We start from the raw sequence: 60,948 nt of genomic DNA on the forward strand, positions 1-60,948 counted from the left end.
AACATGACAAATTTTTAAATTGAAACTTTCCTGTTTTATATAGAATAAGTTAATGGTAAAATGTTTTTAAATTTTTTGATTACGGTTTTAATATTAACGGTTTTAAAAGTTCTGTATAAATCAATTAAAGTTTTTTTCAAAGCTTTAGATTTTTGACTCCATTAAGTTTACTTATTTCTTATTTACTGAAAAACTTAGTTTTACAACTTTATATTTAAATTACGCCTTTTTTAAATGTTTATAGTTTTTTTTTAAATCTTAAATATAATCTATCGATTTTTTAGTTGCTAAAAGTTTTAAAAACTTATGTTTTCAGTTCTTGTTTCATTCTTTAGAAATAATTCTAACTGTGCTTATGTATATATTCATATATCTGTAACTGATACTATTTTAAATCTAAACACTTAAAATTTACCCAAGCAACATTAAGTTTTACTTAATTTTTTTAACAAGGTTTCAGACAACATATGTTTAAGTTTAATAAAAAATTAAACACTAACACGACTCAAGTATTATTATGACATTCCTAATTTTATGTTTCTTAATTTATTTATTTTTAATTTAAAGTAATCGAATTATAAATTTTAATTAAATTTTTGAATGTCTTCACTAAATAATAAACAAAACTGTAAATTAGTTTTCTCACTAACCATCAGCTAGATAAGAACTAAATATATATATACAAATATACTTTCTGTAGTTTAAAAAAAATTGTTTCAAGTCTTTTTTTTATGTTCTTGTTTGTAAAAAAGCATGCAAATCAAATATGTGAAATTTTAATACACAAAAACATTAAACAACAACAAAAAGTTTAAACAAAAGCTCACGTATAAATCATATTCAAAAAAAATTAAAATATATTAGACTTTTTTACGAAAAATCTTTCTGTTTTTAAGACTGAATAAAAATTTTGCACTGTGCAAAAACAAATATTTGATTTTTATGTTTTTACAAAGACAGTCGCACCTTAGAGAAAACTTTGTGTAAAACAAAAAATAATTTATTATGTTCTAAATTTTTAATTCAACGTTTGATGAAGTTTATGTAAGTTAACTGTATTGGTTTATGTAAACTTTTATTGTACGTGAAAATATATCTAGTTTTTTGTGCTTAAAAATACTAACAAATAAACAATGAAAAAATTTGTGTAAAATTAAGGAGCAATTTCTTTTTTTATAATTTTAGTACTTTATATTTTGTTAACAACTTTTAAATCCACATTTGCACGTACTTTTGTACTCAGATACTCTATTGCATTTTTGAAATTAAAAGCAAATCTGTTTTATATAAAGTTTTGTATCACTTTACTACTTTATTATAAGTTTGTAATTTTTCAAAAGTATTTTTTGTAGGCTTAGTTCTTTAATACAATTTATTAACCTGGTGAAATGGAATACAACAAATATTTAGGATAGGTGTCAAATTTGCACGATCGGACAAAAATGCACGGGGGGACTAAATTGCACGAAGACACTTTTGAACGAGCAGACAATTTTGCACGGGTTACATTTTTTTACTATGACTGTTACCTTTAACCTTTACTCTCGGTCGGATGCTTTTTTTTCCTTTTTAATTAATTTTTTTTAAGTAATCTTTTTTGTTAGTTAATTTTTTTTTACTATCACTGTTAATCTGACTCTCGGTCAGTATTTTTTTCTTGGTTTTTTTATTAGTTTGGTTTTTATTTTTTTTTGTTTTATAAATATACAGTACACTACCGCTTAAGTACGCAAATTGAACCCGACCAAAAAGTGCGTACTTAGCACGGGTAGTGCGTACTTTTTGAATACATAGTATAAATGAACTTTAGTTGTTTGTTTTCTTTCTTACAACTAGCCACTAAATAATTAAGCCAAATAAACAAGTCTTTTTATTTTAAATAACATTTAATACATAATTCTAAACTGCAAAACTTTTTATTAGATTTTAAAATGATTTATTTTGTCTATAAGAAGTTTCTACATAATTAATACATACTATTAATATAGAAAGTCAATGTCAGTCAATGGTATAAAAAAGAATATTAAGCCATATTTTGTTTTGTTAGAAGTAAAGTACCAAACTACATTGTGTTTACCAAACATTTTGAAAACATCAATGTTTGTGCATTTAAATTAAGTTATGACTTATCTATTTTGTATTTGTAGGATTTGTTAGCTTTGTCATCTAGATTTATTAATTTAATAGCATTACAGCTCAAATATAATTATTCCTTTTACTTTTCTGCAACCACTACATAAGTATTTAGTTTATTAACATTTAACAACAGGACTGTTACAATTGGCCACTTAGACTACTCAGGATTACTCACCCTAGTTTAAAATTTGTGAAAGTCTTAGGCTAACTCAGCAGGTTGGCCATTCTACCTTTCTTGATAAGTGCGTACTTAAGGCGTTATGCGTACCATAAAAAGTGCGTACTTAAGCGGTAGTCTACTGTATATATATATATAGAATTAAGTCATTTAACTTAGTAAATTAAATTTTTCACACTGAGCCCACCTTGAGGGCTTTATTATTAAAAAGGTTTATTAAAAGATGCAAAACTCGAAGGACTCGAGTTTCGTGACTATGCACTCATCAGCTTCAAAACAAGTTTAAAATAAAAATTAAAAGAATTTAAAGAACATTTTTATTTTAAACTTGTTTTGAAGCTGATGAGTGCATAGTCACAAAACTCGAGTCCTTTCAGTTTTGCATCTTTTAATAAAACTTATATATATATATATATATATATATATATATATATATATATAAATATGTTCTTTTTTATTGCGAAGTTTGCCCTCCGTGCAATTTAGTCTCCTCGTGCAAAATTGACCATTCGTGCGATTTAGTCCCCTCGTGCAATTTTGTCTTCTTGCAGTTTTGACTCGTTCCTGATATTTAATTGTGAAGTAAAATTTGCATAAGAACTAAGTTATTTTGCCATAAAACTTTTCAATCGAGCACTCTTAGAAAACAATATAGTAATTTTATTTTGTTTTTAAAATATCTTGAGGTGAAATAATAAAATTGAGCTATGAAACCACATAGAAACATAAAAAATTATACTAAAGACTAGAATATACAAGATAGTTTTGGTTTAAATATGAATAGTGTATTAGAATGGCGTAAGAAAAAATATTTCAGGTGCTTATCTATAAGAAGTATTGTTGAATTAAAAAACACAGGGTATAACTTCATTTATTATATAACAACATTTTGTTTTACAACTGTAAACATATAGACTTACGTATTTCATTTATTATTTGTTTTATATAAAAAATATTATTGAGTAGTTCGTGATTAAAAATTCAGACAAATTGTTACTATATGTACTTAAAAAAATTATTACTTAAAAATTATTATACCATTTATTTTGTAATTTTTTATTATATAAATTTAGCACATGAAATATAAATAACTAAGTCTTAACAAGTTTTAAAAATAAATTCTCAGCGTTTTGCAGAAAATTTTTAAAGCTTAAATAAATGTTTACATCATTATATTAAAAGTAATTGATAGTTGATTTATAGTCATTACACATTTAATTTACTTACTAAAATTATAAACTTCGACTGTTACAAATTACAAAAGAAGTCTTAACAAAAGCTAAACACTTTGTTGCTAATTAAACTAGTTTGTATTTCACAGCTTTATTTATTTTGACAGATTAAAAAACAGTGTAATAAAAAAAAAAATATTGAATATTTATTACTACCATATAAAAAAGTGTATATTTACACTTTAATAAACTAATGTAGAAGCAAACTTAGCATTTAGAAAAAAAAAGCGACTCTTGCCCACGATTTACTTTTTAGCTAAAAAGTACTAATGTAGAAGCAAACTTTATATAGAAAAAGGTTAATCATATATAGTTATTTAGCTTGCGAGTGCTTTAAACTTTAAGCTTGTTACACCACATACTCGATATTACAAAACACACATACAAACACAATAAAAGTCTTCAAAACACTGTAAAACGCAACAACACAGAAGTGGCTGCAAGACAGTGATAAAAAATTTGATATTGTTGCATCATCAATCTAGTTTTATTAATAATAAGTGATTTGCCAATTAGCAATGTGCTGATTGTGATTGGCTGTAAAGCTTTATTTTGATATTCAAAACTTAATATCAGGGATGCATTACCAATACATTACAACATCACAGTTGTGAGAAGATTACAATTATCTATTAAAGTAGTAAGGAACTACAACTATCACATCACAGTAGTTAGAAGTTACAACTATCACATCACAGTAGTTTCACAATGTTACAACTATCACATCAAAGTAGATAACATCAGTACAACTATCACATCACAGTAGTGAGTAGCTACAACTATCACATCACAGTAGTGAGTAGCTACAACTATCACATCACAGTAGTGAGTAGTTACAACTATCACTTCACAGTAGTTAGGAGTTACATCTATCACATCACAGTAGTTAGGAGTTACAACTATCATATCACAGTATATTGCAAACACTACAACTATCACATCACAGTAGACTGAAACACTACAACTGTCACATCACAGTAGTGAGGAGTTTACAACTGTCACATCACAGTAGTGAAGAGTAAGTTGTAGCTCCTAGCTACTTTGATGTTATAGTTGTAGCTCCTAACTACTGTGATGTGATAGTTGTCGCTCCTCACTACTGTGATGTGATACTTGTAACTCCTAACTACTGTGATGTGATAGATGTAACTCCTAACTACTGTGATGTGATAGTTGTAGTGTTTCAGTCTACTGTGATGTGATAGTTGTAGTGTTTGCAATATACTGTGATGTGATAGTTGTAACTTAGTTTTGTCCTTAGATCGGTCGGGATCTTACTGCCATCGTCTCAAAATATCTAAAGCTTCTTATTAAATGGTTTCTTCGCAACTTATTGTAAGGACGTTGCAGCAAATTTAAGATTATACGACTTAGTTTTAGAACCAGCTTGCAACACTTACATTTAAAATGTTCTATTGATAATAAACATTTATAACTATTAAATTTTTTATATATAGAGACAAAGTTCATTTTTAAATAAAGATATATAACTATTATTTTAATGAAACAGTTTTAGTGTTTTGGATTTACTAAGAAATGTTAAGTATTAATCTTTAAGTATACTTTAAAAATATAATTTTTTTTTTATTAACGCTTAATCTCTATTAAGGCCATAAGTCTTATAACAAACTATTAAAAATGGTATAAATTTTATATCAATTTGTTAAAAAGTTTTATTTAAAACTTAACATAATCAAAATTTAGACTTATTAAAACACAAGTGCTGTTAAAAAGCAATTTTAGAAAGAATTTAGAATAACTATTTTTAATAAAGTTGTAATGGTTATAATTTGTATATATAACATATTATATTAGTACTTTAATCTTTAGTAAGTATCTTTAGTTGAAATTACTTTAGATAATTTTTAACCTACAAAGCTAGTGTTTCAAAAGTATTTGAAATCTTTTGAACCTGTGTTTGAGTTTAAAGGTAACCTTGTTTCCCGTTAACTTTGTGTATTTAAATTTAGTTTTTTATATTTTAGCCATATTTAAAATAAAGTAACAAAGTATGACTTTTTTAATGTTATTATGTTAGTAATTTGCAAAAGCTTGTATTGTCAAGATATTAAAATCCGTTTTATAGATTTACTGTTACTATAAGTAGTAAATGTATTGAGAACTTATCTCCTGCAACATGTTAAAAAACTTAAGAAATTTCAATAATTTTTCAGTGCACTGCTTGATCAGCAGCTTGATCTTGTAGATTTTTGAAATAAAAATCAACCATACAAAACTTTGACTACTTTTAATTTAAGAAACTTGTTTATAAAAATAGAACTGTATAGTCTACATAAAAATTTGAACAACCATTTCAAACATGTATTTCTACACATTTAAACTACAATTGCCAATATAATTTATATTATTAAACAGTATGAAATAAAACTGTTATGTACATTTAAATACATTTTTCCAAAATTGAACATTTGTATTTTAAAATAAACTTGCAAAGCCATGAAACAATAATGTTGAAGAAAAAATGTCAGTGGCAGAGTTTAAGCTTTTTCAACCCACAAAACAAAAGATGTTTTTAGTGCAAATCAATGTTTTTAAATTTAACACAATAATATGTAGAATAGTGTTACAATACAATTAATCAAGCTATATTTAACAACAATAATATTTATTTTCAAATGTTTTTTTTTGTTAAATCTTTTTTTGTCATATGTTTTTAAGTTTATGACGTTTTAGATATTGTTTAAAAATTGTTTTTAGTTTTACCTCTTCAATATTAAAAATTTTCACTTCAAATAAAAAATATTAACAAACAGTAAGTATGTTTCAGAGTTTTTTTAATCAGCATCATACAGAACAATTCTTTAAGTAAAATTCATAATTTAATTTTGTTAAAATTTTTAGTTTTTACTATAAGTTGATTCTTTGAAAAGTTTTTTAATTCTTTTGTTTCATTTGTTAAAAAACTTCATTTTTTGTAAGTTCAAATGTGAATATTACAGTTTTATTTCATTTAAGACTGTTTGAGCTTTGTTAAATGTTTATTAAGCTACAATAAATAAGATAAAAAAGTTAATTGGGTTTAAGTTCATAGATATGAAATTTTTTAAATTGTAAACATTAACCCCTTTTATTTTTGTTTGTAAAATTATAGTTTTAAATTGTTTAAAAAAAATGTATGACTTGTTACACATAACAATTACAATATAATGACAACTCTTTTTTATTCTTGTTTAAAAAAAAACTGTTTAGTAAAAATAATCAATTAAAGCACCTCATAAGTTTATCTGACAGTAACCTCTCGCTTATTTACGCACATTGTGTTCACAGAAAAAATGCGTAAAAAAACGGTAAATCGCAAAGATAAGAGTGCTGACTACGTGATTTTAAACACTCAACCAGACTCGGTATAAACTAAAAAAAAACTAATTACAGCTGTCTTGTTCTTACAAACGCTTAAGAGTTTAAAAAACCGGCTGAAAGTTCAATATTTTATAGTACGAAACTTCTTTTATGCCCCGATATGTGTTTAACCTGATGTAACTCATTGCATATCCTCAATGCTAGGTGCTGTAATTAGTATCTTTTTATAAGTAAAAAAAAGTTTTAAAACAAATAATCTTATATTAAAAGTCTTTTACTTTTTCTTCATTTATTAACATTACTATTTCAGTACTTTGAAAATACAAATAAAGAAAGATTAAGTAAATATTTTAAGTTTTCCACATCACTAGTAAATATTTAAAGAAATAGACTCGCTTCTAGTTGTTACACTGCCTTGCTTCTTAAAACGATAACAAATAACATGAATAAACAATAAGCTTTATTATACAGAACTACCTTGAGATTTGTAACAAAATCAAAGCAATTTCTATTTTTTGTAAAATGTCAAACAAGCCTGATATTTTTAATACTTTGAAATTAACTTTAATTGCTGTGAGAATTTTGATGTTTTTTTAATAACTTAATCCATATTAATCTAGTTTAAATTTTCAATTAAAATGGACCTTTAACCTAGAACCTTTTAATATAAAACTTAAGAAAAAAAACTGGAAAACCCTAGAGTTTTAAACAATCTTACTTGTAAAATAACGAAGTTTAGTTGTAATAAAAAATATGTATTATACATAATAAAACATTGTTTAACTATAACAATTTTTAAACACGTATAAAAAGGCAATACAGTAGCTTTTCTTTAATTTTATACTGCACAAAAACATTTTCACTTAAAAGGGACAATTTAAAATGTAAAGCTTTAAAAATAAAAAGCAGTACCTACACTGTTAATGTGTAACTTCCTTATTAATAAAAACAGTTAAATGCTTTTATTTACTTGTAGTCTAATTAAACTAGTACATTAAAAATTTTATATTAATACCTAGAAGTAGATAAATTGTGCTGAAATTTCTAAATAAAGATAACGTTAGAACTTTTTTTAGATTGCAGTGAATACTATCTGAATTAAAACAGTTAGCTTAAAATGTTGTTCAACAGTAATATTAAGTATTTTACAGTGACTATGACAAGGTTATCTTAATTTTTTTATTACTATGTAATCCAGGGTTAGCTAAACTAAATGGAGTGGGATAGACTTTAATAGCTCTACAAAATATACGATGTATAGGTTAGAAAATATTCTAAATAGGTCAATGAATAGACTTTAATATACTTAGACTAATAAACTTTATTGCAAGGTTGCTATTATTTGAAGAACAAAATATTTTTTAAATAGTATTAGTAAGTGACAAAAGCTAGAAAAAAATGTTAAATATGTTTAAATACCTTAATTTTTAGCAAAATCACATATTAAACAAAAACTAAAATATTATTAAAAAAAATGTAAATTAATCAAAACTAGCCTGAAGTTTATAAAAGATGCCCAACTAGTCTAAGATTTTTCAAGAGTTTTTAACGAGCCTAAGACTTTTTGAATTAAAAAACATTTAAAGCAGAAAACAGAAAAAGACTATAGTCAACCTATGAATACCAAGATAACATTTTTATACTAAAAACAAAGATGTTAAACAAAAAGTGTCATTTAAAAAAAAATAAAAACAAAAGATTTCAAAGTCATAAATGTAGCCTGATGTTTAAGAATCGTATCAAAACTAACAGCTTTAGAAAAAGAAAAGACATCTAAAATCCTTATTCAGTCGATTAAAAAAGAAGTTTAACTATCCAGAACTTTCTAAGTTCTAAAACTTTCTAAGTTTTAAGCTAGTGATTGGCAACCCTGAATCATATTGAAAGCTTAAGATATTGTTCTGGACAAGACCTTAAAATGTATCCGTGGTGTACGACTTGATAATCAAAAGGTTTTTTTGCGAACCATGTCCTAGGACCAAGTATTTTGAGCGTTTTTTGTTGTTAAATAAACAATATCATTAAACAGGATATTAACTAAATTTATATTCTTTAGTTGCAGCAAAAAGGTAGTACAAGTAACTAAAAACTAGACCAATTTACATTAAACTGGCCTGATTATTCCTAAGATTTAAAAAAAAGATAAAAAATATTGAGTAACTAAATCTGAAAAATAAAAATAATATAATAAAACCTATAAACATCGTTATTAAATAAAAAAAAACTAATTAGCTATAATAAAGTTCATAACTCTTATGAAAAAAAGTCAAATAAGAAAACCTAGCCTGAAATTAAAGAAAATATACCATGCAAGTCGAGTTTTACAAAAAAATCAGAAAAACCAGATCCAGCCTGGATTTTTCTGAAAACTTTAAAAAATTTAAGCTATTCTCAATGTTTGTAGGCTTTTTTTAAAGTTTTGTAAGGCTTTTTTTGAACAAAAAATTATGTTATATTTAATTTCAGTATAAAAACACTTAAGATGAAAAATTATTAAAATTTACCTTATCTAAAAAAATGAGATAAAATAAACAATTAAATACAGCATTAAGTTTTGGAATTGTTTATAACGGACAAAAGTTAATATGTGTTTACAGAGAAAAATTAGTTGACCTTAGTATATATTGTAAAATTTGCATTAACTCTTTATTTTACCATTAAGTACAACGTTTTTTATTATAAAACTAACTCGAAGTACCATAGTTGTAATAGTTACTTGGATTTAGGGACTTAGGGACGTAGCTAGCTTGGAAAAGTTACGAATCTGCAAAATAAAAAGAGCAACAGGGACGGCGCATAATAAAGTACTAGAGTGTATAAGGCAGTTTATATACCTCTAGTGTTACTGTGTTTGATATTAAATAATTCAGTTATGTAAAGCTTAGAAAATTGAAGTATGAGAAATAACTTTACACATGGCAGTTTATGTAAAAAGAATGTAAAAGTTTAAACTTTTCAAATAGATATAACTTTTTTTTTTCAAAATAAAACTACTCTGGCCCTGCTCGAGTTTCCCCTGCTCAAGTTTCCCCTGCTCAAGTGGTTCCTGCCCGAGTTGTCCCTAATTAAGATAGTTTAATTTGTTTCAAATTTAAAAATTCTATATTTTTTAAAAATATTTTTACAATGCATTGCTTTTTGATAAAAAGAATCTGAGCTGAGTTAAATGGATATATTTTTCCTGTTGTTTAGACACAAAAGTGCTATAAGTGTTTATATTTTAACCAATATATATCAGGGGGGTAAAACTAAGTATCAAAAAATACTAAAAGCTAAGAAAGCATGGTAAAGATTTGAAACAAAAGTGTGTTTTTTTTTGCATTAAAGTATACTTTTTCTGCATATTTAGAAAAACGTACCAACCTATGTGCCTTGTGTGTATTAATTTATTTTCATACCAGCTAAACTTGCATTTAATTAAGGAAATATTGTTGTTTTTTAGGGTTGCTAAAGGTATTCAAAGGATGGTCTAAACATCTTCCAGACTTTTAAAGCTTTTTTTATTGGATGTTAGTTTAGAATAAAGACATGTCTTATTAACGAAACTACTGAAAAAATGTTGTAAAAACTTTAATTTGGTTCATAGAAAATAAAATTGTAAATAAAACAACAAAAGTTAACTTTTTTTATCTAAATCAACTTCATTGATTAACGTGTAAAATTTGTTTAAAATTAAAGGATTTTAGTGACTTTTCTTCCAAAATCAAGTTTTTTCTTCGTTTTTACAAAATGACTTAAATTTATTTTTTTGCCATAATTACCAAGTACCAGGTTTTTCGATAAAATCATGTTTTTCAGCAACTATTGTTTTAAAAATGTAGCTAGAAGGTTATTTTATAAAGATTAAAATTTTATACTTTATACTTATTCTATATAAAGTTAGTAAATAAACTAAAAATAAATTAATATTTTTATAGACAATGCAAACAATTGAAGTCCAACTAGTTTATTAACAGTGTATTAAATACACTCAATGCCGAATAAAAAGTATTTCCGGCTATTCTCACTAGTGGATACATAGCAATAACTAGAAATACAAACTTGAAGTTTAAAGTAAAAGTAGTGATCAGAATACACAACTTTTTATTACAAACAAAGGTAATTGAACGAAACTATTTAAATGAATAAATGTGAAAAACAAAAATTAACTACGAAAGTTATTTATACTTTTACTATATAAGTTTAAATTTTTCTTTTGTCTATTGCTATGTATTAACAGATGAGAATAGCTTGAAGTATACTTTTATTCTTAATCATTTGTTAAATTTAGTCTTTAAAGTAGTAATTTAAAAGTTTAAACCAAGTAAGAAAAAACTATAAACTAATTTTAACAGGTTTGTTTTTTTGGCCGTCAAGATTTTCCTGTATAATGAAAGCTCGGTGACTAAAAGGTCTTTATCCTTCAGTTTATTGACCATAATTGCGTTATTAAGACCAAGAGAGCGTTCATATTTTTATTTTCAGCTTTCAAACTAGTTGAATATCTCATAAAAGTTGTTTACCTTAAATTAATGAAGATACCAAAATGTTTATAAAGTAAAATGGTTTATAGAAAAAAAAAGCAAAATTAAATACCAGGAATATATAACTGAATACAGCTTAAATCTTGAACTTTAATGCTTTAACTTAATAAAAAAAAGTAAAACTTTTTCATTCCCCCCAAAAAAAAACCGTGTGAGCTAAAAACTTGTGCAGCTGAAAAAAAGTGGTGAACACAACCGATTTAGAATATAATCAGTAACTACCCTATTGATGTTCTTAATAAAATTATTAGAGCAAAATAAAAACCTTATTGTTAAATACTGTAGTATAATTTTATTTTATGAAAAAAAAGCACAAGTACTATTATTAAACATAACACATTTAAGAAAAAAATTCAAAAATTTGTGCAAAAGTAAAGCAATTATTCTTATATGTTTTTGAATAAGCTTTACTTTAAATTAAGTTTTAAATTTTACTGTATATAACTTTCTATCAAAATTTTAGTAGTAAAAAACATTTTTTTAAACTAAATAAAACTTTACAAGGTTTAAAAACAATTATTAAGGCTTCAAGAGTCCTGATACTAAGAATGTTCTACAATTACTTAAAAAAACAATAAATCGTACAGCACTTTTTCCTAATAAAAAAGACTTCCCTAGTAAAAGACTTGCAAAGTGAGTCGTATAACTTAACAGTGAGTTCAAAATTTTCATTTTATAAACACTTTAGCTTTGATTAAAAGTTAACAAACAGGTAACTTTACACTGCAGAACTTTAATAGACTTTTAGTTACTTCAAACGGTTCTTCTGACCATTTGTCTTCGTCAACATCATAAATTGCTATATACGGTGTTAAATTCTGCATATTGTATATTTTACTTCCTATCGACAAAGCTTGGTTTACATTCAAACGTGGGGAGCTGTTTAGAGTGACAAACTTGTTACAAGAATTGTCAAAAAACTCACATGAAGTAACGTCGATCGCAAACAGTTTACGTTTAACGACAACTAAACTGAAAAGGAACCTTCCTTCCACCATACTTGGCATTTCGCACCACTTGTCAGAAACGACATCGTACGACTCTGACGTATTCAAGGTTGTCAAACTGTTGTCCCTGCCCCCGCAAACCACGATTCTTTCTTGAAAAACTGCGCAACCTGCGCTTTCTCTCGCTTCTCTCATTTTGGAAATTTGCGAGCATTCCGAGTTTTTTGGATCAAACTGCAAGCAGGAGTCGAGTTTATTCGGTGATACATCAACGCCTCCGAATATGTATATTTTGTCTACAAACGCACAAGCGCAAAATCTTTCCCGCCTCTCAAAATCATCAGCCACTTCACACCAACAACCAGTAACGGGTGAATATTTGTCTACAAACCTTTTATTATTTTCTTCGAAATATCCAAAAAAATAAACTTCTCCTTTAAGGCATACTACTTGTTCATAAATTCGGTCTTTTTTTATAGGAGGAAGGATATTTACTGTAGAAAAATCACCAATATTAATTTTTGTTACATTTTGAGCTTCCCTGTACAAGTTTCTATCAAATCCGCCAAAAACTACAATATTAAATGCTTCTTGGCTACAACATCTACTTTTGCTTAAACTACTTTTGAAAAACACTTCTTTATTTTTTAGAACTTCGTCAACTGATTTGTTGCTTCTGTTTAATGCAAAGTAAGATGAAAACTTATTTAATACATACTTCAAAGAACTTTCTGGTAGTAAAGAAAGACGAACTTTTGATAACATCTGTTCAGCAAACTTAATACGATTCTTAAAATTGTAATTTAGCCAATTATCAACAGCATTGAAGACTTCAAGTTCAGATGTTATGAAAAGTTCTGAGCTCGAAAGTATTTTCAAAAGGTGGAAGACGTCTAACTCTAAAAGGTTTTTAGAATCAACAAGCATTGTAAAAGTGCTTGCTATATAGCTATACGTAGCTTTAGAAAGACTTGAAAGTTTGAATACCTTGAAAAGTTGTAAATATAAAAGTACATTTTTAGGGCTTAATCTATCTTTAAACTCTTTGCTTAGTTTACTCTCTACTTTTACTTCAGGAAATATTGTGCTCAACTTTACAATGTGACATTTTCGAATATCGTCTATATTCGTTTCAGCTGAAATTTTTTTATATTTTTTTATTTGATGAATACTTTTAACACTTATAGTATTTATTATAAGTTAAAATTTTTCGTCTAGAAAAATGAAGATTCAAAACATTCTTATTGTATTAAATAATGTATTGAAAAAGTTAACCTTCGATTCTTAAAGCTGCATATAGAAAACATTTATATAATTCGTCATAAATTTGTTTCAAAATGATAAACAATAGTGTAATTATAAAGAATCATAAAGTTAACTTTTAAACACTTTCTCTATGAAAAGTTGGTTTGAGTAGCAAAATTTACAAATATCTATAGTAAAGAAAATTCTATTAAAAAATGAAATAGTTTGAATAATAATTATAAAAGTTTATAAAAATTGACACTTTATTCGAGAATATAAAGTTTTGAACATAGTATGAAATTTATTTTAAAAAACGATTAGAAAGTTAAAAGCAATGTTAACAAATACATCATCATAAAACGCCTAAATTTTTATTGACATTTGTTTTTGCTTGTTTATAAATATAAATGTTTGGAAACAAATTTGTTTATCAAGTTTTATTATTCAATTAAACTAAAGTTTTAAACATTAATCTAACCAAGATACTACTACTTGCATTTTCTAAGCACGTTTAAACTATTTTTTATTAAGCTCAAGTTGTACGTTAACTCTAGAAATAACATCTACTAACCTTTACTAGCGAAGTCATTGTAATCAAGTAAAATATTTTTTATGCGGTTTGCGGAGGTTTTTGCACATTTGTTCGCGTAACAACGCCTGGTAGATATTTGGCAAACTGCAATAAAACTTGGCTCCTTTTGATGATCATCTTTGAAGTTTTTCTTTTCCATGTTAGTTCTATTACGAGCAGTTTTTCCGAAAATTTTTAGTTATATTTTTTCTTAATATTAGATAATGTTAGATAACAAATTAAACGAAAACGTATTAAAGCATTTAAGTATAAAATTTGCGATGTTTTATATGTAAAATATTTCAATGCCAAAACATAAACTAAGTACGTTCCAAGTAGTGTCTCCTTTTTGTAGAAATACTAAGTCGCATTGAAACATTTATTAAAAAATTCATACATAATAAAAAAAAATTAAAGTTTAATAAAATGATTTTCTTTATATTAAAGTTTTGACAACATGAATTTAAAATCTAAATACTTATGAAGTTAATGTAAATTTCACAACAAATTAGTATTTCAACGTAATAGGAATGAAAGCTCATCCGAAAGCGCATTAAGCATGAAATTCCTTTTTGTAAATGTCTAAAATGTTCAGCTGAGTCAGGGCAGCATAAATAGTAAGCGTCAATAGCTTCAACCGTGTACAATTTAAAAAATGGTTTTGATTTTAGTGCGTTTTTGCTTCTATGACGGCATAATGGTAACAAAAAACAGAAAGCAAATAAAGCGAAAATTTATTAACCTTGTGAACTAACTTTATACAAAATTTTTATTAAAATGCATAAAAGTTATCAGATTTTTTGTGATAGTTTGTGCCAGAATTAGAAAAGGGTATCAATTTTTAGTCAATCGATCTAAAAGTTGCTTAAAACCAGATAAATTTTATAAAGATAATTTGATATTATGTTAACTAGTAATTTTTTTTTATTTAATTCACGAAAGTCGTAATTTTATAAACATCAGGGGCATGTCTAAGCTTTTTCAGTTTGGTAACAATTTTTTTTTCTTAGGTAATCAAGTTTTTTTTAGCTTTTATAAAACATTTTTAGAATGGCGTAAGTATTTACTCAAATGTTAACGAATTTGTTGTAAATAAGTATAAATAAAGTTTGTATATTATTTATAATAAAATTTTAATAGTCATTTATGTATATAAAAATTTAATTTAATACTATCTGATTATATCAATGAGCTCACTATTCTAAATGAAAAGAAAGTTAAGTTATTAATTTTAAATAGGTAATATAAGATACATCAGGGTTTCCTAAAGTGGACCAAGTGGCCCCATAGGGGGGCATGACAGATACTCAGCGAGCCATGTGCAGCAAAGGAACCAAAGGGGGTCATTAGGACATAATTTGAAACTTACGCTAGATATTCTGGAGCTGTTGATGAAAAAAAAACGTCTTAGGTGCTGTTAATAGCAGTTTTTTGAGTAATCTTGTTGAAGGGGGCCTTAGCTTTTATTCTTTCTTTAAAGGGTCCATTTGAAAAAAGTTTGGGAAACCCTGATATACATGAATCACTTCCTAAAACTTGAACACATTACACTTTGCGTTGTCTATAAAAAGTTTCCACAATTTACTTAGTAAAGAGCCCTTTTATAAATAATAATAATAGTGCTACATAATTATTCTATTTATTACGGGTTTTGATTTGAAAAAAAAATTACCTTGTAAATAATAATTTCACCAAAACAATCTTGTTTTTACACAGATAAAATTATAAAACTAAATAGATAAAAGAATGTAAAACTAAAAAAAAGAGACAGGAAAAGAAAAGATGTAGGGTTCAAATCATCAATACTGTTAGTCTGTAAAAACTAAAATAGTTTTTATTTTTAAATATTTAGAGAAAATTTTGAAGAAAATAAAAAACTTTAAAAAATACTCGAGTAAGTATTATGTTACAACTGTTTATCTAATATTAAAACAGTCATAAAAATTTATTATAACAAATTGATAAACAACAATAGAGAAAAAAAAGATAAATCGTTCAATAAGAAACAAACGTTTCCTCTGGCAATTTTGGAAAACGTAGGGGAGAAAACGTATTTTACCAGACAACGTTTGAATGAGAAATATAAAAAAAAGTGTTCATCGGACTGTGTGCAAACTAGCTAAAAAAAACGAACACACAAAATCACAGTCAACAGTGCAACAAGATGATAGAAATTCCATCCGGTACAAACAAATACAAACCATTGAATTTACAAAACTAAATACAACCTAAGAAAATTAAAGCAAAAAGTAAAAATATTTTTTTTTAATTCTTAAAGAATAAATCTAAACTTAAAACAGAAATATGCATGTTGTTGCTAAAAAAAAGCTTTACTAATACTCAAGTCTAGTACGAATTGCATCAATAAAAGAACTGAGGCAATAAATTCATCAACCATAAGAACAACTTTCATTTTAAGATGAAAAGCAGCCAAGACTTATATAATCGTACAATATACTAGTATGACACAGTATCTGACTTTAAATTAATTTAAAGTTTTTTTGATGTTTCATTACTGCTTGACTTAAGTTAAAAGAAAACTTTGATAACTTTTAGTTATATTTAAATTTTGATATGTTGCATTAAAATAAATAACTTAAAAAAAGTTAACTTATACTTCACACTATTTAACATTAACAATTATGAAAGTTTTGAATACGTAGCATCTTATTTTTGTTTATGTTTTTATGCATAAATAAAATTTTGTTGCACAAACAATATTGTTAAAGTGCAGTATGATATTTAGTTGTTAACTGACAAGGCAAAGTTTTTTATCACCGAAACCGGTAATAAATATAAGAGGTAATTCACACATTTATTTTTGTTCAAAACGTGAATAAAAAACTAAAAAATTCATAAGTTTAAAACAATAAGCAAAGAACTTTTAATTAAATTTAAAAAAAAAATTAAACAGTATTTGTTACATTTACAGATATTGTTTGTGTAATAACTGTAGATTGATAAATAGTTCGAAACAATAACTAGCGAAAAAGTTAAGCTTTTTAACAAACACAAGTTATAAGTTTTAAATAGATAAATAAATTAATAGATAAAAAAACTTAAAAAAACCATGTAAATAAAATATAACTATTTATAGATAATTAAACTTAACTAACAAATTTTCGAATTTTAGTATACGATAGTATCAGAAATTTTAAAGAATATTTAAAACATAAAATAACAAGAAGTTAAATACCAAACTTAGTTTTTTTTTTAATATCATTCTACCGATGTCTTAATAGATATTTAAAATGATAAGGTCAGTTTTCGTAAACTATAAGAATCAAACAATGAAAAAATAACACAAAATGTGTGTTATAAATGGTGCGAAATGTCAGCCTATTAAGAAAATTGAAACCTTTCAGAAACTTTACTAACTACTTTTATTATTTTAGAAAGTAGTTAGAATATAACAGGGGCGTGTCTACACTTTTTTCAAAGGGCCTAACAATTTTTTTGTTTTTAACTTTCCGCCTAAGTACGCATTTCTTAGGTAGGCACTGCCAGTTAAGTACAAAACATTTAGCCGAAAAATCTGTGTTTAAAATGCTTTTTTCTATCTAAAACATATAAAAAACATATAAGTAGTAATAGAAAAATGTTATACTTTTGTATTTATTACACTGTGTTAAAATTAGATAAATTAAAACTAAAAGAACAAGTAAAAAGTTATGAACTTACAAATTGTATTACAAAACTCAAATCTGTTATTTGAAACAAAAATAATACAAACATAACTAACTTACTTTATAAAAAAATTACTTTTTTATCAGAAAACAATATTATAAAATAAATAAAACTAGAATAAATTTTCATAAAGAGAACTTCAATTTTGAATTAAATGTTAGTATAGAGGTCTTACATATAGAGGTATGTGTCTTACAAATTTTTCTTTTAAGTTTTAAACTCTTTACAACTATATATCTATCTGTAATAAAAAAATTTTTTTTCAAGTAATTTAATCTATAAAAATTGTAATTTCACTAAAAAAATGTTCAGACTTATACAACTAAATTAAAATATCTTGATCAAAATTTATACTGGTTTTAATTTTTATAATATTGTTTTCAGATGAAAAAGTTATTTTTTTATAGAGTAAATTAGTTTTGTCTGTAAGACATTTGTTTTAAATAACAGATTTGAATTTTGATATCCAATTTGTAAATTCAAAACATTTAAATAAAACTTGAAGAGAAATTAAATTTTGATTTAAATGTTAGTATAGATGGAGTTCTTAAAAAATTTTCTTTAAATTTTAAACTCGTTACATTAATATACCTATTTAAAAAAAATCCAATAATTTGATCTATAAAAAATGAAATTTAACTAAAAAAAATGTTTAGACTTATACAATTAAATTAAAATATCTTTAAATTTTATTTAAATGTTTGCCTGATGGTGCAGGGACCCTAATGATGGTTTTGAATTATCTGAATAAGTTTAAACTTTCGAAAATTAAGAATCAACTTTGTGGCCAACAGATATACAAAAATAAAACAACTTAAATAGAAATATTAAAACAACATTAAATGATAAAAGGTTACATTGCCAGGTGGTGTAGTTCTCTTAAGATGATTTTGAAAACTCTCTGAGTTGAACTTTTCAAGGTTTAAACCCAGTTGGTTGACACATAAACAAATAATATAAATGCTTAAGTAGAAACACAACATTATTATATAACAACATAACACAAAAGCTTTACACAACATTAAAATACACAATGAATTAAGTAAAACAATTATTAAGTGATTATTTTGGACATTTTTTAAGTAAAATTGTACTTACTAGTTCAAAATCAATACTTAATGAAAAGTTATTTAAACTAAGTAACAATTTATGATAGAAACTAAGAGCATCCCAGTAAAGAATTACCTATAAAAAAATGCTACTTTAAAACTTTTACCTATTATGGTGCCACAATTAAAATTTTATTTGAAATCTATTTCAGCTGGTCAAAAACAAGCATTTTTTGTTACTGAAACTTTTTAATCTTTCATTGTTATAAATTCAACATTCATTCAACATTCATTATTCAAAGTTTATCAAATAACCGAAAAAAAAAGTCAATAAACAACGTTTTTAGTGATATTCTAAAAATCTTTTTTTCTTTTCTTTTCTTTTTAGGGTGTTTACAAGAAACAGGAAACCAGTCAAAACACGCCCCTAGAATATAGTAAGTAATTTTTATATAATTTTTAATAATTAAAATTAATAGTTAGTAATTTAAGCGAAAAATTTCAGGACAATCAAAGTTAATAATTTAGTTTGAAATGTATTTGCATAATAAGTTACTCAGGTTGATACTCTTTGAGCCAAAAATAATATTGTTGGTGAACAAAAACTGTTTTGTTTCATCCTGAGTTTAAAAAAATCTTAAAAATGAAAAATTTTCAAAACTAGTGTAAGTCAAGATGTTTAACAATTTAAGTTTTAGAATAATAAAATACTGCTAAAAAACCAACTATTTCTAACTCTAAATGTAAAAAAATTTTCCTGATATTAAAAAAAAAGCTATTCTAAGTCAACCTGAGTTTAAAAATAAATCAATACATCCGGCATTTATGCTTAAAGATCAGGCAGATTTGTATTGCTGAGTCAGCAAAAAAGAATTAAAGCTTTATTTCTATTTTATCTGTACCCTTATACCTATTTCAACTTACCAAAATACAAAAACAATTAATGAAAAACAAGTTTTAATAACTAAAATTAAAAATAACATGAAAAAAGTTTTTTCTTTTGCTAACGTAGCAAACATAAAAATCTGACTGAATTTTAAGTTTACTAGCAAATTATCTTAAGTTATTCTGAGTTGTCCTGAGTCATCTTTTTGTTTTGTAAAATTTTTCCTGAGTGTCCTGAGTAACCTTTGTTTGTGGTAACCCTGATATCTATCAAATATACCTAAAATTTTAATTTTAAATCATAAACTTGAATTAAACATTTTAATTCAATATTATTATCAGGTTACATATTTCTGATCTAAATTATTAAAAATTTTGTTTATTATTTAAATCTGCTATAGTAAAACAAAAAGAACTGATTATAAAAATGGTATAATACTCGAAATGTTAGTCATATAATTTTTATTTACAAGGTTTATTATTTAACTTTTTTTAGCTATATATATAAATATAAAATCTTTAAACCTTACAAGTAAATAAACTTAAATAAACTAAAACAAACTGTACACAAAACAATGTAATTTTTTAAACATATATTTTACTACATTATATAAAAAAACATTTGTACTAATATGTTTAACTGAAAATAAATGTATGATTAAATTGTTTTATTTTTGCTACTGGTAGAACAAAAAAACGTAGTATTTTTTTGTAAGTTTTACAACGTTTCATAGTTATTATGTAAATACTTAAAGATAATTTATAAATTTAGATTTTCGTTTCTGCATTTACTGTTCCTTCAAAAAAAGATAATCTTTAGTATCTTTTATGTAGAGGACGCAACTGAAAAAATACAGGTTTTATGTAAGTTAAGGCCAGGTTTAAAATATTGGATAAACAATGCATTGCAAATGACTTTGACAAACTAGATATATGGAAGTTAGCAATATAACACCACTTTCTTACAGTTACAAACTTTTATTCAATATTTTCAAAAGAACTTTATTAAAATTTTCATTAACTTTATCATTAGCAGGGCCAGACTTTTCATAATTTGTTTTAAACTTAATTAAAGCTGTTTAAACGAGAGAGTTGTTAAGCACGTGCTGTAATAAACAAAAAAAAAAGAAGTTTAAAAAGTGAAAGAATAACCTTAAGAAAAATTTGCAATGCACTTTTATGTATTTCTCAACTATATTTTTCCTTATTTTTATGTGTTTAAAATATTTGAATAACTTTTTGTGTTTTAAACATTTTTCTATTGTTATTTGTTATTGCTTTTATTAAATAAAAAATTTAATATGTTCAATAATAAAATGTACTTAATAGTAATTGAAAAACTAAAAATGAAATATGTTTTATGGATTGAAAACTTTTTTTGTGTTAACTTGACATTTTCATTTTAAGATGCTTGCTTAAATTGAATAATAAGTAACTCAATTTGTTTAAAATTTATAAAATTACTTCGTTCTACTAAGCGGTATTGTTAGCAATTGTTGACCAACCTCAACTACATTTTGTTATTGTTATTATTATATAAGATAAACTTATAAAGGTGCTTAATTTGATTTATTTCTACAAGAAAGCTTTTTTTTACAAGAATAAATAAGAGTTGTCATTATAATGTAATTGTTATATGTAACAAGTCATAAATTTTCTTTAACAATTAAAAACTAAAATTTTACAAACAAAAATATAAAGGGCCAATGTTTATAAATAAAAAATTTTCATATCTATGAACTTAAAACCAACTAATTTTTTCATCTTATTTATTGTAGCTTTATAAACATTTCACAAAGCTCAAAAAGTTTCAATTAAAATAAAACTGTAAGATTCACACTTGAACTTACAAGAAATTAAGTTTTTAAATTTGAAGTGAAAATTTTTAATATTGAAGAGGTAAAATTTAAAAACATTTGTAAACAATATCTAAAACGTTATAAATTTAAACAGCTTTGACAAAAAAAAACATAAGAAAATAAGTACTATTGTACTTAATATTAGGTTGTTTAATTGTATTGTAACACTATTCTAAATAATAATGTGTAAAGTTTAAAAACATTGATTTGCACTAAAAATATCTTTGGTTTGTGGGTTGGAAAAGCTTACACTCTGCAACTGACATTTTTTCTTTAACATTATTGTTTCATGGCTTTAAGAGGCTAGTCTTTCCAATCTCTTTCACCATAGTTTAAGTTTAGGAAAGTTTTAGCAACAAAATTCCATGCCTTTGCAAGTTGATCTAAAAATAAAAATGTTCAATTTTGGAATAAGGCTTTAAAATGTGTATAACAATTTTATTTCATATTGTTTAAAAAAGGAATTATATTGGCAATTGTAGTTTAAATGTGTGGAAATACATGTTTAAAATGTTTGTTCAAATTTTTATATAGCCTTAACATTCTAGTTTTATAAACAAGTTTCTGAAACTATGGTAGTCAAAGTTTCGTATTGATGATTATTATTTTAAAAATCTACAAGATCAAGCAATGCACTAAAAACTACTTAAAGATTAATTTTTTTAACATATTTCAGTAGATAAGTTCTCAATACATTTACTACTTATAGTAATCAGTAAATTTATAAAAAACATTTTAATATCTTGACAATACAAGCTTCTGCAAATTTCTAACATAATAAAATTAAAAAAGTTATACTTTGTTACTTTATTCTAAACATGGCTAAAATTTATAAAATTAAATTTAAAAACACAAAGTTAACGGGAAAGAAGGTTACCTTTAAACTCAAACACAGGTTCAAAAGATTTCAAATACTTTTCAAACACTAGCTTTGTAGGTTAAAAATTATCTAAAGTAATTTCAACTAAACATACCCACTAAAGATTAAAGTACTATTATAATATGTTATATACACAAATTATAACCATTACAGCTTTATTAAAAATAATTGAGTCCAAAGCAAAAAAATAAATTTTTAAATTCTTTATAAACTTGCTACTTAACAACTTTTTTGTTTTAATAAATCTAAATTTTGAATATGTTAAGTTTTACATAAAACTTTTTAACCAATTGATAGAAAATTTATACCATTTTTAATATTTTGTTAGTAATAAGACTTATGGCCTTAATACAGATTTAGCGTTAATAAAAAGAAACAATTAAATTTTAAAGTGTACTTAAAGATTACTACTTAACATTTCTTAGTAAATCGAAAACACTTAAACTGTTTCATTAAAATACTAATTATACATCTTTATTTAAAAATTAAATTTGTCTCAATATATAAAAAATTTAATAGTTAATAATGTTTATTATCGATAGAACTTTTTTAATGCAAGGTGTTGCAAGCTAGATCTAAAACTAAGTCGTTTAATCTTAAATTCCTTGTAGTAAGTTGCGAAGAAACCATTTAATAAAGAGCTGTAGAAATATGGAGACAATGGCAGTAAAATACAGACTGATCAAAGTACAAAAGACAAGCAAAAAAATATACTTTTAGTCTGACATAAATCATAATTGTAAAGTTAAATGAAGTCAAAAGTAATATTTAAATAAACTATGTCTCTGTAATAGTGTGTTTCAGTTAATAATATTTAAAGTATGTAGAACACAATTGAAAAATTAAAAACTTTAGCTTTTAAATAGACGTAACTGTTTTGAAAACATTAAAAGTTGAAGTAAAGTTTTTAGAAAGCATATATAAATAAAACACTAACTAAAATAGTACCTTAACAATTAAAGCAATTAGAAATAGCCTTTAAATAACTAGTGTAATAATCGCCATACACAAGTATATATAAAGTATACAAATGTGACCGTTTGATCTAAAACCTTTGTCTAAACTTTAAAAGGTTGTTATTATCGTAAAATAAAATGTGCAACTGTTTAAAACTTTTAAACTCTACTTCTTTCTTATCTATTTGTTTTTCCTCATAATTTATAATTTACAATATATGAAAAGTTAATTATATATTTAAATGCAGTGTTGTTTCTTTTTCTACTTATATCAATGTGGTGGAACCAAAGTTTTTTTTTACATTATAAAAATAGTCAAAAAAATCAATGCCGAAAGTCAACAAAACGGAAGCTTTGACTTTTGTATGCCGTGAAACAAGCTTAAATTAACAAAGTTTGATCATACCAGTTCAATCATCAGACCCTAAGCTTTTAGTAGACTGAGACTGGTTTCGTTCTGATTAGGATTCATCAGTCAGTTAAAACAGAAATACTTGTAGTCATCGATCTATAAAAGTGTTATCATGATAAATCATAAAGTAGCCGTTTGCTGGTATTGATCTGTGACGTCAACATTGTCTTTAGCCGTGCAATGTTTAATGTATTATCCGCTAGGCAGTTCATGATAAGCCGTTTGTAATTTGATGACTACAAGTCTTTCGGTTATGACTGATTGATGGGTCCTATCCAAATAACATAAAAGTTAAAAACATTGTATGCAGTTAGAAAACAACATTTGTTTAGTGTACTTTAAATATTTGTTATTATCTGTTTTTTCTACAAATCTCCCATCACAACTGTCCGCAATATATCAGAGTTCACAACGTATACATATTAGCTTTCTGTAAGATTATAATGTAAACAACAATTAAGTCACAGAAGCTTTAAAATTTAAGAAATCAACCTTTTAAGTACTCTATAAAACATTCACATCACAGTAGTGAAGAAATAACAACTATCACATCACACATCACAGTAGTGACGAGTTTACAACTATCACATCACAGTAGCAGGGAGTTACAACTATCACATCACATTAGTAAGGAGTTTACAACTATCACATCACATTAGTAAAGAGCTACAACTATCACACCACAGTAATGCAGAGATACAACTATCGCATCACAGTAGTTAGGAGCTGCAACTATCACATCACACTATTGAGGAGACAACAACTATCACATCACAGTAACGAGGAATTACAATTAATACATCACAGTAGTTAGGATCTACAACTATCACATCACAGTAGTGAGGAGTTTACAACTATCACATCGCAGTTGTAAGGAGTTTACAACTATCATATCACAGTAGTTATAAGTTTAAAACTCTCACATCACAGTAGGCAAGAGGTAGAACTATCATACCACAGTAATGAAGAGATACAACTATCGCATCACAGTAGTTAGGAGCTACAAATATCACATCACACTATTGAGGAGACTACAACTATCACATCACAGTAGTGAGAATAATACAACTATCACGTCACAGTAGTGAGGAGTTACAACTATCAAATCACAGTAGTTAGGAGTTTACAACTATCATATCACGTTAGTGAGGAGTTACAACTATCAAATCACAGTATTTAGGAGCTACAACTGTCACAGTAGTTAGGAGCTACAACTGTGACATCACAGTATTGAGAAGATTACAACTATCACGTCACAGTAGCAGGGAGTTACAACTATCACATCACATTAGTGAGTAGCTACGACTGCAACATTACAGTTGTTTCGAAATTTAAGAACTATACCTTTGAAGTGACTCTATAAAAGACCCGTACTCTTTGAGTCATCTTACATTTTCACATGCATCTCCTTAATATGGTCAATCTCAACTAATTTGAGAGTACCATTTGTGAGCAAAGATTCTGGGTGACATTTTCCAATAGTGACAGGAAATAACAAACTTATATTTTTTTCAGTAGTTTTTCTAAAAATTTATTCACTTAAAATTTCACTTAGTAATTCTCTGACAATCTGAAATAAACAATTAAAATTGTATATATTACAATTAAAACAACTGAGTTTAATTATAATTTGACAAATCGGTATTTTTTCGTTTAACTCAAAGACTATAATTTTAAGTTCAAAATTGTGAAAATTGTTTTTTTTTTTGTAAATGTGAAAGTATAATTACTACCTGTATTATCAAAGCCTAAAATTTATAATTAAGACATAGCCCTAGCATTAGACCAGCTTTTAGGCCTATTTTTTTGTATAGTAACGTAAATAATACAATCAACAAACGGAACAAAAAAAAACAGTATTAATACAGATAGTAGTTAACTGAAAAAAAAATATTCTTTGAGAAAAAGTATCTAAGTAAAAACTACAAAAAACTAATTCCTCTATTATCATTTCATCGATATCCATCAATTTCAAAATTAAAACAATTTTAGTAATTAAAAAAGCAACTACTTAACTGTGAGGCAAAAAGACTAAACTAAAAAGGTCAATTATTGGATGCTGCAACCAACCAAAAGGAAGTTGATGCTTTAAAGTAGATGATCGATCATCGTTGTCCGCAACAGTACGGAGTCTACAACTATCTCGTTCTAGTAACTCCTCACTACTGTGGTGTTACAGTTTTAGCCCCTAACTACGGTGATGTGATATGTGTAACTCTTAACTATTGTCTGTGATAGTTGTAACTCCTCATTACTGTGATGTGATAGTGGTAATGTAAATAAAAGAGTTCAATAACATAAAAGTGCTATTTCCTGTCACGAGGTGAGAACTGTTGGAAAATGTTACTGAAACTCTTGGCTTTTACACGGTACTTTTAAATTAGCCGAGATCTACCCCATTTAGAGGATATACATGTGAAAACGTAAGACAACTCAAAAAAGTGTTGAGTAGTTTTAAAAGTTGCGTCAAAGATTGATATCTTAAATTACTGAAAATTGTGATGTAATAGCAGTAACTCCATAATGATGCAGAAACTGTAATGTGTAAGTTGTAGATTTTGTGATGTTTGGGACAACTGTTTTCAAGAATCTCTTCTAAAGTGTTAACGTAATTTTTTTTGTTCCCAGTAGCTAGGGTATGACCTTTTTTTAATTTCTTTTTGCCTTACAGTTCATCATTAGGTCGTTGTAAAAAATTGTACGCGAAGCAGTTATTTTTTTGTTACAGCAAGTATTGTTTTTAAGTTTTCATTTGATTAAAACAGGTTAATGAGTTGCAAAAGTTTGTGAGCTTTTTCTTGTTCACTAAACTTGTTTTTCTTTGTTTACTTCTGTTTTAGAACATACATATATAAACATAAATAAACATAAAAAAACTCAAGAAAGTACGAGTATTTTATAGACCTACTTCAACGGTTTACTTCTTAAATTTTAAAGCAATTATAAAGTGATAGTTGTAAATACATCAAAACTGTGATGTGACAGTTGTAAACTTTACACTACTGTGATGTGACAGTTGTAAACTTTACACTACTGTGATGTGACAGTTGTAAACTTAACACTACTGTGATGTGACAGTTGTAAACTTAACACTACTGTGATGTGATAGTTGTAAACTCCTCACTACTGTGATGTGATAGTTGTAAACTCCAAACTACTGTGATGTGATAGTTGTAAACTTTTCACTACTGTGATGTGATAGTTGTTAGCTTCTCACTACTGTGATGTGATAGTTGTAAACTCCTCACTACTGTGATGTGATAGTTGTAGCTTTCACAAATGTTGTTTTTATTAGTATGGTTATCACTTTTATTATTATTCTAATTTTTATTACTATTATTATTTTTTGTTATTGTTATTATTACTTTTTTTTTGAATTATTCATAATTTTATTTAAATAAATAGTTTTTTTTTTATTTGTTTTTTTCATAACTTTATTTATTGCTGTAACTATAAAAAAAGAATTATTTTAATGGTTAAATGCATAAAAGATACAATATTTCAATTGTTTTAATTTTAGTCCCTGGTACTTGTTTATCTCTAATTCTCAAACTGAATTTGAAATGTTCTCAGTCTTTCTAACAACGTCTTTCAAGGCTAATGTTTGCGAGGTAATGATGTAAACAGTGTTACGGATGGAGAACAGCTAGATGAAGTTGATTTCTGTTGAAAAATTTTCTGTTGAAAAAATAAAAAAATAATGTAATTCGCCTATAGAAAAAACTATCAACATGAACCAGAAGAGCATGAAAATAAAATATATTACCTAACACTTGCAAACTGACTCTTCTGAAAACTGGAAGGATGGAAGTATTTTTTTTTTTGGTAAGATTTAAAAACAATTCAATCTTCTTGACAGTTTAAATTTTATTTAGTTTAAAAATTTTTTTGTGTATAATGCAGTTGGTGTAATTTCATTTGAAGTTTAATAAGTTTTAGATGCTTTTTTTTTTAGAGACTTTTACTGTATTTGTATGTGTGTTATGTAATATCGAGTATGTAATAAAACAAGCTTAAAGTTGACAGCACAAACAAGCTAAAAATAAATACTGGTTAACCTTTTTCTGTATAAAATTTGCTTCTACATTAGTAATTTATAGCTAAAAAACTAATCGGGGGTAGGAGTTGTTTTTTTTTTTTCTATAAAAGCTAAATTTGCCTATACATTAGTTTATTAAAGTGTAAATATACTATTTCTGATATGGTAGTAATAAAAGTTCATCAAAAACTATCTTTTATTATTTTGTTTTTTATTTTACAAAAAAAAAAGCCGTGAAGTACAAATTAGTTTAATTAGCAACTAAGTGTTTAGCTTTTTTAAGACTTCTTTTGTATAATACGTAACAGGTAAAATTTATAATTCTAGTAAGTAAGTTAAATGTGTAATGACTATAAATAAAATGAATATCAATTACTTTTAATATAATGATGTATTAATTTATTTATAGCTGTTTTTTTTTCTCCAAAACGCTGATAAATTATTTTTTAAAATTGTTTATATTTAATTTTTTAAATTTTATGTACAAAGTTTATATAACAAAAATTTTACAAAATTAATGGACTGGTAATTTTCAAGTAACAATTCTTTTAAGTATAGAAACAATTTATCTAAATTTTTAATCACGAACTACTCGATAATATTTTTTATATAAATCAAACAGTAAATGAAATACGTAAGTCTATTTGTTCACAGCTGTTAAACAAAATGTTGTTATATAATAAAAAAACTTATACCTTGTGTTTTTAAATTCAATAAAATTTCTCATAGATAAGCATTTTAAATACTATTCCACACTCAATTCTTATACATTATTCAAATTAAAACCAAAACTATTTTGTACATTCTAGTCTTTAGCATAATTTTTAATTTTTCAAAATGGTTTCATAGCTCAACTTTATTGCTTTCACTTCAAGATATTTCTTAAACAAAATATAACTACTAACGTGTATTCTAAGTATGCACGATTAAAAAGTTTTATGGCAAAATAACTTAGTTCTTATTTTACTTATTATACTTGACAATTAAATATCGGGAACGAGTAAAAATTGCAAGAAGACAAAATTGCACGTGGGGACTAAATTGCACGAAGGGACAAAATTGCACGGAGGGTAAATTTTGAAAAAAAAAAAAAAAACGAAAAACATAATAATAATAAAAGAAATTAATTTAAAAAACAAAAAAAAAATCTATTTAACTGACTGCGGGTAAGGGTTAACATTGGTAGTAAAAAAAAATTAGCTAATAAAAACTATTATTAAAAAAAAAATTAATAAGTAAAACAAAAGAAAAAAAACATCCGATCGAGAGTAAGGGTTAGGGGTAGCAGTGATGGTAAAAAAATGCAACCCGTGCAAAATTGTCTACGTGCAATTTAGTCCCCTCTTGCAAATTTAACATAAATATTTGTTGTATTCTATTTTACCAGGTTGTTAAACTGTATGAAAGAACTAAGCCAATAAAAAACACTTTTGAAAAATCACAAACTTATAATAAAAATAGTAAAGTGATACAAAACTTTATACAAAACTGATTTGTTATAACTTCAAAGTAAAATTTCAAAAATGCAATAGAGTATATGAGTACAAAAGTACGTACAAATGTGGATTTAAAAGTTGTTAACAAAATATAAAGTACTAAATTATATAAAAATAAATTACGACTTAGTTTTACACAAATGTTTTCATTGTTCAGTTATTAATATTTTTAAACACAAAAAACTAGATATATTTTCACGTATTATAAAAATTTTCATAAACCAATACAGTTAACTTACATAAACTTCATCAAACATTGAATAAAAATTAAGAACAAAAAAATTATTTCTTTGTTTTACACAAAATTTTCTCCAAAGTACAACTGTCTTTGTAGAAACATAAAAATGAATTTTTTGTTTTTGTACACTACAAAATTGCTATTTAGTCTTAAAAATAGAAAGATTTTTTCTAAAAAAGTCTGTTATACTTTAGATTTTTTCGAATGCGATAAACCGTAAGCTTTTGTTTAAACTTTTTCATGCTGTTCATTGTTTTTGTGTATTAAAATTTCACATATAATCTTTTAAATGCTTTTTTACCAACAAGAACATAAAAAAAAAAGGCTTGAAACAACTTTTTTTAATTTACAGAAAGTATATATATATATATATAGTTGGTGTCTAGCTCATAGTTAGTCAGAAAACTAATTTACAGTTCGGTTTATTATATAGTGGAAACATTCGAAAATTTTATATAAATTTAAGTTCAAAAAACTTATAACTCGATTACTTTAAACTAAAAATAAATCAATTAAGAAACATAAAATTAGGAATGTCATAATAATGCTTGAGTCGTGTTAGTATATAATTTTTTATTAAACTTAACATATGTTGTCAGAAACCTTGTTTAATAAGTTGAGTAAAACTTTATGCTGTTTTGGTAAATTTTAAGTGTTTAGATTTAAAAGAGTATAAGTTACAAATATATGAACAGCATAAGCACAGTTAGTATTATTTTTAAACGTTTAAATAAAAACTGAAAAGATAAGTTTTTAAAATTTTTATTGACTAAAAAATCGATAGACTATATTTATAATTTAACAAAAAACTATTAACACTTAGAAAATTCTTAATTGAAAAGATCGTAAAAATATGAAGTTGTAAAACCAAGCATTACAGTAAATTAGAAATAAGTAAACTTAATGAAATCAAAAATCTAAAGCTTTTGAAAGAAAACTTTAATTGATTTATACAGAACTTTTAAAATCGTTAATATTAAAACCGTAATCAAAAAGTTTAAAAACATTTTACCATTAACTTATTCTATATAAAACAGGAAGTTTCAATATAAAAATTGTCATGTTCAGACTCAGAGTTATTCCATTAGTCTGTGGTTTCATAACCTCGGCAGCTTATTTTGTCCTGAGGATCGACACAGATTACATAGAAGACTTCCTGGGAGCTTCCCGTTACTTCGTGGATGTTGCTCTCGCATGTCAGTACTTTTGCACTCTTGCATTGTTAACCGAGCTGTACACGTAAGTATACATTATAAACTTGTTTGAACTTTTGTATTTGAATAAGAGTGTATACTTATTACGGACAAAAAGTATGTATTTAAAAAAATTCAGAAAACTTCATAATTACAGCATTACTAGAAGTAAGTTTTTTTTTTTATCAAACGCTCATTTAAGTTTTGATTTTTTTTTGCAATTTTACTACAACAATATTAATTAATTTTTATCAATACTAGATAACAGTATCACATTACTTAAAGTTAACACATGTATTCTTCAAAATTTTAACAAGCATCAATACAGTATAAACTTAAAATTTTAAAAATATACCTTATCTCACAGTCGAGAAGCCGGTGAAATAGAAGCAATTTTGAGCAGCAGAATGTCACGTGGGAGCAGTCAAGCGAAACGTCAAGTGAGCAGCGGAATGTCACGTGAGGGCAGTCAGGCGAAACGTCACGTGACCATCAAACCCATCCAGCTGAAAGGTCGCACGCTGTACAGGAGAAGGCGTCGGTGATTCTCTTCACGTCAAACAAAACTCTGAGCGAGACGGAAGTAAAGTATTATGTAATCATATTTTCTTCCTATTTTTACAGTGTTTGTTTTTAGCCGTGTAATGTTTAGACGATGTAAATAAAAACGTAGATAAAATTGTTCGTTATTTAAAATAAAGCTAGCAATATCCGTTGTTTTAACTTTAAATTTTTATAAATTAGTTGAAAAATCAAGAGCATAAGTTGGAGAAGGTGTAATAAGATAAAATTGTTAGGCCCTTATAATACCAGTGAATACGGTTTAAAGATTTAATTTTAATTATGTTAAACTTATTTGTTTTATTTTACATAAACCGCTAGAGTAACTTACTATAACGCAATAAAAAACTACGTACACTTGAACCAGTTTAACACTTTACTTTGATATATAAGTTTTGTTTTTTAGTATACTTTTGAACTATTGCAGTTGTGATTACACTCTTTAAAACTTAGCTCGCATTGAAAATATATGTTATGAAAACTCATTAAAATTAACGAAACAACTTAAGTTTAATTAAATTCTTAGCAAAATTAAGAACATTTTATTTTCAAAAAATAGTTACTAAAGTAAAATCTTTCTTTAGTTTTTCTTAAGCTGTTTAATGTAAAGTGAAAGTTTTAAGTTTTTGCAATTTTTTTTAACTAAACTGTATAACATTTTCATCTTATAAGCTAGTGTTAAAAGTTTTAAAAGTTAATAGACAATTAAAATTTTAATATTACATTTCTTACAATTTATGTTCTATGCTACTGCAAATAAAACAATACAATAAGTCAGAGAGTGACTAAGTGTTTTATAAAAAATTATCATAAATTTTGCATTATTAGCAAGTTACTAATTAACTATAATTTATTGTTTAACGTACTTTATACTACATTAACCTTTTTTTTTGTTTTTGAATGACTAGAGTTGTTTAAAATGTTTACTCTTTTATATTGTTGTTAAAAATTATTTTATGTAAGAAAAAAGTATTTTTTCATTTACTCATCAAAATTTTTTTAGTTTCGTAGACAATTAATTTAAAAACTTTTTTGCAGTTAATTAAAATTAAGTGATAAACTTAAATAATATGTTAGTTATTTAAAAATTCAAATTTTAAACATTCAAACATTTTTACTAAAACTCTTTTTTTGAACTTACAATAGGACAAAAAACTAATAAATTAAACTATTTTTTTAGTTATTTACAATATAGTTTTTTGAATTATAAATAAGCTTTTAATCAATTTTAACTAGATTAAAATTTCAGATAAGATTTTAATTTTTTAAAGAAGTTAACAAGATTAATTAGTTATGTACTAAAAAGTGAAAAATCACTTGTTTAAACGTTTAATTTTAATATTTTTGTTAACTACGTTTTGTTTTCCGAAATAATCTAATGCAGTCAAAAAAGTGATTCGTTTGTTTTTACTTTTCGGAAAAGAAGTTTAGTTTTTTTTTTGTTTTATTACTAGAGAAACCTACATTTTACTTAGTTTAGTTGGATATACTTTTTATTGTAGAAAAATAGCTGCTCTTTTTAAATAAACTTAACAAATCATCAACAAAGAATGTGAAATACATTTTAATCAAAAAAATAGAAATTTTTTAGTTAAAATTTATATTGATAGTAGTCTATTTTAAAATAAATAATTTTTTAAGTGAAATTAGTAATTTTTAAACTTAGAGAAATATATTTAGTAAAGTTTGAGTTAAACTTTTTCTTAATAACTTACACTAAACAATTTTATAGTTATTATATCAACAAAAAAGAGTTAAATTTTTACGATATACATCAATTACAATTTAAAAAAGTGATAATACAGTGTTTTTGTTTATGCTTTTATACTTAAAGGTTTTGTTTGCTACTTTCAGGATAGCTTTTGATATTAGTTAGTGTGATTTGTTTTAAAAACAAACATTCTCCTTCTAAAAAAAATTAACTCATGCTTTTTTGAATTGTTCAATAAACTCGATCCAGCCAGATCTGCATCTCTTTTTTTGATTAGGATCCGCCTAGATAAAGATCTTGGCAGAAAAGCATCCGAGATGAAAAAAGAATTAACTTAACTTAGTTTAACAAAAACAATCACATACTTTGCAAAGTTTTTTTTTTTAATTAGATCCTTTTATAACAGTATTCATTTTTATTTACATTTCACTAGACTTTATTTTTTTGTGTGTATTTTATAACACTAGTGTTTGGATACTAGCTACTTTAAAATATCTTTAATTGAAAATAAAAAAGAACATTATATGTAACTTTTTTAAGACTAAATATTTATAACTTGGTTATATTAATGTTTATATTTTATTTAAAATTAATTAAATATTCTGTCTGTGTAAAACTTTGAATCAAATAAAAAGTTAAAACAAACTAATCTAATGGGAAAAAATCATAACTAAACTTTAAAAATACACAAATATTTAAAAAGTGGTGTAGTTTTTTGAAGTTTTGTTCAGTTTAGTTACTAAATATATTACAAAGCTTTAACTTAAGCTTAGTATGCTAAACAGTATTAATTTTTTTGAAATTAGAAAAATAGTAAGAAAACTTCATAAAGTTTGTGTAAGAATTTTAGACTTGTTTCAGTTTTATATTACTTTTAAAAGCTAAAATTATTTGTTAAATCTTCACAGAGTCTTTATAATAACGCTTATTACTAAATCACTAAATTAAAAATTGTATTACAAATAATTTTAGTTGCATATAAATAAGTATATTTTAGCTAAATATTTATTTACCTTAATTGCAATCACTTGGAGTATTTAACACCATTCTAGATACAAAATAATATTACAATGTACAGTCTACTCTACTACTCGTTTAGTAACGCATTTTAGAGTTCTCAGAAAACTGAAAAAATATTGAATTTTTTAGGTGTTTTCAAGAACAGTTTTTCCATGCTTTTTGCCAACAATAATTAAAGGAACGTTTCAAGAAAATTTAAAGTAAATATTTGAAAATAAAAAATTGGCATTATTAGTTTGTACTTTCCATATTGAACCTACTTAACTCTATGGTTTTACTCTTTCTCTTTATACCATAAGTGTCTTATGCCTTTTAGACCTTTAAATCAGATAAGGTACAATGTTCAATTCCTCAAGATAGTAATTGTATAAAGTTTTATTTAAATGCAAAATAACTTTTACCTAAAACCTGTTATCCACTCAAGATCGAACTTGTCTTGCATCGTATTAGAGAAAAATCTTGATACATATAAACATTTTTTTTTTCATATATGTGTACAACTTGTATTTAAACTATTTTTCAAATAAGTAAATTGAAAAAACCTTAACTGTATTTTATTAAACACATTATAAACAAAAATATCCAATATACAAGTATACTTTCTACCTCTTGTTAAGTTACATTCTCTTGTACAGTTATGCATTTTTGCTGTGACACAATATGCGTAAATTCGCGAAAGGTGACTGTACTTGATAATGCTAAATTTTATGTAATTGTTGTATAACAATAAGAAATACTTTGTTACATTATTACTATTATTATTACTTAAGTAATAATTTTATATTTAATTGTTTTTAAACACTTGTAGCTATTTGCCAAAAAACCTAATTTTAAACTGAGTACTTTAAAAAATTTTTTTTTAAGAAATCCTTAACCGATAAGTAGAAAAAAAATATTTTTTAAAAAAGAGAAGCAAACTGTATCAGTTTGTTAAAAACAATTAACACCTGGTTGACTGCAGTGATCCATATGGGTTCCGCCCCATTATCCCACCACTCATTGTTGGTGAGAGCGGTAAAAAACGAGGACAGCTTGTAACCAGTGCAGACATGTTAAAAGCTCTGCTTTGTTTACTCGAGCGTGAAATTACTAACTTAAAACAAACCAAAGTTTATACGCTTCATTGCTGAATTACCATAGTAACTATTAGCATTTTACCAACTCTGAACCAGTGCTTATGTTGTAATCGCAGTTGTGGGTTACTCCGTGAGATTCCACGTACTGACCTATGTGACGTATGTGATTATTTTTAAATATTTGTAATTTGTATAATCTATAAACTTCAATTTCAATTAATTTGTTTATAAAGTGTTATTAACTAATAAATCATAAATTTTTGTAGTAATTTTATAGTATATAGTAGTTATGTGCTATTAGTCAGTCACAAGCCTAATACTAAAGTTTTTTAAAGCCTGTTTTTTATTTAGTACTTAACACATCAAGTTTCATAAAGTACTTTTTATAAATCGGTTTTAGGGATTTTATCATAGTTGGGAGAATTGATGTACAACGAAACTATAAATAATATATTCGTTTTTTTTTTATGCTATAAAGGAAAGCACTTTAAAAGTTAAAGCTCTTAATGCTGATTTTTATTTAATTCATTTCCTTCTAAATGTTCTTATGCTTGTTTAGTCTATTAAAACACACGATATAATTTTGTCGCTTAGTGTTATCGACAAACAAGTTAAAGTAAGTTTGTTTTTATAACAAATATTTAGATACTAAAACATCAAATCAAACATTGAAAAACAGTAATTACTATTCCAATACCTTGATTTGAAAACTTTTAAATTGAAAAATCTTCGTCTAATTATTTTACCATTTTCAGCAAGTTCTAAACTTTTGATATTACCTTATGAACTGTGCAGCGTCGTCCGAAGTAAAATATGTTGGAATACCACGTGAAGTAAGTTTTAACATAAAACAATGAATACTTCAGTCAATATAAAACTGCATTATTACTCATACCAGTGGCGATGGACATGTGATTGGGGGAGGTTTGTGTCGGCATGGCTGCTTTCATGTACTCGGCCTTCACCCCGTTCTCCTCCAAATACTTGAAACTGGTCAGATTGGGTCTTCGCGACGCGTAGTCCCATCTGGCGGATAAAATTGATATTTTGTAAACACCTTTAAAGGTCAGTTTATACGTAATTGTTATCACTATCTGTTTATTTGAATTAGATAATTTAGCAACTTGTATAGCTTAATCCTGACTTAAGTTTGAAGAAAAGTTTTTCAAATTTTTATTGTTTTAATAGTGTTTTGTGTTTTTTGTTAAATTTACTAAACATTTGACCGAGTTCTATAACAGTATAAACTTTAAAATAATCCACTACGTTTCGATAATTTTTAACTTACAACAAATTTAAAAGAATCCATTGTAATGCTGTCTCTAAAACATACAAAGTGAGAATATTATAAAACTAAAAAAGTTTTATACAGACATAGATTTATATCTTTTTACACAATTTATACTAACTCTCACTTTCACTGATAATTTTCAAATTTTGCATATATCTTTACTAAATAAAACTAGTACACGTAATGTTATAAAGTATTATTTTCTAAATTATAATTTTGCTATTACAAAAATTTTACTTTTGTATGATTAATTCATTGTTCTTTTTAACATACTTAAAAGTTGTATGAAGTAACAAAAATTTAATCATGTAAATAAATTAGTAAGGTTACGTTTTTCATACAATATATTTTAATTACTGCCTAAGTTTTTTTAATTGAAAAAAAGATTTTATCTAAAGTGCTGCTATTAGCTTGAGAAGTTCTTTTCCAAACAACTTTTAATAATGAGTTTCATAGTATATTATATAAGAAAGGTACGTTAGGTTCATTGTAAACTTTCATTAAGATTTTTTTTTCTACGCTGACTTTAAAAAGCTTTCACACCAAACCAGGGACGTAGCTAGCTTAAAAAAGTTACGAATCTGCAAAAATTAAAACATCTGAAATAACGCATGATAACGTCCTAGCGGGAACACAGCAATTTAAACTACTTCTAATGTTATTGTTTATAACTCGAAAATATGCAGTTATGTTAATACATCAAAAATGAAGTGTTGAAGTACGAGTCATAACTGTATACAAGGCAATCCTATGCGCTCCACGCCTCCTATGACACTTTATGTCATGCCACTTGTGTAAACCCAGAAAACATTCATTAATAATAAGTATAAAAAAGTCACCATTTAACTCAAAAACATTTATCTACATTAATTGTATGATTTTAATTTTTGAAGCTACAACTTCCATTAGAATCAATTTTGCAATGCAGTTTTTTGACAAATAAAAGCTTTAACGCGCTAAATGTTACAATTTGGATGTATTTAATTCGTTTAATTTTTACGACACTAAAAATTCTAAGTTTTTTTGCACATAAGTATACGTTTCTGTAGATTTGCAGAAACGTACCAAGCTACGTCCCTAACTAAGCTAAATTTCTCTTTTTGAAAGTCGTAAGATAACTGTTAAACTGTTGTTTATGTTTATAAACACTGGATTATGTATATGTTTTAATTTAATAACTTAAATTTCTTATGTCGATAAAACAAAACAAATACTAAATAGAACATAAAGCAGAGTTTCCAAAAGTGGGCGATATCGTCCCCTTGAAGGTTACTTTGGAATTCAGAAGGCAATGAATAATAAGGAGGGCAAAGATTAATGTTTTATTGTCTAGTAAAGTAAACGAGTGATATCTAGTTACGAGGGTCAAGGGTCAATTACTTTTTAAGTTATTTCAAAGTAGGTAACTACACATATAAGTTTTTAAAATCTTATATAAAGTATCTCGTGAATATAACTAGTAAACGTTAATTGTTAAACGTTATTAAGTTTATAATTTACGAAGATAATAGACTTTGAGTTGAAAAGTAATAAGTGACAAACAAACTGACTGACCTCAGCCCATCAAACGAAATTAAAAGTAGTTTGTGTTTAGCAGAGCTTCTGTTTATTTTCACATAGGAGAAGGAAATTTTCACTGCGTTGAATAACAGAAAAAATATTATAAAGTTTTTATTCATGATTCTTAAGTCATAAGTGTAACGAATTTTAACAAGGTTTTTACAAGAGATATATTTTATTATCTATAAAGTTTGTATTAAAGTTCAAATTACTAAAAGAAATAAAGTTCTGACTTTAAACTACACTATTTAACTTATTAAAAAACTTAGCTTTTGAGCTAAAATTATTTTTATTCAAGTCGAGTACTTGTAGAATAATATTCATTTTAAGTTGTATAAAATAAACGCTTTCTTCAAAAAGAGTTTAACTTTCAAATAAAGTATTAAAAAAGTCCGGATCCGGGTCCGACCGGATCCTAATTTGAAAAAATGTCCGGATCCAGTTCCGACCGGATCCTAATTTGAAAAAATGTCCGGATCCAGTTCCGACCGGATCCTAACAGAGATCCGGCCGGTTCGGATCTAGTTAGTAAAAAAGAGCATACAGAAAAGAATTTTTTTTAAACAAACCCTTTGTAAATTAAAAATAGTCATATTCGTCAGTTAAAATTAAACACCTACCGTGATTGGTTCATTTTGAACACGTGACTAGTTTACAATTTTTTACATTTAAACTATGAAATAAACATTTCAGAAATCCAACTCTTTACCTATGTTGTAAAATTAAAAACTTTACTACCAAATAGTTAGGCTAGTTTTAAGATTTTTTAAAAACTCAGGATAGTTTTCTTTTAGATTTTGAATGAGTTTGAGCTGATTTAGTATTCAATATTTTGTGATTTTCTAGTTAATTTTGTTCAAGAACTTGATTTTAATTGATTTTAGATTGGTAAGGCTATAGATGGGTCCTCCTTGATTTTTACAAATTGATCTTATTTAATAGATTTTAATCTTAGCTACCAGATATTGTTTCTGTGATGTACTTTATCTTTTTATCAATTTTCCTTATACTAAATTTAAAGTTATTCATAGTTTTTTATCACAAAAGCTATTATAGAAATGAAATTTTGAAACTACAAATGTAAGCTCTACTTTTTATGTGAGAACTAGTGATGTACCGGACTCACTATCCGGGTCCGGATCCGGCCGGATATTGCTATTTTTGTCTGACATCCGGATCCAGCCGGATCTTGATATGAAAAAAAAAGTCCGGATCCGGTTCCGGCCGGATCCTAATTTGAAAAAATAGTCCGGATTTGGTTCCGGCCGGATTCTAAGTTGAAAAAAAAGTCCGGATCCGGGTCCGGTACATCACTAGTCATGAAGCAATCTTCTACTTACTTAATTTAAAAAAATACTTTACCGCAAAATTTAGTGTAGTAGAATCAAGTATTTGATAACTATACCATTGCAAAAAAAATACACAAAATAAGTAATCAAAATTAATCGAATTTAACAATCTTGTTATCAATTGGTAGTGCTTTTATTATATTTATCATTTCCGTTTATACCTTTAATGATATGAATAAAAATATCTAAAATTTTCAAATATGTATAAAAAAAACTACAAATTAGACTACAGGTTTTTAAAAAACATAGTTTTAACGTACTAATGTTTAATTTAATTTAAGCTAATTCTCAAATATTTCTTACATAAATTTTAGTTTTCTTAAAATACAAAATTTCTAATATTTTTGTTGTTAAACAAGTTTACCACAAGTATACTTAGTAAAATGCAAAACTCAGTATAATCTGAACTATTCACTAGTAGTTGACGTTGTCTATATTAGTTTGAATTTTTAGGGAACAATGCGATCAAAAAGTCTTTAAATTGCAAATCATAAAACAAAATTTTCTTAGCGTTTTATTTGCTGTAATTAAGAAAAAAAAAATTCTAAGAATATTGAACAACATGAAATAGTTTAACAATCAATATTGTTATCAAATAAAATTGAAAAAAAAAAACATTTTTTAAGATAGAATTTTGGTAAAACTTTTATAAAAAATAAATTAAAGTCTTCAACAGCTTAATGAACAGGATGCAACAGTGTTAATCCAAATTTATTTTTGATATTCTTTAAAGTAAACTTCTTTAAATTAGTTATCATCAGACATAAGTAAAAAGTTCACAAATAACGGAAGTAAAAAGAAAAGTTTTTATAAACGAGTTTTAATCCTTAAATATACAAAATTAAAGTTAGTGCATATATTATTATTTTATAAACTAATTTAATTTAGGAACAAAATATTTAATTCATATTATTAAATTTACGAACGGAAATTATGAATTAATAAACGAATTTAATAGCTAATTAATAAATTCCGATAAAGGCCATGCAAACAAAAAAAATACACAAGAATATCTATTTGAGCTACTTGACGCAGTATCAATACAATTTTCTTGACATTCTTTTTTTCTCCAAAACCGATTGCTATTACCTCCGCATCCTCCATATCTAAAAAACTCACATTTACCAGAACTTTTGTTGTAAAAATAACTTGGAACCGCTGCTTTGCAAGGTCCTGTTTCCGCAGGCAAGTTGCAAATGTTACTTTGTTGATTTTTGTCAGAGCATTTTTCTTCACATTCTTTTTTTCTCCAAAACCGATTGCTATTACCTCCGCATCCTTCATAAATAAAAGTTTCACATTGACCAGAGGTTTTGTTGTAAAAATTCATGGGCTGCCATGCTTTGCAAGGTCCTGTTTCCGCAGGCAAGTTGCAAATGTTACTTTGTTGATTTTTGTCAGAGCATTTTTCTTCACATTCTTTTTTTCTCCAAAACCGATTGCTATTACCTCCACAACCTCCATAAATAAAAGTTTCACATTGACCAGAGGTTTTGTTATAAAAGTTCATAGGCTGCCATGCTTTGCAAGGTCCGGTTTCCGCAGGCAAGGTACAAACATTTTTTCCTTGTTCATTTTTGTCTGAACATTTATCTTCACATTGTTGCTTTGTACCAAACCGATTGCTATTACCTCCGCATCCTCCATAAATAAAAGTTTCACATTGACCGGAGGTTTTGTTGTAAAAGTTCATAGGCTGCCATGCTTTGCAAGGTCCGGTTTCGACAGGCAAGTTGCAAACATTTTCCTCTTGTTGATTTTTGTCTGAACATTTTTCTTCACATTGTTGCTTTGTACCAAACCGATTGCTGTTACCTCCGCATCCTCCATAAATAAAAGTTTCACATTTACCGGAGGTTTTGTTGTAAAAATACTTACGAAAAGCTGCATAGCACAATCTACTTTTGGCAGGCAAGTTGCAAATATTACCTTGTCGATTTTTGTCTGTTTTAAAAGTTTATAATATGTATAAAGTATTAAAGTAAAGATTAGGAAAACTTTATTTATGAAATTAAAAACTATTGACTTTCTTAATTAAAAGTTTTCATTTCGCTACGATGACCTACTAATTTTTTAATTGTACTTGTATGTTTTTTACAAAACAACTATATTTAAAAATTTTATATGGTTAATACTGAAAAAATTGTGTTGTTTAAATAAATAAAAATGTCAGTACAGTTTAAAAAAAACTTGGTTTTGCTTTATAGTAAAATAATATACAACTTTTTATGTTTAAAATTTTGTTATGTGAACTTAAAATAAAAACTAAAAAAAAATAAAATCATAAAACTAGTCGACTACCATAAAAATTGAATTCTTTTTGGTTATAAACATAAAATAAGGAAACTCTATAAAATTAAAGCTTTTAGGTTTTTTTTTTAATTCTATTACTTTTTAATGCACTAGGTTTTTATTTGAAACGTTTTGTGGTAAGAATATTAACTCTTGCTATCTTAAATATTTATAAACAACTTATATAAATTGTTTTAAAAGACTAAATAACGCATAATACAGAGCTCTACGCTACCGAAAGTTAGCGACTAACCTATGTATCATATAGTTGTTATTTATTAAAATTTTGAAACTATTTTGTACTATAATGTAAAGTTTATACTTTATTTTAGTTGTTAGTTTAGTTATAGTTAAAGTTTCAAATGTAAGTTTTCTTTTTGTTTAGTAACGCTTACACCGATATATTACTTTTTAGTCATTCTAATAACTCAAAAGTTAATCTTTAAGTATATTTTTTACGACAACATAATTTTCATTTTTATTTGTAATAAGTTATGTTAACGTTAATTTTATAAACTAATAAATCAACAAAAACATTAAAAGTAGTAGTGTTTCGACTTATTAGTTTCAAATGTTTACTAATTAATTTACGTGTTAAATTAGTGTAAAAAATGTTTCTTATTTCATAAATATATATTTAAGTTTTAAGATGTAACGTTATAAGGCGTTAAATCCTGGAGATCCTGATAAGCTAAGCTTATCGGAATGTATATCACAGATGTTCTTGTGCTAAAACTTTATTTCAACTAACGGCGTTTCACTGCTCTCAAATAAATTTAAGAACAGATCTACGGAGTCTATAAAATGTTAACACACATTAGAAAAAAAGCAGAAAAAAGCATGTATAATTATGTATAGTGTTTATCTAGGTAGTAACTATAAATGGACTTTATGGTTTAAAAACAAAGTTTGGGATAAAAGCATAAAATTATAAAATTATCTACAAAAAAAACAAATTTAATAAAAGTAGGCACTAACCTCAAAAAGCTCTAAGAATAGGCAGGTTTTAAAAATGAAAATTAAATTGAGTTGTGCAGAAATGTTACGTCATAATAATTTTAACAAATTGTTCAATAATCTATACAGCTTGAAAACATTAAGTATTAAACTTGCAAGTATATGTAAGTTTTGTGAAATAAATTAGTACATAAGTAGACAGAGTTATTTAAAGTAGAATCGTCGGTTATGGGGACAGATATTCGATAAATCTTGCCACTTATTCAGAAGTAGGTCTTTATCTTCTGCTGCAATTACTGCTCTTTCTGTATTGCAAGTTGGGCAAATTCTACTTACTCCGTTGGATGCATGTTTTATCTTTGAAACAATACTCCACTCCATGTTTGGCCTTTTACCGTACCTGTGAAAAAAACTCCAGACATAATCCGATAAACGCGTGCTTTGTTTTTTATTTATATTTTTAAAAGTATGTTTATGATTAGCATATCTATCCTTGAAACTACCTGCTGTACTTCCGATATAAATTTTATCTGGGCCCTTACTTTCAACTTTAACTTTATAAATAACATTTTTAATTAAACTCTGTCTACTTATGTACTAATTTATTTCACAAAACTTACATATACTTGCAAGTTTAATACTTCATGTTTTCAAGCTGTATAAATTATTGAACAATTTGTTAAAATTATTATGACGTAACATTTCTGCACAACTCAATTTAATTTTCATTTTTAAAACCTGCCTATTCTTAGAGCTTTTTGAGGTTAGTGCCTACTTTTATTAAATTTGTTTTTTTTGTAGATAATTTTATAATTTTATGCTTTTATCCCAAACTTTGTTTTTAAACCATAAAGTCCATTTATAGTTACTACCTAGATAAACACTATACATAATTATACATGCTTTTTTCTGCTTTTTTTCTAATGTGTGTTAACATTTTATAGACTCCGTAGATCTGTTCTTAAATTTATTTGAGAGCAGTGAAACGCCGTTAGTTGAAATAAAGTTTTAGCACAAGAACATCTGTGATATACATTCCGATAAGCTTAGCTTATCAGGATCTCCAGGATTTAACGCCTTATAACGTTACATCTTATAATTTTCCCTGGTACTTTTGTATTGGAGGATCTCTGAGGAATGCTGAATCCTAAGAAAAAAAGCATATTTGAAGTACTTGAGTTCGATGGTTCCCTTAAAAACATCCCTTTGGCGAACAAGCACACTTATCAGGTTAGATTGTTTCATTACACAAACGCCCTCATCCAAAAGATGAGATGGCGTGCATTTTATTACGAACAAAAGTTGTGTATAAAAACAAACCATGTTACCGATAATTCTGATGCTCATTTGAACACAAGTAAATTAAGTACAATAAGTAAATCTTTGCCTTTCCCGACTAAAAAGTCGGCACCAATCTGTGTAAAATTAATACCTTTTGAATCTGAATTAATTGATTTAATTAATAAAATTGACCTTAAACCCGGTAAAACTAATAACTTTCAATATAATTTACGTAACAAGATTAATTCTATAAAAAAGTCTAATAAACTTGTTATTTTTGCAGACAAAACTAATAATTTGTATAAAATCAGTCCAAAAAATTATGATAAGTTACTTTTAGATAATATCACAAAAAACTATAAAAAATGTACCAATAATCCGGCTGATACGATAGACTCCCGTGCACAAGAACTTTTAAATGAAAATAATATTACTGGTAAACGTATACCTAAGTTAGAAAGATCGCAAGCATATATAACAGTAAAGGATCATAAAGATAATTTTCCTGCAACAGTCAAGTGCAGACTAATAAGTAAAAGTAAAACGCATATTGGTAAAATATCTAAACAAATTTTAACTAGTATAATTAAAGACGTAAGAACAGCCACTAGTCTAATCCAATGGAAAAACACTGGTGAACTATTACAATGGTTTAATAATATTAACAATAAAAGTAGTAAGCGTTTTATTAGCTTTGATATCGTCGAATTTTACCCGTCTATTACAAAAGCGCACTTAATTAACGCACTAGATTATGCATCCCAATTTTCAAATTTTAATAAATCAGATACAGACATTATATTCCATTCGTGCGACTCTTTGCTTTTTTCGGGTGATGATGTATGGAAGAAAAATGATACCGATAGTTTTTTTGATATACCAATGGGTAGTTTTCATGGAGCGGAGGTATGCGATCTTGTAGGCTTATACATCCTAGATAAACTCAAAAGTATTTTTGATAATTGTGGGTTGTATAGAGATGATGGACTCGGTGTTATTGATCTTTCAAAACCTCTTGTTTACGAAAAAATTAAAAAGTCAACGTTTAGATTGATGTCTGATATAGGTTTTAAAATAACTTTAGAAATAGGAGCGCAAATAACGAATTTTTTAGATGTTACTTTAAATTTATCTAATAATACTTACCGTCCGTACCGTAAACCGAATTCTTTATTAAACTTTATCAATATTAATTCTGACCACCCTTACCATGTAAAAAAATGCCTCCCGGTAATGACACAAAAACGTCTAAGTACCCTCTCTTCGAATGAAAAGATATTTAACGAAATAAAAGCACCGTACGAAAATGAATTAAAAAATCGAGGTTTTAAATGTAAATTAAAGTATGAAAAATTAGATGTAGATAAAAAACGCAAAAAACCGCGTAACCGACATATAATGTGGTATAATCCTCCATATTGCTCTTCAGTTAATATAAACTTAGGTAAAGAATTTTTAAAGCTAGTCGATAAACACTTCCCCGATAGCCACTTTTATAACAAAATTTTTAATAGAAAGACAGTTAAAATTTCTTATAGTTGCATGAGTAATGTTAAAACTTTAATACAATCGCACAACAAAACAGTAATTTCAAATTTTAAAAATAGACATATCAAAGCTAATACAAATAATAACTCTAGTAATAAAGTTAGTAATAACGTAGATATGAACAATATTTCTAATTATACTAATCAAATTAATAATAACAGTAATAATAATAATAATAATTTTAATAACAGTAATAATAATGATAATCCTAATAGTAAAAATTTTAATTATGGTAACAATAATGTAAAACATATTAAAACTTTAAACATTAAAGATATAAGCTATAATGATAACTTTAATATTAATGATAATGAAAATATCGATATCAATAGTACTAACAATAGTGTAGATTATAATAATCAACGTATAACTAGAAGTATTTCTAAAATGATAAAAGAAAACTTAGAACAAGTAAGCGACAATAGCGCTAAAAGTATAAGCAAAATGCATAACAATAAAACTATAAATAAATATTCAAAACCAACTAACCCTAATAGTAATAAGTTAAGTAATATGCCTAAAACATGTAATTGCCGTAAATTAAACAAAGATAACTGCCCATTAAAAGGTAATTGTTCAATTAAAAATGTTATTTATAAAGATAAAGTTGAAAGTAAGGGCCCAGATAAAATTTATATCGGAAGTACAGCAGGTAGTTTCAAGGATAGATATGCTAATCATAAACATACTTTTAAAAATATAAATAAAAAACAAAGCACGCGTTTATCGGATTATGTCTGGAGTTTTTTTCACAGGTACGGTAAAAGGCCAAACATGGAGTGGAGTATTGTTTCAAAGATAAAACATGCATCCAACGGAGTAAGTAGAATTTGCCCAACTTGCAATACAGAAAGAGCAGTAATTGCAGCAGAAGATAAAGACCTACTTCTGAATAAGCGGCAAGATTTATCGAATATCTGTCCCCATAACCGACGATTCTACTTTAAATAACTCTGTCTACTTATGTACTAATTTATTTCACAAAACTTACATATACAGTGCTTCCTCGCTAATCCGGTCCTCGCTAATCCGGTTCCTCGCTAATCCGGCCGGTTTTAGTCGAGAAGTCGACTTATTTACTTTAGCGTTTTTAGCGTTTAATTTCATTTTACTTCGAAAAAGTATTCAATTTACGTTTTATAAGTATACAAGCAATATATTATTACGTCATAATAAAGTATCATTTGTATAATCTTAAGTTTTTTTTTCATACTTTTCCCGCTCAGTTGTAACAAACTTGTTTATTATTCATTTGCAATTTTTATGTCTTTGCTAAGCAAGTTACACTTTAATATACTACAATCAACATATCTGGTTAAAAAATGGATAAAACAGCAAAGAAACGAAAACGCGTTCAACTAACAATGGAAAACAAGTTAAAAGTTTGCAAAATGGCAAACAATAATGTGCCTAAAGCTGTTATAATGAGCCAGTTTAACATTGGTAAGTCAATTTTAAATGAAATTTTGAGAGGCGAAGAAAATTTGAAAAAGTTTAAAGCCGAAAAGGAGGAGCTGGGACTAATTGGAGCTGCTAAAACGGCAAAAAAAGTAGAGGGAGGCGTCTTTGACAAGCTAGACAGCGCCCTTTACATTTGGTTTCGTCAGGAACGTGAAAAGGGTTGTCCAATAACTGGCCCAATACTATTAGAAAATACCATCGTTTAATTTACGTTATTTACGTTACGAAATTTTATAGTACGTTTTGTTATATAAATTCATAATGTAACTAAGGTAGATAATTTGTAAAAAAAGCGATATTTTGTTCTTATCCGGCCAAAGGCAAATCCGGCCGTATTTTCAAAAAAATCGTGCCCAACTTGGCCGGATTAGCGAGGAAGCACTGTACTTGCAAGTTTAATACTTCATGTTTTCAAGCTGTATAAATTATTGAACAATTTGTTAAAATTATTATGACGTAACATTTCTGCACAACTCAATTTAATTTTCATTTTTAAAACCTGCCTATTCTTAGAGCTTTTTGAGGTTAGTGCCTACTTTTATTAAATTTGTTTTTTTTGTAGATAATTTTATAATTTTATGCTTTTATCCCAAACTTTGTTTTTAAACCATAAAGTCCATTTATAGTTACTACCTAGATAAACACTATACATAATTATACATGCTTTTTTCTGCTTTTTTTCTAATGTGTGTTAACATTTTATAGACTCCGTAGATCTGTTCTTAAATTTATTTGAGAGCAGTGAAACGCCGTTAGTTGAAATAAAGTTTTAGCACAAGAACATCTGTGATATTTAAGTTTTAATGTATAAACACGAATTAATAAAAATATTTTTTTACCTTCAGAGCTAAGATTTATTATTCAAATTACAATGAAGTACAACAAAACAGTTTTGTACATCTTCGTTTAACTTTATTTTTGGATAACTCAAATTAGAAAATGTTTATAAACTCTAAGGTAAAAATAAAAAGTATTACTGATTAAAACGTTTTAAAACTTTGTACGACAATTTGAACAGTTTTAATACATAACATAAACTAAAATAAGTACGTCTTTGTCACAAAAATTAAAATAATTTTTTGTATTAAACTTTTTTTTAGATGAACAACTTAGTTTGTCTTTAAGGATAGTTGTAAAATATCTATATCCGAATAAGATCAAAATAAGCTTAAGTAAAATCTTTATTCAAACTTTGAGATAGGTAAGTCCTGGGTTTAAAATAACAAACTTGCTTGATTAAAAGTTTCGTTACACTGGGTATTACAAAGTACTAAAATTATAAACATTACAACGGTTTTCTTATATTTCCTATAATTCTAGTACTTTTAAGACAGTTAATGGAAAATAAGAAAACAAGTATGAAACTAAGTGCTTTAATAGCTTTTTGTTTGTCTGATTGCAAAATTGAAACAGAATAATTGTCAACTTTAGATCATAAACCTTTAAATATTTAAATAAAAAAGTTTAAAATTTAATTTAGTTGAACAACAAAAAGAGTACAAAAAACAAAGTATTGTTAGTGACATATTAATGTAAAAAAAACAATTTCATTATAGATTTTTATTTTTTCTCACAGCTAAAGCACCATACTAAAACTTATTTATTCAAGTTTAGTTAAACTAAAATATAATTACTATTGTTTGAAGTAATAAGCCGTTGGTTAATACTTTTAATAATACTTTTTTGTCAAATTTAATAAGTGTTTAGCAAATTAATAAAACTGATTGTTCAAAAAAAAGTCAAAATATACACTTCTTAACAACAAAAATGAATGTTAAAATATGTCGCCTTTACAGTCGCGTTATAAGAATAATAGTTTTGTATCATAAGTTCACTTTTTTACACATTTCTAGTTTCAAAATTTAAATATAGATTGATGCTAAATGTGTTTTACCTAAAATACATTGAACACGGGCAACCAGACTTTTTTTCAGTTTAGTTTTGTTATAAGCTTTCAAACTTGAAAAGTATTTGGCCAATGTCAATTTTTCCTAAATTGGTTTGTTGATATGCAAAACCTATTTGTAAACTAGAAAAATTGTATAAAACACACTTATACTAAAAATAAGCTTTCACACAATTTATTCACAACTGTATCTGAAACAAAGTTAAATACAAAAGGTTAATTAATTAGTTTTAATTAAACTTAATACAACTTTAATAGCTTTAAATTCACAATGAAAGTGGACATAATCATACAATTTATAACAATGTGATTTTGTTTTTGTTTTCTTTAAATGAAAACCTTTATTATATTTGAACTTAAAAACTGAAGTTTGAGAATCTAAAACTCAAAAAAAAAAAAAAATCCTACTTATGCAACTTTTATACACTAATAAAATCATTTCTAAAAATTTATTTGTTTGAAATTGCAAAAAAATAATACGTTTAATGAGAAAACCACATCAAAACTTTCTCAACATAAATTACATGCAGAAATCACATGTAAATTGACAAAATTTTATTTTTCTGTCTGCTTCCGTCTATTATTTTATGCATTTTTATTATATACTAAAATAAGCCTTGACTATACACAGTTTAAGCGTTAAGATTTTAAAGTTCCTGTAAAAAAGCTAAACTTATTGCTAAAAATTGCGTAAATTTTAAGATTTTTGTTAAGGCTTAAACTTTAAACGATGTTTTATTTATTATATTTAACACTAAGTAAACCTTATAGATAAATCCTTTTCTACATCTGTGTTTTCCAAAGTAGGTAATAAATATTTTGGCGACAAAAAAAGTTAACTTGATAATTAACTAGTAGAGGGGTTAAAACTACAAATTTTTGGAAAGAATAAGATTTAAATAAATGAATTTTTGTGATTTGTAAATAACTTGTTTGGTACTTGTAAATAACTGATAATTTTAAGAATAACAATCAAATTGTACGTAAAAATATATTTTTATTTTTTTATTTATTTTATTTTTACACAAACTGTTACATTAATGTGTTTACACAACTTTAGTATAAAGAAATATGTTTTTGACAAATTGTTTAGTATGAATTACTTATTACATGTTCATATAACTACAGTTTATTTTTATAAACCATTATAAGATAAAGTAAAATTTAACAGTATAATCATTGCTACTGACTCGAAAAACTTTATGCTCAAAATTATTAAACATCTTAAAATTATATACAGTTGTAAGCAGCGCAACCCTTAATAGTTATTTTTAAATAGTATCACAAACCACTTAAAAAGGAAAACAATAAATAATAAAAGGTACAAAATTAAATAATCAGTCTGCATAAATACAGTAATAACTAAAATTATTTATATATTGTTGAATTTATCTAAATAAAAATTGAAATGACCCTACAAACCTTTCAAATAAATGTAAGCTCGCAAATAGTTTCTTCAGTCCCTGGAAACAGTATTAATACAATTTTGACACAACCTTTTTAGTTCAAAAATGATTTTTTAAACTATTTTGAACAGCAGTAAAAAAATCACAATTATCAGAAGTTACAATGAAAATTTTTATATTTATTAACGTTTAGTATCGAATAATTTCTCTTTTTAATCTTTTTTAAGGCTCGTATGCATATGGTATTAAAACAAGATTATCGTTTGAGAACTAGTACTAAATTAAAAAGCTCAAAAAATTACGTTTAACAAATTACGAAAAAAAAAGTAGACAAAACAACTTTAATTTAACAAGAGTATTTAACTAAACTTCTGCCATTATTTCTCATTTGATTGCTTTCTAAAGTACTTGTATTGTTTTCTGTTTCCGATTTATCTGCACCATTTTTTACACAGCTGTTTACCGATCTACTTGCTATAGTATCAATACAATTTTTTTCACACTCTTCTTTTCTCCAAAACTGATTGCTATTACCTCCGCATCCTCCATAAATAAAAAGTTCACATTGACCAGAGGTTTTGTTGTAAAAATAATTTGTAAAGTACGCCTTGCAAGGTCCACTTTCCGCAGGCAAGTTGCAATCATTTTCGACTAGTTGAATTTTGTCTGTTTTTAAAAATATGTGATGCGTTTAAAAAGTATGTGGTGAAAGATTAGAAAAAAAGTATTTTAAAAAGTATATGTAATAATTTTAATTAGCTAAAAGTTTACAAGACTGCTTGAGTACTTATGAGTAACTACAAGTTTCATAACTTTGCTTTAAACAAAATATTTACATTTGAAAACTATTATGCGTTAAAACAGTTTTGTTTTTTAAGCAAAAAAGTAGCAGTAAAATTTTAAAGATACTTGGTGTTGCTAGTTGCATCATTATAGTAAAATAATGTACATTTTTTCGTAAAATTATATTTGATAAGTTATAAGTGTAAAACTAATAGTTTAACTAAACTTTAACATAAGAGTAAAATTATTCGACTACTTTTCTATGATAGTCTCTTTAATTACCAACCTAAAGCATAAAAACAATATTAAATTAAAGATTTTAGGTTTTACCTAAGTTTTTTTGATAATAATTTTAACAGTACATACACTATATTTTAATTTTTTTGAATAGTTTATGATAAAAGTATCAATTTCATTATCTTTGATATTCAACAAAAAAATTTACAAATTGTTGAAAAAGACTAATATATGCATATTACAATGCTCATTAAAATTAGAGAATTTAATTTGCATGCTTTATTCTGATTATGAAACTGTTTTGTCTCTTATAATTTAATTGATGAATTTTTAAGTTGTGTCTTAAATTACTGTTAAGTTGTAAATATACGTATACGTTTTTGTTGAGAGATTATACAATACACCGGTAAACTACTTTTAGGTTATTTAACACAAGTTTTTTAATAAAAGAAATCAACTGTCCCCTAAAAACATAATTCAAAAGTGTATATACATCGAAGTTATTGTTATAAAGTAAAAAAAAACGGAAATGCATAACCGCTGTACTTATATTACAGATAGAATATGTAATAAAAATACTAAGAAAACTGTTAAATATTTTGTTTTTTGTTAGTTTTAGAATTTTTTTATGAAATTGTAAAGCATCAATAAATTTATTTAAATACTTCTAAAGTATAATAATTACGTCAAGATAACTTCTTTTATAATATTTTTTAAATGAATTAATTTAACATCGCTATTAGGAATTGAAAAAACAGCAAAAATTTCAAAGCAGCAAAAAAGTTTCCACCTTTTATTTCAAATGTTTCAGCTTTTGCTACAAATAGTTTTTATTGTATTTTTAAGACCAGCAGAGCAGCAAATACATTAAATATAGTAAGATTATTGTAATAGCAACTTATTTTAATAATTATTTTTATCTTAACTATACACCGTTTACTTGTTAGTAATAAGCTTAGAGTTTATATTCATTTTCATACTTTTATTGTTAACTTTTTATAGTTTATAGTAGTACAAACTTGTAGGTTTTCCAAAACTTTAGTTTTGTTTTAACATATTTACTAACTGCTTTATATCTTCAATTAATGTAAAAATGTTTTTAACTTTATATCATAAGTATCAATCAAAGCTTTATTTCTTTAATGCTTGTAAAAAAAAACATATATTTTTCATACCTTCAGAGCTGGGACTCATCATTCCAGTGACAACGAAGAACAAAAACACAATCTTGTACATACCGGTATAAATTGATGATTGAGAAGACTCAAAATTTAAAAAATACGACTAACTGTGAGATAAAAGACAAACACAATAATCATATAAAAACTTTAAAAGTTTGTTTGTGTGGATAACTTATTTGTTTCAAGACAGTTGTATTTATCTATATCTAAATAATATCTAAATAAGCTCAAGTAAAAAGTTTTATTTAGACGTTGATATAGGTTAGTGCTATGTTTAAAATAATAAATCTTTCTGATTAAAACTTTAGTTACACAGCATATTATTAAGTACTTAAACAAAAAACATAATTTTAGTATTTTTGAAATATTTCCTATATTTCTAATTATTTTGAAGTTGTTAAGGTACTATAAAAACACAAATATTAACAAAATGCAAAATAAATTAATGTTTGTCTAATTGCAAACTTTAAACAAATATTTTTTTATTTTTAGACCATAAATGTTTAAATATTCTTGAAAAAAAAATCCTACTAGGTATAGTTTAATTTACTCGAACAACAAATAAGTACAAAGATACAAACTGACTTTTGTAGTAAAAACAACTAATGGTAGTTAAACAATAAAACTATCAAAAAAAAAAATTTGTGTTCAGGATTTGTAGTTTAAATAGATAAAAATCCTGAAAAACTCCAAGATATGTCAATTTTTAGAATGCTCTCTGAGACTTAAAGAACAAGACTTAGTTTAGGTAAGTAAACAATTCATTAATAACTTTATATCATTTTTTCTGTTTAAGCAACTATAGTACAAACGACTAAAAATGAATTTTTTGTTCAAAAAAAGTTAAAGTATATTTTCAGTAAGAATATATTAACCTTTCAAAATACGTGGCGTTCACAGTAAAATTTTAGGCATTTTAGTTTTACAACATAAAATTTTTGTTAATACAGTTCTGGTTTTAAAATTTAGATAAAGATTAATTCTTGTGTGAGTGACTCAAAATATTTCAACCACGGATAGTTAGACTAATGTTTTTCTAAAAAACATTTAAACTAAATAAATTTTTGGCAAGTATTACTTTTGCCTAAGTTAAATTAATTTTATTTATTAAGTGTTTGAAAACAACAAAGAATACTTTTATTTATAAACATACTCATAAACTGGCTTTACTATAATGTATTCTATTTACTATATCTTTTTTACTGTAAATATTCAATATACCTAAAACAAAAACTTAATTAAGCTTTAAATGTACCGTAAAATTAACATAATTATAAAGTTTATCATAAAGCAGTCTTAATTTTACGTTCCTTTAAATCAGAAACTAAAATTTAATTGAATTTTTAAAATCTGAGTTTAACACCAAGCATAAAAAATAAACACTCTTATTTGTGCAACTCTTATGCATTAACAAAATGAATTTGAAATTCATCCATGTATTTATAAAAAACTTTTAAATAAAAATATGCAAGTAATATTGTGTGTATGTATGTCAACGGTCACGTAAAAAGAGAAGAAACACATTGACAACTTCCTAAATACAAATTATATACAATGTTATATGTAAACTTACAAAACTTTCAATTACTCTTGTCGCTTCTATTCAGTACTTTGAGTTTGATCAACTTATATTAAAATTTGCCTCGACTAGAAAAACCTTATGCAGCAAATATAACATTTTAAGTTTTGTGAAGAAAAGATAAAGCTTATTACCATAGGTACCTAATTTACAGTTGTTTATGAAATATATGAAGTGACGATTTAATTATTAGGTATGCTTTTATAGTATAATGAGTAAATTTTATTAATGTTGCATTAAAACTTGTGTTCATTCTTTTTAAGTTTAAAGAAAAATTAAATAAATGCCAGTTGCATAACTAATGTCAAGTAATTTTCACACATTGAAATTAAAAAAAACTTAAATTTATAAAACAAAGGAAACTATATCATGAAATTACTACTATTGCTCAAGAAAAATTAATGTCTTAAATTTTGACAAGTAGATACTGATTTTAAATAATGAATTTTAAATAGACACAATATTAAATAAAGTACAAAATAGTAGCAACAAAGTTAAAAAAGTAGTAATTAAATTAGTCAGTCTGCATAATAAACGCTAGAGGTTATTAAATGTGTATTTATTTTAATTAAAACCTAGAACATTTATAGTATATGTGATGGATGCTCAGATATCTGTTGCTTTCATGTAATATTTTTAAACTAACTAATTGAAAAATATATAGTTGTGAAAAACTGTATATATCATTAGCTTTTTATCTTATTATCTAATTTTGACCAACAATAATACTGTGAGCGGTTATATATAGTTAAACCAATTACAAAAAGTATAGAGTTCAAGGTAGAAAATAAATGACAATAAAAGTTATATTTTATAAAAAAAATATTAGCACACTGTTGTAGCTTTATTTTAACAAGTTTTAGTAAAATAATAAGTAATAAGTAAGTACGAAGGGTCACTTTTGCACGAGAGTAAAAAAATAAAATAAATAAAAAAAACAGAGAAAAAATAAATAAAAATAAAAAATATATTAACAAAAAGTACCGACTATGGGTAAGGGTTATGGCTGATAGTTAAAAATAAATAATAAATGTGAAAAAATAAAAAAAATAAATAAAAATAAGAAGAATAAAAAGAAAGTTACCGATTAATCTTAAGGGTGATGGTAATAGTAAGTAAAAATACAAAATAAATCAAAAAAGTTTTCAATCCGTGCAAAAATGATCCTTCGTGTATATTTGACACCTACTCGGATATAAATGTTTAGTATTAGTAACAATCATAAAAAACTTTTGTATCGAAAAATTAAAACGAAATTTTATAAGTCGGAAATTTATTAATACTTGAACAGAATAAGTTTTGATTTGTTGCAATTGAATTAATAGAAAAAATCAGACATTTGATTTTATTTTGACTTTGAAAACTAATATTTTACTAAAACAACAAATAAATTGTACTAAATTATAAATAAAAAAACGTATTTTGTTTATTTTGTAAACACGTTTTAGTGCAATTAACTTATCAAGCTTTAACAATCTAATCTTCATAAAAAACTATTTGTTTTTATGTAAAATAGAGCTTTTATCAAGGGTTACTTTAATCATTTCCGTTAATTGATCCTTTTAGATGTAATTATGACGAAACAAATGTTATTTAAAAACCAGTTAGTTCAATATTGCATTCTTATAATTGCATCTTGAAGTTTATTTTCTACACAACATAGTCTTATCGTGATAATAAGTTTTATTTGATATAAACGAAAAAACATGTTTTAATGAACATTAAAAAACACATTGTAAAAATCGTATGTATATATGAGAATTAACTGACGATATCTTAAAAATAATAATTTTTAATTTCAAAAAACTGTGTTGAAAAGATTCATACTAATTGTTACAAGGTTGCATTGGTGAAAAACATAACAATTTTAATCACTTTCAGAACCGCTTGCAGTATCATCAATACAACTTTCTTCACATTGTTGTTTAGTATAAAACCGATTGCTATTACCTCTACATCCTCCATAAACAAAACGTTCACATTGACCAGAAGTTTTGTTGTAAAAATAATTTCTGAAGTACGCCTTGCAAGGTCCACTTTCCTTTGGCAAGTTGCAATCTACTTCAATTTTTCGAGGGTGGTCTAGTGTTTATTATTTTTTTTTTAATTAAATTTAAAATTTTTATTTTGGTGCTTAATATCAAAATTAAAAGGCATCCAACATAGCAGTTGCATAAAAAGTATTTTTACTAAATTGTTTTACAAAGTTAAATCTTTACATTAATATTACTTTTCCAAATACTAAATTATAGCTTATTCGCAAATGGTTAAAAGTTGCAATTTATCTCTTCTATTTCTAATACAGTTTAAACTTTTTTTAATCTAGAATTTCCATATATTTATAACAATCGTTAATTACTAATTACTTTTGTTTAAAGTTATATACAATGTATTTAGGTATTAGAAATATTTAAAGATACCTATTATCTTATAAGGTTTTCTTTCAGGAAAGGTCCATTTTTTTCCAGGTTTAGGTCTTGCAAGCCTTATTTTAATACCTGTTTTGTTGGATTAAAAAAAAAAGTTAGTAAAAGTCGTTGTACTTGAACTAGCAAATTATTTGCTTAAACTAGCTAATTTTAGTATGTCTATACTCATTTATGTTTAACAAATTTTATACAAAGTATCAATTTAAGAATGCAATTGCACATTGTTACCTATCATAGACTACATTTAATATTTTTATTAACGAAAATCATCTTCATAATTAAAAGTTTTACACAAATCAAATTAAATGAATTTAACTTACCATACTGTTTGTAAATATATTTTGAAACACATTTAAACTGAGCTCTTCTGTTTCTAAATTTTAAACATTTTAGATAATGTTTATCTTTTAATCCATGACTCTGATTTAGTATTATAAAAACAATGCAGAATGAAAACAAAAATGTAAGTATCTTCATTTTTGAATTTCGCACAATAAACTAGTTACAAAACAATATATGTAAATTGTAAATGCACAAATCTATCTAAAAACTAGCAAAAGCTAAATATATATGGAATAGAGTGTTTTTTCTAAATTACTTTTTTATTTTGTTGTAATTACGTCTAAAGTGTCAATTTACGGAAACAATAAAATCAATTGTTTTTGCTTATAAAATTAATCTTTTACATAAAGCAAGTAGCTTTTACAAAGACTAAATTTACTAAAATTTGAATAATCAACGATTGCATCGAAATTTAGTTACAATACGAACAAAAATATTAATAAAAACTTTATTTAGAATTTTTACAGTAAACTAAGATTTTTTATAGTAAAAAGGAATAAATTTCTAAATTTTCTAGTTTATTGCATCTTAACTGTATCAAATGATACTTTATTCTGTTTAAAATTATTCTATATTTATTCTATATTAAATTGATTCTAACTTACAAAAATTAGTTTTCAGTTTTCGGTACATTATTCCTTTATAGTTCTTGGATTAAGTATGTTACAAAACTAATACTTGAAATGTTTTCTTTATAACTACTTTTAACTAGTAAATATGGATTATTTGAAAATTGCGGTATAAGTTATCAAGTAAGTTTTATTTAAAGCCTACGCCTTTTCTTAGTCATTATAATTAGTGATGTACCGGACTCACTATCCGGGTCCGGCCGGATATTGCCATTTTTGTCTGATATCCGGATCCGGCCGGATTCTAATTTGAAAAAAAAGTCCGGGTCCGGTTCCGGCCGGATTCTAATTTGAAAAAAAAAGTCCGGATCCGGGTCCGGCCGGATCTCTGTTAGAATCCGGCCGGACCCGGATCTAGTTAGTAAAAAAAGAGCATACTGAAAAGTATTTTTTCAAGAACAAACCCTGTGTAAATTAATAAGAGTCATTTTCGTCAGTTAAAATTAAACACCTACCGTGATTGGCTCATTTTTTACACGTGACTAATTTACATTTGTTTACATTTAAACTATGAAATAAACATTTCATGAAATGCAACTCTTTACATATGTTTTAAAATTGAAAACTTTGGAATGAGTACTTGTATTATTTATTGTTTAAAGTTGAGCTCAGAGAATATTTAGAATTAATACGGTTGAATGTATGAGTCAATGAGAATCATATGACGAAATGTTTCAAACTAAATACTGATGCACAAAACATCAGAAGATGACAGGCAGTTTATATGTAAGCAGTTAGTTAGTTTGGTGTGTAGCTTGAAGCAACAAAATATCTTGAACGTTTTTGTGAATGCATATTTAAGTAGTGTTTTGTTTTAAAAGTAATATTTAAACAGGTGTTTAATTGTTTAAATATTTAAGCCAGGTTTATAGTCTAATAGTTTATTGAAAATTTTACAGTTTGTTGTTTACTAAAAGTTTTATTTAATTTTTAGTTTTTTGTTATAAGTCTTTTGATATAGATTTAAATAGCTTTCAGTTTTTAAAGTATTACTAAAGTAATTAATTATTTTGTATATGCTAGTATTTCTTGTTCTGTTTTATATAAAAGATTCATCACTAAAAACTGTCGTGTCTGATTATAGAAAGTAGTCTCAGTTAGAATTTAGTATTTGTTAGATATTAATTAAATAAGGTAAGATTTAATTATGATGGGTAGTACTAATAAGTTAAGTGTACCACAATCAGTCCACAACTTTACTACCAAATTGTCAACCTTTGCTAGCTGTTCTATTGATTATTAGATTAAAGTAATTTTTTCAGTTTTTAAAAACCTCATTCTGACTCAGGCTTGTTTATACTCACTCTAGCTAGTTTTATTGACTTAAACAGTGGCAACCCTGCTAGTTTGAAAATTTTTGGGAATTTTAGAAAATCTTGGACTGCCTCAGACTAGTTTATTTTTTATAAAAACTCAGGCTAGTTTTCTTTTACATTTTGAAATAGTTTGACCTGATCCAGTTTTGAATATTTTGTAATTTTCTAGTGTATTTTGTTCAAGAACTTGATTTCCGATTTTCTATTGTAAATAACACCTAAATTTGTAAACCTTGTGGCTAGCTGTTCTACTTATTATTAGATTAAAGTTCTTTTTTTTAGTTTCTAAAAACCTCATTCTGACTCAGTCTAGTTTATTCTAGTGATGTACCGGACTCACTATCCGGGTCCGGCCGGATATTGCCATTTTTGTCTGATATCCGGATCCGGCCGGATTCTAATTTGAAAAAAAAGTCCGGATCCGGTTCCGGCCGGATTCTAATTTGAAAAATAAGTCCGGATCCGGGTCCGGTACATCACTTATAATAAACATTTTTCTGATACATTTTGTTAATTTGTTTACGCTTTTATTACTATTAAAATATTGTTTTGAGTCAAAATTAAGAATAATGGTTTTACTTTTAAGTAGTGGTATACCGGACCCGGACTTTTTTTCAAATTAGAATCCGGCCGGAACCGGACTTTTTTTCAAATTAGAATCCGGCCGGAACCGGATCCGGACATTTATTTCAAATTAGAGTCCGGCCGGAACCGGATCCAGACTTTTTTTTCAAATTAGAATCCGGCCGGATCCGGATATCAGACAAAATGGCAATATCCGGCCGGACCCGGATAGTGAGTCCGGTACATCACTAGCATAAACTAGCCTGAGTCAGAATGAGGTTTTTAAAAACTGAAAAAATTACTTTAATATAATAATCAGTAGAACAGCTAGCAAAGGTTGACAATTTGGTAGTAAAGTTGTGGACTGATTGTGGTACACTTAACTTATTAGTACTACCCATCATAATTAAATCCTACCTTATTTAATTAATATCTAACAAATACTAAATTCTAACTGAGACTACTTTCTATAATCAGACACGATAGTTTTGAGTGACGTATCTTTTATATAAAACAGAACAAGAAATACTAGCATATACAAAATTATTAATTACTTTGGTAACACTTTAAAAACTGGAAGCTATTTAAATCGATATCAAAAGACTTAAACAAAAAACTAAAAATTAAATAAAACTTTTAGTAAACAAGAAACTGTAAAAATTTTAATAGACTATTAAACTATAAACCTGGATTAAATATTTAAACAATTAAACACTTGTTGAAATATTCACTTTTAAAACAAAACACTACCTACAATAAGCATTCCCAAAAACGTTCAAGATATTTTGTTGCTTCAAGCTACACACCAAACTAACTAACTGCTTACATATAAACTTCCTGTCATGTTCTGATGTTTTGTTGCATCAGTATTTAGTTTGAAACATTTCGTCATATGATTCTCAAACTTTTAGTAAGTTTTCAGATAAACATGAAATTTTTTTTTGTTCTTTATGCTTTTTTTTTACTCAAATATGTCACATTAAGTTTTATCATTATTGTTTAAAAATATCATTAAAATTCTAAAATATTAATTACTTAAGAAACCTTGGATCTATTTAAATAGCCTTTTTTTTCATGAATTTTAAGATTTATAGTACAAAACAACCTACAAAATTGTAAGGTATTAAACTTTTTGCTACTAAAACTTAAACATTTTCTTAATGTAAAATGTGCTCGTATTTTTTCACTTAAATAAATTAATCACGTATAATGATAAAAATAATAAATCACGTATAAAATAAATTATTTTAATGTACTTACTGTTGATGTATCTCAGCCAAATAAAAAAGCCTAAGTCACAGTTTACAGGGTTGCCACTCGTTTTTTCAAGGTTTTAAAAGTACACACTTTTGGCTGTATTTTTAGTTTAAAGTTAGTCAATTTTAAGCTAAGAAATAGTGTTAAATACTATAAAAACATTGAAAAGTTACTGTAAACCTGCTATAAATGTTTTTTTTAACAAAAAAAAATTTGATGATGACAATTTTTTTTAATATATGATAGATTTTTGATTGAAATGTTAGGTTTTTTTGCCTAAATTGTCAAATTCCAGGTAAAGTGGCAACCCTGCAGTTTACCTTAATGCTAACAAACCGTTTCGTGGCAAATATAAGTTTTGGTTC

The 60,948-nt window shown here is 25.8% G+C and overlaps 2 protein-coding genes across 2 annotated transcripts; both read right to left on the reverse strand.

Annotated features, from left to right (window-relative positions):
- Positions 1-9,846: 9,846 nt before the first annotated feature.
- On the reverse strand, positions 9,847-14,313 carry LOC145841262 (kelch-like protein 7). The gene is made up of 3 exons (XM_082948627.1): positions 14,154-14,313; positions 12,162-12,909; positions 9,847-9,928 (listed from the first exon to the last, which is right to left on the reverse strand). The coding sequence occupies exons 1-3, from the start codon at positions 14,311-14,313 to the stop codon at positions 9,847-9,849; spliced, it is 990 nt and encodes a 329-aa protein (XP_082804753.1).
- A 20,972-nt stretch (positions 14,314-35,285) lies between these two features.
- On the reverse strand, positions 35,286-52,570 carry LOC145841263 (papilin-like). Its single transcript, XM_082948628.1, has 6 exons — positions 52,462-52,570; positions 50,636-50,932; positions 40,442-41,359; positions 38,061-38,142; positions 36,111-36,241; positions 35,286-35,365 (listed from the first exon to the last, which is right to left on the reverse strand). Exons 1-6 carry the CDS (start codon positions 52,520-52,522, stop codon positions 35,286-35,288), a joined length of 1,569 nt encoding a protein of 522 aa, XP_082804754.1. The 5' UTR covers positions 52,523-52,570.
- Positions 52,571-60,948: the final 8,378 nt, after the last annotated feature.

Source organism: Thalia democratica, chromosome 7 (assembly GCF_965202585.1).
Source record: "Thalia democratica chromosome 7, ktThaDemo2.hap1.1, whole genome shotgun sequence".
Lineage (NCBI taxonomy): Eukaryota > Metazoa > Chordata > Thaliacea > Salpida > Salpidae > Thalia > Thalia democratica.

Bases quoted from the DNA above. Each gene is read 5' to 3' on its own strand.
- LOC145841262 (XM_082948627.1), bottom strand. From the start codon at position 14,313: ATGGAAAAGAAAAACTTCAAAGATGATCATCAAAAGGAGCCAAGTTTT. The intron at 12,910-14,153 runs GTTAGTAGATGT...TTAATATTGTAG, and splicing joins CAATGACTTCGCTAGTAAAG to TTTTTGGCGGATTTGATAGA. The intron at 9,929-12,161 runs GTCAGAAGAACC...TATCTTAATTAG, and splicing joins GATGTTGACGAAGACAAATG to GGACAACTCGGGCAGGAACC.
- LOC145841263 (XM_082948628.1), bottom strand. From the start codon at position 52,522: ATGTACAAGATTGTGTTTTTGTTCTTCGTTGTCACTGGAATGATGAGT. The intron at 41,360-50,635 runs GTTTAGTTAAAT...CTTTTAAAACAG, and splicing joins AATGAGAAATAATGGCAGAA to ACAAAAATCGACAAGGTAAT. The intron at 35,366-36,110 runs GTATGAGTAATA...TACGTCACATAG, and splicing joins TCACATGTCCATCGCCACTG to GTCAGTACGTGGAATCTCAC.